Source organism: Medicago sativa, chromosome 5, assembly GCF_051527215.1.
Source record: "Medicago sativa cultivar Bolivia chromosome 5, Bolivia_mono, whole genome shotgun sequence".
In the NCBI taxonomy this organism is placed as follows: domain Eukaryota; kingdom Viridiplantae; phylum Streptophyta; class Magnoliopsida; order Fabales; family Fabaceae; genus Medicago; species Medicago sativa.
Window position 1 is genome coordinate 61,378,706 of NC_140753.1, and position 71,287 is coordinate 61,449,992.

Here is a 71,287-nt window from a genome sequence, read left to right on the forward strand (position 1 = left end):
TGAGATTTAAATTAAATTTTTTTTTAAGGAAAATGAGACTGAACTAGGCTTTTCTTCCTTTTCTGGCATTTTGGTGGTAAAGAAGAAAATGTTTTTGAAGAAGAAGAAGAAGAAGAAACTGTGAGTGTGTTAAATAGGGAAACACAACGGTGTTAAATTATCAAAATGCCCCTATAAATTGGCGAACTAAACGGATTTATCGAGGGAAGCTATTGTTGATCGTATAGTTACCCTAAATAATTTACAACATATTCGATATTTAAATTATATAAGTAATTATAGTTATATTATTTTCAACATCCAATTTATTTTAAAGTATTATATTAAGTGGCACATAAATAAAATGATAGTAGTGATTTAAAAACTTACAAACATAAGCAGTGGAGTCGAGTAAGGATCCTCTTTATTTATAAAAATAAATGGAGATTGTCATTTAGAAAAACACACATAAAATAAATTGTGGGTACGCCATCATTAATTCTTTTCAAGTTTTTTCTTCAAAAAAAAAAATTCTTTTCAAGTTTTGTTGTGTTTTTATCTATTCAAATGAAAGAATGAAGAAGATCTAGAATGGAGAGATCTTAACTCAATGGATTCAGGGTTCAAACTTCAATCGTAATTGTAGGTTATACCATCATTAATTATTTTTAAGTTTTATTGTGTGTTTACCTCTCTCCAAACAAAAATTAACATCAATTAAATTTAATTTTGGGTGGATTGGCCTAGTTTGGCCTAGTATTGGGTGGATTGGTTTGTTTTTTAAAATAAACATTCAATATTCTAACATAAATTTAATTTCATAAAATTAAATTTAAGTAAGACACGCGTAATTTAAATTCTCGCATGTAATTTAAACTGACGTGCGTTATTTAAACTGACGAGCGTTATTTAAATTCTCATGTGTAGTTTAAATTCTCGAACGTAATTTAAACTGATGCGCGTCATTTAAATTCTCGTGCGTAATTTAAACCGACACATGTAATTTAAACTGATGTGCGTCATTTAAATTGACGTATGATTTAAGTCAACTTAAATTGTTTTAACATAAAAATTAACATATAATTAAAATAAAATTTAACATTATACTTACTTGAACATCGACCCATCCCTACATGCCACATGTTTACCCAAATTCGATAGAAGGACAACTCATTTCATATTTTTCATATTTTAGTTAATTAAAAATATTTTTTAACAAATAATTAATCCTCTTATGATTTCAAAATTAGTTATATTTTATAGCAATTTTATTCCAAATTATATTTCAATTTAAAGAAAGATAGAAGTCATAAGTGTATTTAGAGGCTAGGCAAATATTTGATAAGTGCATTTCTTAAAAACTAGACCAATGACCCGTGCTACCGCACGGGTCCAACCACGTAAAAGTTGATCGGAACAATAAAAATAATGTAACCATACATTGACGATAGAAGTTTTATATCATACATAACAAAATGAAATGGTAGCGTAGATAACAAAAAGGTTTGAAACTCAATCGTATAAATCACTGGAATTGAAAAAAAGCAAAACAACAAAAAAATTAAAATATATATTATATAGCGCCAATAGGTTAGTTTATAATGGCTAGATGTATAAATATGACCTCAATATATAAATAGAAACTCACTTACGAGTACATCGCCGAATATCGCACCCTTTGAATCGAAAATCTGCACAAAGTTATAGGGAGAAGACAACTCTTTATAGAAAGTTTTTAATGTAAATGACAATTGTAAATCAATTGGTATTAATTCCTATTAATTGCAGCAATTAATAGCCTTAACCGCGTATTGCTTTGTAAATACTCACAACGTTAATTCATGGACATTCTCGCTTGCACCGCGCATTGATTTATAGAAAGTTTTTAATATAAATGGCCCTTGTAAATCAAACGGTAGTAATTCCTATTAATTGCAGCAATTAAAAGCATTAACCGCGTATTGCTTTGTAAAGTCATAAGAAATAATTCATGGAAATTCTCACTTGTACCGCGTATGGCTTTATAGAAAGTTTTTAATGTAAATGATCACTGTAAATCAATTGGTAGTAATTCCTATTAATTAAAAGTTTTAACCGCGTATTGCTTTGTAAAGTCATAAGAAAACGGTTAGGAGGATTCTATAAATTTCTTGTGACGTTATATGAAAAAAAATATACATTTAAAACGTAGTAGACAATTATATGTTCGTGGGAAGGAAATACTACAGAAATCATCTTCGAAACCTGCAGCATGTTGACAAAGGTATCTGTAGTAATGCTACACCCCACCTGAGAGAGGATATATGCAAAACGATTAATTTTCACATAGTTGTGATTGCGCAAAAATGACTGAAATGTTTAAAAGTTTACTTTATGAAAAAACGATTGATTTTCATATAGATGTGATTGTTTCAGGGATCTGTAAAAGTTTTGACATGCTAATAATACGACATTGTATGTATTTCAAAAATATTAGACTTCAGAAACTACTACTAAAAAGTGAGCATCTACAAATCCTTAGTCGTCGAGTCGAAATATGCTTTGAAAAATATATATTTTCATAGTTATAGCCTAACTATAAATTTCAAATTGGATCCATGGCATTTTTGACCTATTAACAGATCATATATATTACTTGATAAATTCGGTAAATATAACTTGAAACAGAATTGTTGCTAGATAAATTTGGTTGCTAGAAATGCCGAATTGTAAATATACTCCATAGATGCTGTTCGGATTACAAAACCATAAACGAAAAAGATAAATACTCAATCTAAGTAGAAAAACACAGAAAAGAAAGCAGATTAAAATTGTTCAACTTTCATAGAAACTCAATATTTGTCTGAAGGTTCAACTCATTATTTCGCAGAGAAACGCAGAAAAGACCGCTGAAGAGAAACTCATTATTTTTCTTTTGGCTCAACTTTCACACGAACCATTTTAGTTGGTTTGGTTATAGATTCCTCCCCAATTTCTATGACACCACCTCCAGCTGAAGTATTACCATCAGAAGATCTCTTTCTTTCAGATGTGGTTGACGGAGTTCCCAGTTTGTTGGAGTTGCTGCAAGAATCATCTAACTCAGCCAAATCCTAAAAGGAGAATAAAGGCATATCAGGATGATATAATTCGGCCATCAGAATGCTAAAAAAGCATAAGATCAATTAGTCTGCTTATAAATTTATCACCAAATTATTGGCATCACTACCCAGCGCAGTCAACTCTAATTCCTTATCAACACCATCATCATCAGTTGAATCCTGTTAAAAAGATAGTTTCTTCCGTGTCAAAATTCTAATATATAACGACATGCGCAAGAATCCATACCGATATGATAGTACAAAAAAAAATATAAACAAAAAAAAAAACCTTGAGATTGTATTTCTTGATGAATTCATTGATGACTTCAACATCATCAGTAGCCCTTTTGACACCATATTTCCTCCACTTCCTATTGATATTACCATCACTAACCTCCACCTTAAAGAGCATTTTTTTGTCCACAAAAAAGTTGAAATCAATAGGATAACCAATTGACTTGTTCTCAGGCTGCACCAAGCAAATGGGAGTTTGTAGTGATTAGTGTTGACTTGAATCTGCGTATAAAATATAAAACTAAGAATAAGAAAGTAACCTTGTTAATTTCTGTAATCAAGTCTTGGACATTCCTTCCTATGAACTGGGTGACAATACGATCAAAGAGAACAAATGTTGTCGAGCCAGAATCATCCATGACAATGACATGCAGCTTGAACCTACAATGGATTGATTAATGATATCAGTTATAATCCAATTTAATTATTTTCATTGATATGTTTCATATAAAAAGCGGCATATTTACCTCGAAACAACGCTTTTGCATTCCTTGCATCTTTTGTAAGATAGTTTTCCATCAACCACGGTAACCAACAATGAATACATCAAAGGCAGCGATCATATAATTGATTAGGAGGGAAAAAAGGGGGGTGATTAGGGCACTAATTGGCATTAACTACGATTTTATTCGCTAAATGAATACATACGATATGATTCCCTAAATAGAAAAGTTTACTAATCGTTGAGAGTTATGGTGATTTGATTGGAATTAACTACGATTTTAATGGACATTATGACGCATCTCTATGAGATAGGAAATTAGTAGTTACGATTTTATTTGCATTATTTGCATTGATTAATGAATACATCAATGGCAGCGATCATATAATTGATTAGGAGGGAAAAAAAGGGGGTGATTAGGGCACTAATTGGCATTAACTACGATTTTATTTGCTAAATGAATACGTACGATATGATTCCCTAAATAGAAAAGTTTACTAATCGTTGGGAGTTATGGTGATTTGATTGGCATTAACTACGATTTTAATGGACATTATGACACATTTGTATGAGATAGTAAATGAGTAGTTACGATTTTATTCGCTAAATGAATACATACGATATGATTCCCTAAATATAAAAGTTTACTAATCGTTGGGAGTTAGGGTGATTTGATTGGCATTAACTACGATTTTAATCGACATTATGACGCATCTGTATGAGATAGGAAATGAGTAGTTTGAAACATATCATTTGAATCAACGGCTGAGATTAGATTAGCAAGGAATTCACATCAACAGCTAAGATCATATAATTGCTTAGGAGGGAAAAAGAGGGGGTGATTAGGGCAAACATGATAGCTTGGCAACTCTAGCTTTTATAATAAAGGATAGGGTGAATTAGGGCAAACATGGTAGCCAAGCAAGTCTAGCTTTTATTTTTCGTGACCAATTGATATAAGTTCGTTTTAATGGATGTTTATGATTTTTTTGATTAGCAATTAGTGTAGGGGATTGTTGAATGAATTGATTAGCATTTAATACGTCTTTAATTGCGTTAACGAAGTTATATGAGGAAACATTTTTAGAGTTTGAATCAACGGGTGTGATCAAATGTGAAAATAGAGTTTGAACGGGTGAGATTAGAGTAGCAATTAATACTTGTTTAGGAGGGAAAAATGTTAGGCATTAGGGCAAAATATGGTGAATTAGGGCAAACATTGTAGCCAAACAACTCTAGCTTTTATAATAAAGGATTAAATAGATTTTCATTCCTTAATAGAAAATTGCTACAATATCGTTTTAATGATTGTATTTTATATCTTAAAAGAACATCAAGGTAGTATTTGTATTTGATCTTATGGTTAAGTTGTTTCTATAACAAAAGATAAGATAAAGTCAAATTGTTTTCATATAAGCTATGTGTTTGAGAATAAGTTGAAACATTTGAGAGTGTTTTGGGAATAAGTTGAAACCAACTTATGGACTTTTCATAAGCTAATTTGTATAAGCTCTCTCAAACACTCATTTGTATTTTTCTAAGTTAAACAAAAAAGGGAGTAACTTTACAAGCAAAACATAACACTTCTAATCGTGCCAAAAGAGGGTATCAACATATACACAATATATTTTTCACATAACTTGGACCCTTCCCAGGCTTATCAGTTGCAACATACTTATACACAATTTGAAATTTACAACATTGTATAGTAGAAAGGATTCCAAACTAAAAGTATTTTTCAATTCAAGCAACTGAAAAATAAAATGCATAAAATAAATGCAAGTTTTCAACTAGTTTAATCATACGAGATATCCAAACGAGTTCATCAACGCTCCAACTCCAACTGATCCTCCAATTGCAAACAATTTTATAACACAAGTCATGCATCTTGCAAGCAACATCAAGAGAACACCACCTACCACAATCGTGCCAATTACAACTACGGTAATCATGAGCAACGAGATGCGACGACGTATTTCAGGTTTTTCCACAATAAACTTCCAACTATCAATCTAATATGTTTCACTACATGTTTTATATGCAGCAGAAAGTCCAATAAACATGAAATTTTTATCATGATCAAGCATATAAGGTTTGAGATCAACAGAACAAGTGAGCACTAACGAAGATGGCAACTTGAAATTATCAAAATCCTTGACAAACACTAATAGATTATGTTCCTTTGTTTTGTACACAACTTCAACTTTAATTTTGAGTTATATGAAGATTGAAATCCATTGTGGTGGTTATGTTTGGGAATAGAAAATATGTGACAGAGAATGCAACAGAGAATGAATCATGAGGGAAGGCAAATGAGGTTTTTTTTAATTCATAGTTAGGTGAAAAAAAGAAAGCAAACCCCTTACCCAATTCAATAGGGTTATCACCAGAAGATGGAACAATTATTTCAAGGACGAATTCGGATGAGAAAGCCAAAGATCTATTTTCTTTAATGAAAAACAAGTTGTAAACGGATTTGTAGATTATACCTCCATAACTATAACTTATTTTGACGTCGGCATCATTGCGACTATTACAAAACAAGTCAACAGGGTTTCTATGCATGAACTTTGACTCCCCTTTGAAATCAAACTTGTTTCACTCCTCTTTCTGTCAAACTTCAATTCAATAAAATCAATGTTGAAATTGGCTTCAGTAACCGAAAACATCAAGCACCACGAAATCAAAAGCACCATAAAACTCACATTTCCCATCGTTTTCTCAAAAGACTCCAACACTCAGAAGAGAAGAGAAGCAGAACAAAGCACGCATTTGATGTGAGAAAGATATAAAATTTTTTAATTGATCTTTAATTGGTACGTAATACTATATAAGATGAATTTTGGACTAGTGAGAAAACGATGAATCTTTAAACGATCTCTCAATAGATACATTTTCGACTAGTGAGAAAAAGATGATTTTTTTTAATTAATCTTTAATGGGTACGTAATACTATATATAGTGTGTGTGTGTGTGTGTGTGTGTGTGTGTGTGTATATATATATATATATAATATACATACATTTTGGACTAGTGAGAAAAGGATGAATTTTTTTTTAATTAATCTTATTTGAATGCACTTGTTGTATCATTAATTATATCCTTCAATATTTGTTATTTGTTAGTATTATTGAAAAAAAAAATATAGTTTATAACAACATGAAAAATAGTTAATAGCATTTACTCTTTAGGTTAGCCTTTTCCACTTTTAGTTTTACCTTCATTTAAAGTATTTTACTTACTATTTTATCCTTTTTATAATATTATTTAAATTATTAATTAAAAATAGTAAAAAAACATTAAAATATGAATCACCTCAATATAATCTTGACTATAATAATTTATAAGTGGAATGATACATTTTGTACTAGATTTTTCATTATTCAAATTGGTATGGACATTATCTTAACTAGTTTAAACGAAAATAATAGTGGTCATATCTCAGTTGGTATGGACATTACACTATTTTTTACCGGTATTTTTGGTAAACAATCACTAGTTTTAAAATGTTACTTGCAGGATCAAACTAGTAAATCCTAGAACATATTTGTGCAATATTTCTCAATTTTTTTTTAAATATTCATAGATTTGATATAAAAATATAAGTTTAGACAACTATTTCAACTGAGTCGAAATACAACGTTCGTTTAGAAGTAAAGGTAAACTTAAAGTAAATGCAAGTAAAGGTAAACTTAAAGTAAAGGTAAACTTAAAGGAAAAATATTTTATTAAATGAATAAAGAACATGGAACACAAAATCATAACCAAACTATCGATGTTTTTGAAAACTATACCAAATGGTTTTGGGAAATTAAAACGTTTATATTTTTTATATCATTTATTGTCACATTTGAAAAAAGAATAATAAATGTATCCAAAAATTTGTAGAGGGTTTTATATTTAAAAACACAATTTTTTGTTCTTTTTGTTTGTAAAAGATCCTATACGTAACTTATATCTTTATTTAGAATAATAAAGGACATACGTTTTTCATCTAAAAGTAATTTATATCATCTAAAGTAATTTATATCACCTAAAAGTCGAAGATTGATGTCTAACTAGCTAATCGATATTGGTAAGAAAAGTATTATTTGTCACTGAGACTCAAAATCCAAATACAAGGATAATCAAAGATGAAATTGTTGACTCTTAATATTATATTTGATAAAAAAAAACACTAAATAAAGTGGAGCAAGAATAAAGTCGGTCATAAGTGTATTTAGGGGCTAGGCAAATATTTAACAAGTGCATTTCTTAAATTAAATAGATTTGCATTCCTTAAAAGAAAATTACTACAATACCGTTTTAATGATTGTATTTTATATCTTAAAAGAGCATCAAGGTAGTATTTGTGTTTGATCTCATCGTTAAGTTGATTCTATAACAAAAGATAAAATAAAGACAAATTGTTTTCATATAAGCTACGTGTTTGAGAATAAGTTGAAACATTTGAGAGTGTTTTGAGAATAAGTTGGAACCAACTTATGGACTTTTCATAAGCTAATTTCTATAAGCTCTCTCAAAAACTCACATGTATTTTTCTAATTTAAACAAAAAAGGGAGTAACTTTACAAGCAAAACAACACATTTCTAATCGTGCCAAATGAGGTTATCAACATACACACAATATATTTTTCACATAACTTGGACGCTTCCCAGACTTAACGTTGCAACATACTTATACAGAATTTGAAATTCATAACAATGTATAGTAGAAAGGATTCCAAACTAAAAGTATTTTTCAATTCAAGCAACTGAAATTAAAATGCATAAAACAAATGCAAGTTTTCAACTAGTTTAATCATGCAATATATCCAAACTAATGAATAAGTTCATCAGCGCTCCAACTCCAACTTATTCTCCAATGGCAAACAATCCTATAACAAAAGCCCTGCATCTAACAAGCAACATCAAGAGAACACCACCTACCTCAATTGTGCCAATTACAACTACGGTAATCATGAGCAACGAGATGTGACGACGTATTTCAGGTTTTTCCACAATAAACTTCCAACTATCAATCTAATATGTTTCACTGCATGTTTTATATGCAGCAGAAAGTCCAATAAACATGAAATTTTTATCATGATCAAGCATATAAGGTTTGAGATCAACAGAACAAGTGAGCACTAACGAAGATGGCAACTTGAAATTATCAAAATCCTTGATAAACACTAATAGATTATGTTCCTTTGCTTTGTACACAACTTCAACTTTAATTTTGAGTTATATGAAGATTGAAATCCATTGTGGTGGTTATGTTTGGGAGTAGGGAATTTGTGAATAGTGCAACATCAAGCACCACGAAATCAAAAGCACCAGAAAACTCACACTTCCCATCGTTTTCTCAAAATACTCCAACACTCTGAATAGAAGATAAGCAGAACAAAACACGTGTTTTGATGTGAGAAAAGTATGATTTTTTTTAATTGATATTTAATGGGTACGTAATACTATATATAAGATGAATTTTGGACTAGTAAGAAAAAGATGAATCTTTAATTGATCTCTTAATAGATACATTTTGGAATAGTGAGAAAAAAATGAATTTTTTTTATTAATCTTTAATGTGTACGTAATATTATATATAATAGATAGATACATTTTGGACTAGTGAGAAAAAGATGATTTTTTTTTTTAATTAATCTTATTCGAATGCACTTGTTGTATCATTAATTATATCATTCATTTAGAGTATTTGTTATTTGTTAGTATCATTGAAAAAAATAATATAGTTTATAACAACATAAAAAATAGTTAAATATTATTTAATATAGTTTTGAGAATATATTATATATCTTCCATTATCGATACTGTTGAAGTATTTTTTTCGTAAACTCAAGTTTTCATATGATTTAGTTATTTAGTAACAGATATATTAACTTGATTAGATCTTAGTTGGTAACAAAAAAAGATCTTCGTTACATATTCAAGTGTTATAGGCATTCATAAGTTTTGACCTATTTAATAGTAGGTTTATAGGTGTTGCTAAACCTTAGTGTAGAATAAGATTTTAAATAAGTTTTCAGGCTTCATAAGTTCTTTAAAAGGTCAAACTAGATCTTGAAAATGGGTCTATGATAAGCAATAAGTCAGACTCAGCTTTATAATTTTTTAAGTTGATCAGACTTAAGTCTTACAACGTCAGGTACGGCTAACCCATTTACACCCTACTTATCCGAAAAGCTATAACATTTTTTTTATGGAACCAAAACATTTTATTTGGAACCTAATAAATAAACTCATTTGTTGTACCCAAAAAAAAAACTCATTTATTTTTAGGGAAATGTTAACCAATGTCCCCGGGGCACTGGTTAAGGAATTATAAATGGAAATATTTTCTCGAAAATTGTATATTTTACTTTTTAAAACTTGAAAAAGTGCTGTCTTTAATGTTGACTTTGTTTTTTCTTTCCACTTATAGCTGCTTAATTAGTGCCCTGGGGGCACCGGTTAACATGACCCTTATTTTTATTTTAGCATTTGTCTTCTTTCTCCGTACGCTGAAACTGAAACACAACTATGATGAACTCAATCGAGAAAACCCTAATCATTCAAAGTAATCTTTTTTCCCTCGCTTTCTTCTTCAATCGAGAATTGAATACTATGCATGAAATACCCACATCGTGCTTTCTTCCTTCCATTGGCAGTTCTCAACAAAATTCAATCTTTCCTTTTTCTCATGGCTAGGTAAAATTCAAAAGTTCATTTTTAATCTTAATTTCTTGCATCTTTGTTTCAATTCCTATTACCAGAATGCATAAGTTAGTCATTTAACAGTGCCACATTTAGTATATTAATGTTCAATTGCTAGACACGAGCAATAGTATTGTTGTGTGAATTCATATTCCATTGTTGCTATTTAGGTAATAATTTCATGTAACAGTAGCTGATTAAAATGATTGAATATTTATTGAAATTTCAGGGTCCAGCTAAAAATGAGAAATTTACATGTAAATATTTCCGGGGTTGTGATGGTTAGAGATTGAGAAGTTTAGAGTGTGTGTAGAATTGTTTTTTCGGTATATAAGACATCTTTTTTCATTGGTTTCATTTGTTTAGTTTGAAAGTTGCTGAGAAAACCGAAACCCGATGTGTTTTGTCAATTGGTTGTGATATGGTTGTTACTATTAAGAGTCTCATATTCGAAGTGATGTGTATAAAACTAGTTTATATAAGTGGGAGTAGTCGTCACCTCACAAACCGGTTTTGTGGGGTTGTGTTAGGCCCAACCACAAAGTCTAAGATGGTATTAGGTTTCCGCTATGTTTTGGGCATGCAGAGGGGTGATACAAGCCCCACATAGAAAGTGATATGTATAAAACAAGTATTTATAAGTGGGCGCAGTCCCCGCCTCACAAGCCGATTTGCAGGGTTGTATTAGGTCCAGCTACAAATTCTAAGAGTTAGATTGAAATGTGCAACTTCAATATCCTTCTAATCTCTATCTAAGTAAGTGTTGTTAAATAGATCGTTATAGTAGGGCTATAACATAGCAGAATTTGAACTTATTGCTATTGTTCTGCAATACACTTTTTAGCTTTTTAGTACAAAACATTGTCAAATAATGGCTATAGCATTGTTAGTGTTACATAGTGGAATTTGAACAAACCCCTATTTTTCACAATCTGCGATTGATAACACTAATTTGAATAAATATTGACACCGGTGAAATGGCTCTTTTTGGATTTTATAATATCATTCTAAGGAAGGAAATTAATAATGGCCGAGAAAATGAAACGGAACTCTGCTAATGACAATTGATTTTTTAATATAAGATTGCAAATTGTCAACTAGGAAAAGGAATTGAAAAGAAACGGAACGAAATAATTATAAGGAAGCAAAGTAATCATGACCGTGAAGGTGAAACGGAAAACTGCAAATAAAAAATTATTTTTTTATTATGAGACGACAAATTGTCAACTTTGAAAAGGAATTGAGAAGAAATGCTTCGGTTACGTCAATTTAGTCTTTGTTGAGTTTATTTTATTTTCAGTACTGGGTATATAAACTCATTCATGCTCAGTAAGTGAGGTTCGGTTCAGAACAGCCTCTTTCTAGGGTTAACCTTTCTCTCCTTCGAAATCTTTTCATTGTGAAAGTTAAACCTATTTTCGAATTTAAACCTGCAAGAAAGGAACAATGAGCTCTTCTTCTTCCAGAAAAATGATTAAGGTAGTTAATTAAATTTTTCCGCCTGTGTACTTTTTATGTTATAATGAGCTCTTCTCTAATTTTATCTCCTTGATAAAAAAATTACTGTAATTTTTGTGAGAAGATTAGTGGCTATGTTGATACTGATAAGCTTTTTACTTTTGGTTATACTTTTGTTCTGTTGCATTTGAATTTGATTAAGAAAGATTCTCCCTCTGGCATAAACTGAGAAGTTTGCAATTAACCATCATTATTATATGATATCTATCACATAGATTACATTCAGCCTGAGTTTTTTTTTTTTTTTGGTTTCTTCACACTGTTTTCACTCATTATATATTTTATATGAAATATTCGTTTCATAAATTGCTGCTTGTATAATTATCTTTGAATCGTTCAGGAGAATCCAAGTTCGATTCCTGATGGGAACAGTTCTTGGATAGGCTTTACTTACCTCCCGGCCAAACTACAGATTACTATGGGCCCTTTCCCCTAGGAACCAGAGCGTTAATACCAAAATAAAATAAAATGAAATGAACATATCATTTTGTGTTGGTGTACAATTTACGAGTAATAGATTACCTTTATTTGTGATTGGCTCATATGTTTTGATTTTTCTATCTCAATGGCGACATGAGTTAATGAAGCACCGAAAAGAGACAGAGTGTATAACATCTATTTCAAATGTTGTATGCATATAATTATGCGTGAGGGTTGGAGAAAATGAAAACCGAGAAAAATTATATTTTGAAAGTAAAGTAATTAGCAAAATCAGAGAAGGATGAACAGTGATGTGATGAACATTTTTTTTAATGTAACTCCTAGTAGACTTAATAACATGGTTTAATTTGTAGGATGAGCAAGTGGCCCAACGTGAAGTTCACCAGCCAAAGTGGCTTCAGGATTTTTTGGGGAAATTGTTTTTCAAGTCATGTTCTGCTCATTTAGATCGAAGGAATGAGTTGAATATATACTGTATAAATTGCAAAGAATCTGCTTGCCGGTATATGGTCTATCATCAGGATTTCATCATGATCACCAGATACTCAAAGTTTATAAATATATGCACAAGGATGTTGTCTGCCTTACTACTATGCAGTCATATATCAACTGCTCCAAGATTAAGGTATTCTACTATATCTTAGCTTGACTTTAAATTTGTCAATAAAAAATGTAATCGTTACAGTCAAAAGTTATGCGATTCACTGCAAATTTCTGTGCTTTTTGTGACTTTGGTTGCTAACAATAGGTTCTTAAATTCACTTAGAGAACTTGTAAAAGATCACTGCAAGTCTCTATTGTGTGTTTCATGAAATGTAACAAGAAAGCATAGTAGGAAATTGATTTAAAAGCATTATTTGTTTTCCTTTTAGATGTGTTATAGGGTGATACTCTTTTATAGATATTTCTTTCTGTTAAAGTGGTGGTAGGAAAAAATTTGATATAGTTTATGGACATTCAGTGCAGCATTGGATTACCAATACATGTTTTGCTAATTGTTAACTGGTACTTCCACATATATTTTCTTGTAACATGAAACCCAATATTTACTTTAACTCTCTAAGTGGTGCTTATGTCTCCCTACCCATACACCTAAAAAATTCTTACTACAATTATGTTTGCTTGGAAGAGTAAATAAATGGGTTTAAGTAATTCAATTTTTTAATGAAGTTGTTTTAGTGTCTGTATTTGATTCCTCTTTGATCGCAGCAATACAAATGCAACAACCGGCGGGTTCTGCATCGTCTCCCACGATGTGGATCAGCATTGGATGACACATCATCATGCGGCTTTGGCAGCAGAAACTCAAATGGAGCTGATTCATATCAGTACTGCTCCATTGCTTGCTTGCAAGGTGATGACTGCAATTTGACAATCATAACCATTTATTTTTCCCGTTCATTACATTTCTGAGTTCTGACATATAGTTATTACTATCTTATCATTTTTTTATTTGAACTTTCAGGTCAAGGATATGTCAAGAAAGTCTGAAGATTCAATTCCTACTCGGGAATCACAAGGGGAAACTTCTGAGCCTCAGAAAAGGAAACGAAAAGGAACACCACACAGAGCTCCTTTCTTCTGATCAAAGAAAGTGTAGCGATATATATCTTTGCTGTTGCGGAAGTTGTAGGGTGATACTTTGTGTAAACATGCTTTCTCATAATTCTGTTTTAGCATATTGTTCAAATCATTTAATAGCTTTTTTACTTGAAGGAGTTTGCGTTAGTTGGGGGTTGGAATAATTGGTTGAATAATGCATTTTGCTTAAACATATTAAAAGGAGAAATAAATTGTCATTTGAGATTGAATCAGGTTCTTTGGTTATAGGATGGTGCAGATCCTTGAAGTTTTGCTGCATTCTATTTTGTATTTATGGTTATTTCCTGCTCTCTTTAGTAAAATATCAATTCTTCACAACTTTTATCAAAGCTGCCATAATCTTGGAGTTGTGGGACATTTTTTTTGAAAATGATTCAAACGTTTAATGATTGGAATCTCATTGGTAGGTTGGCAATATAGATCAATATAATGAGTTGTGATAGCTTCGGAAAGAAAGCAATTCAAATGCTGCATGGTAGGCTGTTGAGAAGGTCGTGCAAAAGTTGTTTTTGTTAGGAACTCTTCGACACAGTGAGGGAGATGAAATCATAATTCCATTTATGTCATTTATTTCTACTGCTATTTTAATTGGACTCTAGGACTAGTATAAATAGATTCAACCTCTCCAAATATTTTCATTTAAGTCTAAAGTAAAATAGTTTTCTCTTTTGAAATTGAGAGTTGATTCTCTCTAGATTTATGAGTCATTTTGACATTAGAGCAAAGTTCCTAAATTGGGATTTGAATTTGTACGAGAAAATCAGCGAAAAGTTTGAATGTTTTCTGGTGGTGATGCAAGTGTAAGCGAGTTGTCACCCTCAACACTCAATTATGTGGTCATTTGCTCGTTAAATTAACATTGTTGTGTATTTCGAAGGTCCAAAAAGTTTACCGGAGGTTTTGATCGTTAATAGAGCATTCACTCGCTACCAAATGCTTTGCTAGATTTTTAGGTCACTGTTTGAGTCGTTGGACTTCCACATGTTATCACAAATTGGAGGTCGAAGACTTCAAGACAACCACATTAGCTACTGTGTGTCACCATTCAACCACTTCATTTGTCCCACGTGTCAAACGTAGCCATGTCACCCTCCATCAACACAATTTTTGAAAATTGGAGTATTTAAAAACCATATTAGAAATTGCAAAACCCTAAACTTTTAGTAAATTAATTTTGAACTTAATATTCTTCCAAATTTTCAGTTTGGCTCTGTACTTCTCTCATATTTGCAACTCTTCCCCTATATTTCAAAAAATTGCTAATATACCCTTACTCGGAAAAAATGTAAATTTTTCCCAAAACATTTTTCAAGTGCCAAATTTCTCAGAATTTTTTTCATATGTTACATGATTTCAACTTAGTTTGATCTTCCAAATCAAGAAGAAAAAAAAACAGCTATTGTTACTGGAAAGTAACTTTGGTATGTGAATGTGTAAGCAAAATTTTAAGCAAGGAATATTTGGTATTTAACCGTGTCCATTAGAGAACTACCTATCTGTCTTGAGAATTTACTTGAAACTACTATTCTCATTTCGACTTTGAAAAAAAATGCCTCTATGAAAACAACATTTAAAGAAATAGAACTGAGGAGACAAATCCAACTGCTACAAGAAACTTTAAACACACAACTAGCCCTATTGGAAGACAACAAATCCAGTTAGAAATTATGAATATTCGCAATAAGATTTAATTGACTCACAAATATTTTGCCTCAATTTCCATATTGCATTTTCATATGAATCTTAAAGAATACAGTTATTCCTTCAACTGCAAAAGTTCTTAAGGAATTCCCTTATTCCTTCAACTGCAAAAGTAATACATTTTGCCAAAAACCAAGAATTGAAAAAATGATCATTACAGCATTTAATCAGCTACCAAAAAACTGTGTACTATATTATGTTTACAAAAAATTGAGTTTACAAGTTTTTAAACCAACAACAAGGTATTGTACTATATTATGTATTCAATGAATCATTCAATATCCATAACCGTACTCGAGCAAATGAGTAGGCTCAGGTGAAACAAGATAAGAATCAGCATAATCTACCATACCAAAGCTGCTAGATTCAATCCTTGGTGGCATAAGTGAATCACAGCATACAGAACAAACAAACAAAGGTGGAACTGTCTCAGAATCATCTATTCCACAACATCTTGTATGCTGCCACACTTCACAAATATCACAAGCCACCATTCTCTCACCATCATCATCTTGTGCTCCACACTCACACCTCACTTTCCAATTATCACTTCCTCCTTGATATTTCAATGGAGTACACAAATCAATGCCAATTCCCCTTACAGAAAGCTTCACACCAGATTCAATCTGTCCAAAAATCACTTCTTCATCTTCTACATCCATCAATTCTTTGATATCTGTCACTATCAGTCTTTCAGCTATGCAATATGTGTCCCTTAATGCAGCCTCAGCAGTTTGCTTTAGGTCTCTAACTGTTGCATGTAATGGAACAGTTACAATCTCACCACAAGATGGCCCTTTTAAATCCGACTTCTTCTCGACGAAATTTGGTTTCAAATGGCAAATAAATGTCAAAACATGTTCCATTTCATCTCTCAATTTCCACTCTTTCACAAAGTGTCTGCAGTCAAGAATTGTTTGAACTGCTAATTCCACTGCCTCTGAATCCGGATAACCCAACAACACATTCTTGTAAAGATAAAGTACATCACTGTAAACATCATTACCAGACACCGAAGATGATGATGATGATAACGTTGATGACTCGACTTGAGGTTTATCTGCAATTGTCACTACACCATATTCCATTTCAGGTGCTTGGTGCCCTTTTCTGAGCTCATCAATTGTATATTCAAGGATCCTTGAGGAAGAGTTAACCGTGCGGCGAACTACATAGTTTCCAACAATCACATTGTTAAGTGATTTCAGCACATAATCAAGTAAACCAGTATCACCAATGTGAAGCCTAGCTGCATCCCTCACATCTTGTCTTGTCATTCCACTAGAGCCTGGTTTCATAGCTTTGTCCTCTTTTAATGCTTCCACAATCACTTGAGCTGCAAACTCTAGTCTCCTTGTTGGCCACCTACTATCCATATTAGCTACTGCAGTGCTGAATTTCTTATACCTAGCTGATTTTTCCTTCATTGTGAAATTTGATCTACTACTTGAAAGTGCAGGTTTGGTTGCCTTTTTTGAGATAAACGCTGAAGTATCACAAGAAGGTGAATCAGTATCAGAAACAGCATTAGGAGAAGAACAAGTGACTGTCATTTTCGACACTGGTCGACGGGACTTGACAGTGAGCATGAATCTTAGAAGCTCTCTTATTGTGATGATATGAGTTTCACTCATATCTCTATAGAAACGAATCATTTGCTTGACATCTTTGTGGTACTTTGTCTTACTCAGATCTCTTACAATATCATCAAGAACTAATGAACCAAGAGTTTCAATAGCTTCATTATAGTTTTGTTCTGTCACACCAAAGCTTCCACGGCAAAAACCATAACCCCACCTACCAAACCAAGAGTGACCATAAGCAACACCATGAAGTAAGCGAAGATCCATTGACCTTTTCCTTGAAGCATCTTCAACTGCAATGTACCTACATTAAACAATGTAGCCAGATAAACATACCAGAAATGCAACTATATACTACATACTATATTCTATAACTAGTATGAATGATTTTTATTACCTTGCTCTAAGATTGGTGCAAATTCTGTCCCATAGATCCATGATTTCTCTCCCACTGAGAAATTTGGAACCACCTTCAATGCCATTAAGACATACCAAATGGCCATAACCATTGCAATGAATCACACCATGTAATAGATGACTCTGATCATCAAGAGCTTCTTCATTTAAGGGTTTATGCCACCCATCATCCATTGGGATTATAAAATGGTACCTTCTCTTTGATACAAAATGTCCACTCCAACCTATCAATCATAAACATAACCAAATCATATACCAGTATCAATATCAGCAAAAACCCATTTCAGTTTCTAAATTAATTACAGACCCAAAAATCCAAATGACAAAATTCAAGTTAAAGTAGTACAAATCATACACTTTTAACTAACCCTTTTCATAACAAATCAACATTCTTGGACCATTTTCACACACAAATCACAAGCTAAATCTACATCATAATAGAAAAGGGAAAAAAATCCAAAATTTGCATTTGGTAATTATTTCATATGTACATTAAATTCAAGCATACCCAATTCAGAAAACAAACTGAATAATCCAAAATTGGCATTTGGGAAACAATCACATTATTATCAAAAGACCTTAATCAAGACAACAAAATACCAATTTTTTCAAGAATCTGAAAAAGACCCAAAATTCAACCATTCAAACATACCCTAATTCAGAAAACAAACTGAAAAATCAAATTTTTTTTTTTTTTGCAAAATTGAACCGATCCAATTAAGAGAAACTGATAAAGAAGCAAAATTCAATCATGCCCAATTCAGAAAACGAACAAAAAAGTCAAAATTCATGCAAAACTAAACAAACCCATAACAAGAAACACTAAAAATCAGAACTTGAAAACGAACCTACACAACGGCAATGATCACAGAAAGGATGAGAAGAGTTATAAACTTCTTCTTCAAGAGCATAGAAAGGAACCATTAGATTCTTCTTTTCATGAATCAGAAAAGTGCACCAAAGAGGATTCCCCATAACCGAATAGTCTTCAAGCTCGCCAGCTTCTTGAAGAAAAAGTCGAACGTTTTCGCGGAACGGACCTGAAGGTGAAATTGGGCAACCAGGGTCAGCGAAAGATTGTAGCGGGAAAATTTTCGTCCATCGTTTTCGCTTCTTTGAAGCGTCGATGATGGAGAATGACATGGTGGGTTGTTGTTGATGATGGAAAAGATTGAAGAATTGATCGATTCTCTCTCTTTCATGTGAAGCTTCCATTGTTGGAAACAGAGCTCAATGCAGAGAGAGAGAGAGAGAGAGAGAGAGAGAGAGAGAGAGAGAGAGAGAGAGAGAGAGAGAGAGAGAGAGAGATTTAACAGAAAACTGAAAATGAAACTGATTCGGTTAAGCTTGTTGAAGATGAATTGAAATCTGTGTTTTACGCGCGAAGAAACGTTGAAAACCGTTAGGGGTATAAGTGTCCTTTCAGTATGTTTTGAAAAACTGATTAATAGAGGGAAAATGGGGGAATGGGAAATGGTTATTTCATTTTTTTTTTAAATTGATAAGTTGAGATGAAAAAAAAAGGATGATTAACTTATTTTGGTCCCTACTACATGCTACCTCACTAGATTATTTTGGTATTCCCCTTTTCTAATTATAGGAATAATATTGAAGTGAAAATCATTTTTTTTTCAATTTAATAAAAATTTTTTTTTTGATCTTTATCTTAATTACCTAGAAAAATGCTAAATATCACAAAAATGTAATATCTCGAAGCCATCACGATAAGTGTTTTGAGTTAAATAACACCACTTCTGAACTGTTTCCACCAAATTCGAAATTAAAGTCAATCAAACAGTGTTGATATTAAGTTTTGTTTAACCTAAACATGTGCGCTTCACGAGATTTCACAAAATATCATTCATTCTATATAGCATGACTCTTGCTACCCGTTCAAAGTTCTAACCAGACACCTTCCAAAGTCATATTACAAATTATGGTTTTCAAATATTTTGTTTGAAGTTATTCTTATTTTAAAATAATTTTATGAACACAACATGGAATAGACTCATAAACTTAAAGATTAATTGTAGTAGTTTGCACAAAATCACTCTTAAACCCAACACATGAACAGTAATCAAGTTTTATCCGACGAAGGAAAGTCTAATATCTTAACCCCAACAACCATAAATAATACACACTAAAGAATGTCAGGTGAGAGATTATGGAAACAATATTCACTAAAATCTTTAAATCAAGCTCAAAAATAACATTCTCAATACAATAATCGCTTATCCATTGTATATCATTGCACATGCAATGAGCTTATCATTAAGGCAGACTCAACCTATTACCAGTGGCGGAGCCACGTTGGCCTCTATGCATTGCAGGCTTGTGCCCCCACTAAATTTTGAATCCCAATTCTGATATAGTGACCAAAGTGTAATTTATGTTACTTGTGGTGTAGATTTTAGAACACTTTCGTTCAAACTGGTATTGGCTATATAATTTATTCACATCTATAAATTGATAAAACTATGAATTGCTTCAAACTTTTATGCAACTTTTTTTGTGTGTGTTATGTTTAAGAATAAAACTATGTTTTATATTAGTCCTTTTGATTTTTAAATCAGTGATCTTTAGTTAGTTAATTTAATCCTTATATATATTTTTCACTAACCAATTTGGTCTATATACAATTAATATAAAAAGAAACATTTGAAAATGTACTCATAGTTTTGATTTTGCATCAAATATTTTAGTGATAACACATCACATATTTAGAGACCCAATTAAATGACTACTCTAAATCGGTATCGATCCTCCTACAAAATTAAAACAGGGTTTCCAAATTATTTAAGATGATGGCTCTGCTACAAATTTACATATATAGTGCACCCACTATTCAAAGTTTCTGGCTACGCCACTGCCAATTACCAAACTTGGATATCTTTACTTGAATGAGTTATGATACATAGACACCCTTAGGTGACAGTACACATATTGACACCCCCACAAAAATTTGACACATAGCCACGTGGACCCCGCACAAGCACTTTCTCTTTCCTCTCCTCTTCTATCTTCACAGTGCATGGGGTGTACAAGAGTGTATGGCAATAAAGGGTGTCTATGTAACATTTTCCACTTGAATAAAGTTACCATGCTCATCACGTAAACGCATGTCAAAGCCAAATCCATAATCACTAAAAGCAGCATCAACATTGTATTTTCAACATGCCATGTCTGATTTACTAAAGTTGGAAATTGTAGCTACTATCAACGTACTATATATTGGATGAAGATGATAAACTCATATTAATTGGTTATTGATAATATGTGATTAATGTTACAGATTTCACAGCCTAAGACGAGAAACCTTTTCTTGTGATTGTAGGACTACCAAAACTTTGTGACATATATTTGTAGGGCATACAACTACAAGGGAAGGTTGAATAAAGATGCTTGTAGATCACTTTCAAGTTTCAACAAAAACTTGTTATGATGCAAAAATCAACTGCTTTAATCCTGTTTGGCATGACATGTAGATGAAGCAAAAGCTGACCTTACTTACCACTATAGTCACCAAATTAAGAAGTGAATTAATCCCTATGAAAATGAAGTTGGGGTGCATTTTTTGGTCTGTTTCGTGTGGAAGTGTAAATGATCATAATAGAACTTGTTGATTTGTTCCTACGTTTAAAAGACTCCTTTGTGTGTGCACACATATAATATAGGTTTAACTAATATGAATGGACTTCTACTATTTCAATTTTTTGAAACCGAGTTGAATGTAAAAATTTTATTTTAGCCGATTTTTACAGTGAGAGTCGGACCTCCACTTGATTTCGACAAACTTGAGTGACTTGAGCAAAAAATTACTTCTAGAAATAAAAGCTACAAATTTAACTTCAAGTTAGAGGACAATAAAAAATAATTCTATAACATGCCCTATAAAAAGAGCAGAAGAAGAAAAGGAGAGGAAAATATTGTGCAATCACAAAGTATTAAGGATACGAGAAAGGATTCAAAAGGTGTATTATCAGTCATTAAGATGATAGAGACCGTACAACTTTGGAGAGTAGGTGCAAAATTGGGAAATTTTTTTTTTATGCCCTAGTTGAAACCAAAAAATCCAAAAATGCCCTAGTTGAAACAAAAATACCAAAACTGCCCTACTTTTTCAGAGTTGACTGGTATGTCACAAGTTGGACTTGCGACCTACCTATGTCACAGTTCCGACTTGCGACATACCCCCTATGTCACAAGAGGCAATGGCGACATGCAAGCCTCTCAAATTTTGAAATTTTTTTGTCCTTATTATATGTCACAAGTGGGACTTGTGACATATTTATTTATTTGCTTTTTCGTTTTTTTCTATTTATTTAATAGAATTACTTTTAAAAATTTTAAAAAAAATAATTCAAATAAATATTTATGATTTAAGATGACACATTTAAAGGTACAATACATTTAAACGAAGAACAAATATTTAATATTTAATTTAATAAAATACAAACCAAATACAATTAAAAAAAATATGCATAGATTGCTACTGATGTTCAGTATTAATGCAATTTTTTCGGGAATGACCGGTCATCCTACAAATGCCGCATTTTCTCCCCTCATTTTCCACAACGTCCATCTCGGTCCTAATGCGAGTAATTGGGGGACGACCTTTCTTAGCTCTACGCATCGCTGAATCGGGAACCACCTTTGAGCCTACATAAGTTGGCCAATACTGTTGGTGGTGAACCACATCGAAATGGATATTGTATACAGAGTATACACATTCATTCGTAAATTTATGATCAACAAATGTTTTATAGTCGTAGCTAAAACTAGAACATGCGGCAATGACATGTGAGCATGGTAGGTGTAACGCCCTGAATTTTCCACAGTCGCACCATTTACTTCGCAGGTCGACCTTGTATTCTCCCATCGGCAATCCTTCTCTATGGTCGATAGTTTCACGGACGGAGAAAGTATACCTATCTCGGTCGAACTGAGTGACACTGTGACTGTTGGATTTGATGACCTCTGCCTTCAGAAACTTCATGATGTTTTCTGAGAATGGTTCCCCGAAATTTACCCTTGCCGATGCCTCGTGTCCTCTTTTAGCAAACAAGGCCCCCAACCTGTAGTAGGAGGCTTTCACAATAGCTGTGATTGGGAGTCCGCGAATACCTTTATACACGTTATTTTGCGACTCTACTAGGTTGCTCGTCATGTGGCCCCATCGTCGACCATCATCATGTGATTGAGTCCACTTTTCGACGGGAATGTTGTCGACCCAAGCTAATGCTTGTCGATCTGCTCTTGCAATTTCATTGCGGTAGTAATTGAACGTGGGGATATTCATGGCATATCCTGCATTGTTTGAAATAAAAGTTAGATATGTCCACGCTAAAGAAAACATATGATTTAGAAGGAAAGATATTTGATTTTTACCCATGCAGGTAACTTTCTTCCTAAGTTCTCCATCCTTTATTGCTCGCATAAAGTTCTCCATCCTTTATTGCTCGCATAAAGTTTTGTGCAATGTGTCGGAAAGATATTTGATATTTTAACTATATCTTTTCTTTTATGGTAGTTTGAATGGAGGCCGTATAGAGAATTTCGACACCGCCAACCACGAGACTTTTGGGATTGTACAGCAAGCACTTATCTGATATGTTTTGACAAAGTCGAGTGGCATCCGGCGAATAGGGTAAAGCTCCAGTTTGGCTTACCACAAGATATACCAGAACCACCTGTGGACATGCGGATATAGCACAAATTGGACAAACGGTTCAAGAAATTTTATGAAGACATTGAATCGCAATTTCCAGAAGCGTGTGCCCATTGGAACAGTCGAAGAGCATATACTTTACCTCGCGTGCAAAGGAGAACGCTACTCCCTAGTGATGATTATATCAATTGGTATACAACTGTGTGCAATCCAAACTTAAGGATTGATTATCATGATGATCATCCACAAGAGGTGGCAGAACAGGAATTTGACGTGGAATCAGAGCCGGAGTTTGTTTCAGACCCAGAACCAGAGAACAACAACAACATACCACCGTCACCGAGCTTCTTCTCAGGACTTGATCAACGATTTACCGATCCATCCAACTACCAAACAACCACCGACCCAACAACACTAGCACCACAAACTTCCGACTTCGCTTTTCTTGATCTCAACACCCCACTGCACCAAATTATCGCACCACCACCATACACAACACCTAGAGATCATTATCCACCAAGCATTGGGTCATCTTACACGAATGATTACATGTCAACATATGCTTACAATGATCTAAACCAACCTGGAACATCCTACACAAATAACCCCCAAGCCAACAACCAAAACTTCAACAACCAAATGTACAGCAACCCACACTACAACTACCCACCAACACCAACTGACCTATATCCCCAATTCACACCGGGTCCCGAATTTAATTTTTCAATTTCTCCTGCAAATGACGCCGAGTTTGGTCAATCGTCATTGGGCCGTTTATCATTGAATTCCATTGAAGAGAATCAATTTCTCAATACAACATGGCCTAGCAGGGAAGACGATGTTTCGTTGACGCTTGGTCAAAGTAGTCAAGTGCACAACGACGAAACTGACGATCAACCAATTCATCGTCAAAGATCTCGGCGTCAAATTATTCCTCCCGCTCCAACTCGACATAATGCAGCAAGAAATGCTGCCGCACCATGGTGTGGAACGGGACCACGACCACCTAATGCCCGAAGAAGAAATAATTAAATGTATTGTATTTTTTTTGGTCAAAAATGTATTGTACTTTTAAATGTGTAATATTAATAAATAATAAATATTTTCCTTAAAAAAAATAATCTTAAATATTTATTTCAATTATTTTTTAAAAAAATTTTAAAACTAATTCTATTAAATTAATAGAAAAAATGAAAAAGTAAATAAATAAATATGTCACAAGTCCCACTTGTGACATATAATAAGGACAAAAAAATTGCAAAATTTGAGAGAGGGGTATGTCGCAATTCGGTCTTGTGACATAGGGGGTATGTCGCAAGTTGGAACTGTGACATAGGTAGGTCGCAAGTCCAACTTGTGACATACCAGTCAACTCTGAAAAAGTAGGGCAGTTTTGGTATTTTTGTTTCAAGTAGGGCACTTTTTGATTTTTTTGTTTCAACTAGGGCATATAAAAAAAAATGTCCAATTTTGCGAATGGGTTAACGCCAAAAACAAAATATTCAATTTTGTCACATATATATTCTTAATATTTTGCTGGCTTTGTTGAATTTTCCACTCATATATAGTGTGTTCCAACAACTTTAAAACATATTCAGTCCCATCACTCACACCGTTGAAATTCTAAAAAAAAAAAAAAAAAAATCTTTTTATAGAAATTATTTTGATACACGAGTTTGACGGAAGAGTGTGAAGAGTTTTCAACAACTTGGTCATCACTGAAGAAATTTCATGCAAGTTGCTACATAGGACCTCTTTTATTAAGAAGAAATTTCAATTCAACATAACTATTTTATATCTTGGGTTAATTATGTTTTTGGTCCCTATAAAATGGCGACCTTCTAAGTTTAGTTCTTACTTAATTTTAATAGCTTTTTTAATCCCTACAAAACAAAATTTACTTATAATTTTAGTCCCTGCTAAAATAAATTTTGTTTAATTATCCTTAAACTCTTAAATTTTTTAACGATTCTTTTTATACAAGTTTAGAACACTATGAAAGGTTCATTTACTAAAATCTATAATTTTTTAACATGAAATAAATTAAATATGAATTTTTTAAAACGATAAAAGTTTAAGATATAAGTAACAAAAATATGGACGTAGAAATCAAATTTTTGCGATATTTTTTTCGGAGGACCTTTTAATAACGTTCTTAACATGCCTGTAAAAAATTGTTGAAAAACTTAAGAGTTTAAGCATAAATTAAACAAATTTGGATTGAGTAAGGACTAATATTGAGTGCAGAAATTTTTTGTAGGGATTAAAAATGCTATTAAAATTAAGTAAGGACTAAACTTACAAGCTCGCAATTTTGTAGGGACCAAAAACATAGTCAACCCTTATATCTTTAACCTACATTTTGATGATAAAACTAGAATATTCTTTTCCTTTCACTTTTTTTTTATTAGAAATTAGAAAAACTTTTACTTATAGATGTAGAAAAATGAACTGCAATTATAGAACTATAAAATTGAGAGGTTTAATAATTATACACTAACATTATTATAAATCCAGATTTATTATAATATATGCACAGAGATATCTTAAAATAAATATAACTGAATGTCTGTATAAAATTAATATATTTAACCATTTTATGTTGATGTATAGTGATTAAATTCAAAATGTGTATAACACAAAAAAATAGTTGAGTGCATGAATGTGGAAATATATAAAAAGTTGTCTCCTCTTATTGCTTCAATTATTTCTGTTTGACAACAACATGCAATGGTCAATTTCTTAACAACATGCAAGCACAAGGAATCTTCCATATTACTACCTTGCTTAGCACGTTAGAGACTTTTCATGGCAATAATTGTCCAAGATATAAACTCCCACTATAAATTTAGTACTCTACCATACCATGGTTAATTATATGACCAATAAACTTAAATTCTACATCCACTTTGATATTTGAAATTAATTTTTCCATGAATATCATCAAACTAGGAGCACTTATTTGCTCAAGTTTGCCCTTGTACTTGAGTTGCTTTGTGGAGTCCATAGCTCAACTTTGTGACACTTCTCAATCACACTTCACTTCGGCAACCAAGGAAAATATGTTGAACATGAAGAAAGAAGATGCATCAACCATTGCTAATGTTGCAGCCCAAAAGCACTTTCGACAAATTCAACACATATGCTAAGAGGGTCTTATTTGATTAATGTTTTTGGGGTAATATGTAATATTTAGGAATCATATCTAATTTTGTTAAATGATCTTGTTGGTTTTTTGAAAATTTTGAAGGAATGTTCTCCGGTATGAGCTAAAACTCTTTAGTATGGCCACTGAATTTCAATATATCAAAGTATGTTGACTATTGGTGTTTATGTAAGAAAAATCAGTACTAAAGTGATGCTGAAGTTCAGAATCCAGTGAAAATGGAATTATGGAAATATGGAATGCAAACAAACTTTGTTGTTTTTAACTGCAATCTTAGCACTCTTACCAGTACCACTCATAATTTAATGTAAATTAAACAAATCATTGTTAACTTTTAATGGCCAATGTTTATGTAAGCTGGCTATGCAGTCTGCTTAGGGAGTTTGAAGTCCTAATTTTAAACCTGGACAAATAAGTAAATATTATTATAACATATGTCATTGAAAAAAGAAAAAGCTGGCTATGCAGTTTATATTATCACTTTCACTTGGAGCCTGTTCGGTTTGGCGTTGGTATACTCTTTCGCGCGTTCCTATATGGTTTCAACGTGTTCAGAAGCTACAAATTGTAGCATTAAAGTGGACGCACGTTTGCTAAGATTGCAACGTGAATACAAGTATCCCACTTATCGTAAGTTTTTGAACGAGACAGAATCTAAATCTATAAAAAAAAAAATTAAAAAAAAAAATTGGATTTTGCTTTAATTTTGTAAAAGTTTCTGAATGAGTTGTTTTAAGAATGTTTTCTAATGGATTTTATACTTTTAGCGAGAGAGCTCACTCTATTAGCATCGAAAAATTTATTCTTGCCATGAAAAATCACAAGCTCATCATAGGAATTTAACTATGTGGGACATTTACCATAACATTAACAAGATCAAATAATGTGCTTATTTCTAGATTACAGCACATTACAAGGAGGCAAATTATTATATGGCTATAAAAGAGCCATAATATGATTGCCTAATGCATTTCATTGACTAAATACAGCTTCTGATCATCCTTAATCATGCTAACGTCAATAATTTTACCAGCATCTTCTGATAAAATACAAGAGTCACCGGAAAATCCTATCTGTTCTGCTGCTGTTTTGATTAGCTCTTGAATGGTGTGTGGAATCCATAATACTATTCCATTTCTTCTTTGTTCTTTTGGATCCCACGGATGGAACGGGAACACTGTGCACTTCTTTGGATGTACTTTATCTGAAAAAAATGATAGATGGATTTAAATTTGAGTTTACAGCAATATATGATCTAGATTCAAGAAAAGTAGAGAAAAATGAAAAGATAAAAAGAAGGCTTTTGCGACATATCAGTACCTGTAATTTCTTGGGGAAAAGGGAATTCTGTCAATTGAGCTGATTTTGCATCTTCCAGTAGCTTTATCAGATTTTTATTTCCACTCATCCGAGCTTCATCAAGCGGAGTATTTCCCCATCTGTTTTGCGTGAAATGAAAAAAAAAAACGATAAGTTTTGGAATGAAAAGGAAAGAAACATTAAACCTATAGCATATTCTATATATATAGTTCAGCCAAGTATTTTGTAACCAGGGGAAAAATGGAGAAGGAAAAAGAGAACCATTTCATATTTCACCTATAACGGACAATCTTGGTCGGAGCACTAGTAATGTCTATAAAAACACAATTAAGAACTCACAACACAATACTTTTAATACCATGTTGATGTTCTGTTTTGGAATTGTATGTCCAGTATATGATAGCAAATCAAGATTTGAAATAATAATTATATGATTTATGGGCATATAGCCAACTCCACTTAGTGGGATAAGACTTGGTTGTTGTTGTCATCGTAAGATTTATAGGCATGAATTCTAGAAAACAGTAGCGTCGGGCGTCAGGATTATAGTTGTAGACACACGCAAGTGAGCATGCATGCACACAAACCTAGCACACTAGTGAATTGGGCCAATTTTAAATTTTCACCTGAAAACAAGTATGAAAAGGTTCCCCTTCTTGGAAACATTAGTAATGTTAGTCTAAACATGTAAAATAAGAATCAATTACAGTACCTGTCTTTGGTAAAAACACTAGCTCCGGCTTCTAATAACAACTTTGCCATGAAGATTAATCCTTCAGATGCAGCAACATGTAGGGGGGTTCGATAGTCATAATCTTTCAAGTTAGCATCCATTCCATAAGATAAAAGCCTTTTAAGATAATCCGAATCTCCTCTTGCAACCGCTGAGCATAAAAAACTACCACCATCATCTATCCTAAAAGAGGCCCCTTCTCTAACAAGTAAAGAAGCAATCTGATCGTGTCCATTCTTAACTGCTTCAAGTAGCGGTGTGTTCCCAAAGTTATCTGTGAAATTACGACATCAGTGATGTTTGCATTACCTAAAATTTAAGTTTGATCCTCGAGGAATATCTATATAGGTTACACAATTACCTTTGACGTTGATGTCTACACCTTCATGAATAAGAAGAAGTGTGATATCCTCATATCCTCTGCATGCAGCAAGATGCTATACGAAAAACAACAAAGGTTCTTATTAGGAAATCATTTTATAACAGCATTTGTTAGTGGCATAATCAATTAATCACCACATCGTAGATGAAGAGGATGGAATTTATTGATAACATGATATCATAGTAATACGTTTCAAGCTCCTTACCAAAGGTGATCTTCCATCATAATCTGTCTTTTTGGGATCAGCTCCAGCTCGAATCAAACTTGTTAGCTGATACATATCGCCATCAAAAGCTGTTCTATTGACCTTCAAAGCAAGATCAGATTCTAGCTTTCCAATATGGAATGTGATGTCTGACTCCAATTGCTTACCTCTAATAGACTCTTTTCCCTGTAAAATATGAGATATTAGGTGTCTCATGATCAGAAGACAATAAAATTGCATAATACCAAAATGAGTAACTTAGTACATCCATGCCGTGTTCAACCGGAGAGTAGCATAATGCATTTTGAACTCATGGTAGATACTCTATTAAAGGGAAGATGATGTCAAAAAAAATATAATGATTACCTCTAGAAGGTTGTCTAATACTTTCTTCCCATCATAAAAGTATATATCTAGGATATTTGAAAAGGATTGTTTATCAATCCGCAGGACCCTACACAGTTCACAAACACGAACAGTATGTGGCTGAGGAATGTTGCAAAGAATAGATATTTCTCCAAATGAGCTGTTGCGCTCTAGAAGTGCAACAGTTTCCTCGGACCCATCATCAGCTATGCCTACTTCCTCCTGCATTGAAACAGTTTTGGGCATTCAATAAACATAACTGAAACTCGTCTTCTGTGAAAAAACTATCGATGAAGTAGTTCTAAAATTCATACTAAAGTTGTTTCCTCTTTGTTGACCTATGGAAGATATTATGAAGAACAATCATAAGAATCTCAGAGATGCTATTCTCATAAACACTTTTACAAGGTAATACATTGCAAAGAAAATTCAGCATTATCCGGCATGAATCGGGTAATAAAAGGGTATGAATACTAGTAGGTCTAATTCCAGTTACTCAGAAGCTATGACTAATATCAGAAACCTGAAATATGGGAAAACATAGAAATTGAAAAATAGCGAAGTGGTTGTAGAAATATAAAATCTTACCAGCACACCATCACAGACAAAATATAGTTGATCTACAACGTAACCTTGTTGCATTATAACTTCCCCAGGAAGAAAGAATTCCTCATGGAGCCTAGTAACCTGAAAGATGAAAGAACATAAATTATTATCACCTGACATTACACGCGCAAGAAATGATAACGGACGAGCTAGAAACTCTCGTTAAACAAAGGTATCACTAATCTTATTCAGCATGCAGAAAAGAGGCCCATACTACCAAGTTCTTTTTTATCAATCCAAAGTTCAACCTTGAAAGTAAAAGTGGCAGTATCAATACAAAGTTTCTACATATATATGAAATATTACATATGTATGCACACACACACATACATTATATAATCAAAATGTAAAAAAATAAAATAAAAGTTATATATATGGCTGCACACATGCATAATTATATACTGAGTGGTAAAGACTGTTATTTAGGTAGTTTGTCTTTGAACAATAATCAGTCCTATACACCTATTCCTACAGTTTGTTGAGTAACAAGTGTTTGGATTTTTGTCATGTTATGTTACTCATCGTTTGATTTGTTGTGACCTACAAACAAACATTTAAATCAAACATTGAACCATTACCCTGACTTTTTGCAAATCAAACGGACCCTTGAATTCTTTCAAGGATAAAATTAGTGTAGAACATTTCAATTGTGTAGAAAACAATAAATCCAATGGACAAGGGCGCATAAAAGTTGAAAGCCATTTCCGATTGACGAAAAGATCAATGTCAATAAAATATACTTGTTTCCTTGAGTCTAAATAACAAAATATTTCATGTCAAAGAAAAACCAGTTAGAAAGTGTTGATCCCCTTAGTTTTAAGGTTTTAGATCAAGTCCAAAAAGCAAAAGAGAGCTTCCAGCTTTAGCCACCAAAAGTATAGATAATACTAATGTCATTTCATACTGATATATGGCAGGAAATGGGGAAAATATTACTTACAATCTGATTGATGAATTCTGAAGAGCATCCACTAAAAAGAGGAACGTTTTTGATGTATGGCGAATACAATGATTCGAATATCTGCAAAAGTTAATTAGTCTGTTACACAATAATCTACAAACCAGATGCTTTCATGGAAAATGTGAACAGAAGATGGCCTAAAACTCCAGCAGAAATTTGTCGCCAAAGAACAAAGATGAATTTTCTGAAACATAAGACAAATTTGACAGATATAACATATAGAGATGAAACGTAGGGAAATTTTACAAGTAAAGCTAACAAAACATGATTCCAGTGAACAAATTGAGAACAAATATCAACAAGCATTGGAAGCAGGTGGCAAAGCAAGCTATTGTAGAAAGTGAAACAAATAGGAACAATAACAATGTTGATTTCCATAGACAACCATAAATGATGCTAAAGGACCTCTTCTTTCTCTTATTACCTTAGATCGAATAGAAATGGGAATATCCTGAAGGACTGCAGCGTCAGTGTAGCTGCTTTCAAACTGCAAACGCACGTGGCCCTTTATTTGTTCACGGATATCCTTATGAAGTTTATTTCTATTCATATATTTCATCAGATCTGTCATCCTGTCCCTAAACTTTTCAGTCTTTGATCCCTTGACTATCAAGGCTGTCATGTTACCGATCAAGTAAGCACCAAGAACCATGTCAAATGAAACATAAATCATTATGAATATCATCTCCCTCAAATTTACTGCATGTATATCTCCATATCCTGTGAAAGAAAAGAAAGTTGCAAGCATGATACATTCAGAATAACTTTCCAAGAGTGATAAGATAGTATACAATTTGGACAAAAAAATTAATCATTCAGAATCGATGCAAATAATACATGGATCTACATAGAAGCGGTTCTGATAACGGTCAGTTCATACATTTAACCTAGAAAAACTGCAGCAGCAAACAAAGTAACAGCTGTGTCATGAACTAAGGTTCACATTTCAATTTGTGTTGATATGTCTCACCACACCAGGACAGTAATTTCATAACAGATGGTGTTGTGATTTGGTCTGTGTGAAAACAGTGGCTGAGTTTCTTCTGCTTTATTTTTCAAAGCACTGAAACTTGAGTTACTATGACATTCTTATCAGTAAAATTATGTGAATACTAATGACAAATAACAACATTCAAGACTTATGCTTACCAAGTGGAGTTGGTTACAAGGATTAAATCATCATAATACAACTTGGTTCTAAGTCTACATAGACCAAATGTTCACTAAATCTGTTTAAATGGTTACTCCAACAATTTTCTTCAGACTATATCTAATCCTTTATTCAGAGTTTCTTTCAATTGTTTCCCAAACAAAGAGTAGAGGAAGAATCATTGATCCATCACATTAAAGATATGTCTAAGTTCTACAATTGGCTAGCAATTATCGCATACCCCTCTAATTTTATCTATGCTAGTGACCATCTATTTAAATACTGAAAGCAGACCACTCCCACTACATAGGTTGGGTGAAGATAACTAATGCCAGACAAAATGAAAATCATTATGCATTATGAATTAAATCTAATTAAATTTTAAAAAAAGATACCTACCGACAGTAGCCATAGTAACAATAGCAAAATACAACGATGTCGTGTAGCGCTTCCAAATATCAATTTCTCTGAACTTTGAATAAGCATAGTCACCGAGTTTCAAACTTCCTATCCATGTGTAGCCCTCTTGGGATTCAGGTAGTGTAGTAGCTAAATAGTAGAATATGCAGGCTGCTGTGTGAGTGCAGTAGAGTTCAACAACTAAAAGTTTCACAATCCGAGCAATAATGTAATTGACACGTATATCTTTCTCCAAATTCCTGAAAAATTGCACAACTCTCTCTGCCCTATATAATCTGATCCATAATAGGTACCTCACTTCCTCTCTCCGTCCACAAGCCTGTTCATAAAAGGTTAACCTCAATGAACTGGAAACTTTCAATAATAAAGAACTTGCTATAAAACCAGAAGTCATGACAAAGGGCTTTAACAAGTTATTATAACAAGTTTCGTTCTACATCTGTACTCTCCATGTTTCAAAACCACAGCCAACATTAATCTTAACTTGTGCTTAGCTAAATAAATTGCGCAGGAAGACACACAAGTACAAAATTCTGCCTTTTAATAACAGGCTTCGCAACTTGTGCAACAAAGTGTTGTATGCAACATGACTAATGATTAATATATACATTCTTAAGTTTGTAAACTTGTGAACCAGCGAAACAGAAACACAACAAAAGAACCATGACACATGTGCCATTGCTATGAGGGGTTAAACTATATTTGTGACTATAGGACACAAAAGAAATGCCCAAAAATTTCTATCACCCCAACATAAAGTATTGTGACAGACTATCAACAAATAGTTGGTCAATTGAACTGGACATTTGACTCGCCTAACTTTATATAGATGTTAAAATGATTTAAAATCAAATCTAATCCCAGTGAAATTTCCATGGAAAGTTAAAGAAAAAGTAAAATGGGGATAAAGTTTCCTCTAATTCTAATAGTTGACATTTCATTGCAAACTGGAAAATATGCTAAAAGCCTTGAACTGCTGTGAAAGAAGAACAGGCATTATATAAATCATTTTTGAAACAATGTTTAGGATCATAGTAAATTATAGAGGCCAATACAATTCCTCAAGTGAGAAATGTATTCTGGAAATTTAGGTTTATCTGCAAGAAGTAGAACCTTGTAGATGAGGTCCCAGGGCATACATCCAAGAAGATCAATGACAAAGGTAGATTTTAGATACCTACAGAAAAGAAACAAGGAAGCCATAAATCAAATGAAAAACAATTCAATATGCTGACCAGCATCCCATTTCAGCATATATCAAATATCAGCTATACAACAATAACGGATGCGGTGCCATAGATCTTGGATAGACTATGATACCATCATAAAAATTATATTGTGTCACACTTAACCTATTAAACCGACATTATAAGGTGAGAGATATCTCACAATTATAAACATTGTTTCAGACTATATCTATCAAATGTGTAACTATTATCAAGAAATACAACATAAGGAGAAAATTTACCGCAGAGCAATAGGAGTACGATTGCAAACCATGCGATAGGTCTGACTGTCTCTATAAGCAACAAAGAACTGCAAAACAATGTCCACAAGAAAAGCTATTTGTCCTACAATATCCAGTATAAAGAGATTCTCTGGCAGGCCACGAAAAAATCCAAACTCCATTGGGGTGAAGAAAGATGAGTATACTGCCCATAACAATATAAATTTGAGCCATGCACGATACCACCTGCATTGTTCATTAATATCATCAAACAATTTAAGTCTTCATTTATGAGGGACTTGAGCAAGAGAGTAAACTCAAACTGTAATATCAAACATAAAATACACAAGACATTTATCAATACTTGAGGGACTTAAGCAAGAGAGTGAACAAACTCAAACCGTAATATCAAACATAAAATACACAAGACATTTATCAATACTTGAGGGACTCGAGCAAGAGAGTAAACAAACTCAAACCGTAATATCAAACATAAAATACACAATGGTGTTTGAAACAAAGATAATTAAAACATGACCGAACATCAAACTGGTGTACTCATTGGTTCAAGGTTTAGTATGTGTTTGGTACCCAGTTTGCACTCAAGAATCAGGTTTAAACACATCTTCCAATGCAAATTTTAACCCAAAAGCTAAACTCTACATACTGCAGCTTCTATGCAAACGGCGTTTTCTTCAATCTCACCACTACAACAAACACAACTTTAATGGTTTAACCGAGGTCAAACAGCAGTTGAACCGGTAATAATTAAATAATAATATTTTTATTAATTTTTAATATCTTATACCAAACAAAATACAAATATTAAACTAAAAATTGAATATTTATAATTTTAGAATATCAAAACTCAAAATTATAACTTCATTAATTCTGTTTCTACTTAAAGAAAAAAATAAAAATAAAAAGAGGTACCACTTAAAAAGGATTGGTACAAGCTTGTACCACAACAAGCTCACAGCAGAGTATACCATCGCTCCCACACCCCAAACAATGGCACCCAGCATCTTACCATTGCTAGTAAAATATGAAAGGCACCAAACTATACCACATATGTGTGAGCTGAATTGTATATGCTTTTATGCAACCCACTAGTAACATACCCGTGCATCCGCACGGGTGCTGGTTGGTCGGGGACGAATTTGTGCAGTATAAACTTGACATTAAATATTTGTAAACAGTTTTTTTTAAAGAGAAAGAATTTGTAAACAGTTGAAATGTATACATATTAAACAAATTATTATTAATATTTTTGTAATGTAGTATATAAAACGTTGGATAACAAAAATGATTATTAAAAATATGTTTTTCTATCATGTGCAAATTTGCAAATTTTTTGTATAATAATTTATATTATAATATCAAAATTTTTTATATGCAAATTGAAACAATAATATTATAAACTTATATGATTTTTCTCCTAAAACAATATTGACTAATATAATTTTAAAATATGTTTATCAAATTGTCATGTGTATAATAATCATTTTAAAAATTTACCAGTGACAACATGTCTCGTGTATAATTATTATTTTAATTTTTTAATCAAAGACAATACGACACATGTATTATAATTACTTTAAGTTTTTAATTAATGAGAACATGTCTCGTATATAGTGACGACTCGTCCCATGTTTAATAATTATTTTAAAATATATATCAATGACAACATGGTCCGTGTATTATAATTACTTTAAGTTTTTTATCAATGAAAACATATGTCGTGTATAGTGACGACTTGTCCCGTGTATAGTAATTATTATTAGTGACGACTTATCTTGTGTATAATGATAATTTTTATATTTTTATCAGCAACAATTTTTCAAGTATAAAATAATCATTTTAAAAATTTATTTGTGACAACCTGTCATGAGTATAATAATCATTTTAAAACATGATCTGACGACATATTCCATGTATAATTATTATTTTTAACTTTTTAGCAGTAGCAACCTATCCCTTTCTTATATTGTGGAGACTTTTTTACATTGTATAGAATTTTAGCAACGACAATTATTTAAGTGTATAATAATTTTCGACTTATACAATTTTATAATATGTTTTCCAACTTGTCGTGTGTATTAGTGATGACTTGTCCCAGGTATAATAATTATTTAAAAATTTATATCAATGACAATATGACTCGTGTATTATAATTACTTTAAGTTTTTATGAATGAAAACATGTCTCTTGTATTAGTGACGACTTATCTTGTGTATAATGATAATTTTTATATTTTTAGCAGCAACAATTTTTCAAGTATAAAAAAATTATTTTAAAAATTTATTTGTGACAACCTGTGCAAAATAACTTTTCCCGTGTATAATAATAATTTTAATTTTAATTTTTTGACGGAATTTTTAAATTTTTAGTAGCAATAACTTTTCAAGTGTATAATAATCATTTTAAAAATTTATCAATGACAACTTTTCATGTGTATAATAATTGTTTTAAAACTTCATCTGCGACAACGTGTCCCGTGCATGATTAATATTTTTAACTTTATAGCAGCAACAACTTGTTCTTTCTTATGTTGTGTAGACTTTTTTATATTGCATGGATTTTTAGAAACGACAATTTCTCAAGTGTATATTAATAATTGACCTATACAATTTTAGAATATGTTAGCCACTTGTTATGTGTATAATAAAGAATAAATATCAATCTTCAAAACAAAATTATAGTTGAAAAAAATAGGAGTCTAAAAAGCAATTTAAAAAATAGGATAATTGTCATGGTTAGGCCCAAACCGTGTAAAAAGACAGAAGAAAGCCCAATAGATAACTTTCCATAACAAACCCTAATTTTCATTTCCCATTAACCAAAGACAGAAGAAATTTTTCTCTCTCTCCCTCTCTGCGCCGTATCTTCTTCTTCTCTGCCCTCACAAATCAAGAAAACCTCCTTCTCTCTTCATCTGCAACTAACTCCGACCACCGTACTTATAAATAAAGCCACCGTTTTTATCGTCTCATTCTCCTATACAAAACCCACTTATTTATTTTGAGATCAAGGAAAGTATGAATATTGAGTCCAATTTCTCTCCGATTTTGCAGCCACCGTACGTTAGCGTCCTCTGCAAAAATCAAAGTGATATTTTGCTTACTCTAAACATCTACAACAGAAAATTACGGCCGGAGCAACTTTTTTTGGGGACAACCGCAACATCAATAGCTTCAGTTTCGTCGTCCAACATGCAACAACAAAAACATTCAAAAGATGAAAATTGATGTGATTCTCTTATATTTTCAAGACATGTAAGATTTGTTTTTGTAGATTAATGAATATGTTTTAGGTTTTTTTAGATCTAATACTAATGTTATTTTGGTAATCCTTTTACTGGATGGATCTTTGATAAAGAAGCTAATATTGCAATTTCCTTGAAGACTTCGTTTGAGTTGTTTTGTGGTTCATGCAAAAATAGATGGCTTTCTTTACCACAAAAAATTATCATTTTTATTCCAATTTTGAATTTAAAAAAAAATAAAAAAAAAATGAAACTTTTGTTCAGCAAATAAGGTTTTTTTTTAACTGGTGAATGATATTTTTCTTTTGCATATCAAAAAAATGTTTTTTTTCCTTATATATTCGATCCCTGTTTTTTATTTTTTTATTTAACAAAAGTTACAACTCTGTTTTTTCTTTTTTGAAAAAATTATTTCTTTAATAGATTCTTTTTAGAGAGTCTCTAGAAAATCAGAACACCAGCAACTCATCCCTGTTTCTCATTTTTTTTTTTGTAGCTTTGATATGGAATCTTCAATGGACAGCTTACAAAAGTCTATAATTCCCATTTTCGACAAACTTGGATCTCAATCATGGAATTGTGCAGCTGATCTGGAACCATCATCATGTAAGCTCTCTTTTGGACCTATGTGATCTACTTCTTTCACACATGCAACAAATAACAACAACAACAAACAAAATCAGCTTTTATATTCATATCCTTAATTGTATGAAATTGATTTCTTCATCATATTTATTTATTTGATACATGCAACAACAAAATCACATTTATTAAAGCAAAAGAAAAGTTTCTTGTGAGGAAACAAAATTGGTTATAAGTCAACAAAAAAAAATTATGTTTTGCTGGTAAATATTGTTTAGTAAATTATTTTGTTGTTGTTTTCAAAGAACTTTTTTTTTGTTTAATTTTAATGAAATTGATTATTTACATGATAGACAAAAAAAAATTATGTGTAAACCTTATTTAATATTTTTTTCTATCATTTAAATGATTTATTTATGTACATAGAAAAAACAGATTTTAAATAATTTTTTTGTCAAAACATAAATTTTGTTTCAATTGATAGTTTTATGTTTCGACAAAAAAATATAAATTTTGTAGGAAAAAAAGTATGTTGTTTTGGCTGTTGATACAAAAACTCATTAAATAAAATTAAGTTAACTTAAGTTGGGTCCTCCTATTTTTCCTTATTTCCTCATACTTAAATTGACATATTTCTTTTATGCATTAAAAAAAAACACTACAGTTTCTGAGATTTACAATAGCATGGGTTCTTCAAGTGTGATATTCTATCCCAGTTTATACATAATAATGACATTACAATTCCAAAATTTATATTTCTTCCTACTTTTATTGTTCTTACTCTTTTATTGTTCTTACTCTTTCATAATGATATTCATCACGTCTATTTCTTCTTTGTTATTTTTGTAGAGGAAAAAAAAGGGTAAGTTTGCAAAAATATAAAGGCAGAACTTTATTATAGTTTGGATATGAATATTGTTCGATATACTTTGAAATAGAGTTTGTTATATGTTTATGCAGTTGAAAAAAAGAAGAAAGTGAACTTAGTTTAGTTTAACATGATGATATGAAGGACATAAAGAAGGGAGAAGACATGTTTGCAAAGAGAATGAAGAAGAAAGAAGAGTTGTTTTTGTTACCTTACATTTCCTTTACATTTGCTGCAAAATAAGAAAGTGAAGATTAAGAAAAAGTGAGAGAGAAGAAAAATGAAATAACAGATTTGTAAAAGTATTGAATCTTATAGAAAAGAGTTATGAAATTTGAAATTCAAATGTGAGAGTTTGCCCCCAAAATTTTATACAGCAAGTGGACATGTGAACTCTATGTATTGGTAGAAGTGCATATTGAATTGACACTTTGGGTCAGACTTGGGAATCCGAAAAAGTGAATACTATTTAGTTTTAGTAGTCAGCATGAAACCGGGAAAAGAAATTTGAAGTGCAATGAAACAATAAAAAACATAACTTGGTAGTTACATGACATCATTTTTGTAAAGATAGGTCATTTGGTTACCAAAAGCAATATTTAGACTTGTTTTACCCCTCAATTTAGGACGTGTCATTAGTAGAGGATGTCCAGTTTGGGTTTTTCCACAACATAGTATCTTCTTATATTAAGGAGGATGGTAGTTGAAGCTCACTAATGTCATATGGATCCATGTTGGCATCAGTGTCTCAATCAAGTAATAAAGTGTAAGCCTTTCAATATACATGTGTATGCTATTTCTGGATAAGTTTCCAGAATGTCCCTCATTTACTGCATGTGGGGACGTGGGGTGTTACTTTTCAATTTCTTCATATTAATGTGACAAGGGTCGTTATTGTTTGTTACCATGCACATTTTTATTTAACTAACAATCTTCAAGACCATAACATAATAATATTATTATCATTTCTACGTGTTGAAGTCCCAGTTTGCTTAAAAGAGATAATTAGTAGATGAGTTTTTCGCTATAAATGAAGACGTTCTAGATATTTATCAACAAAGAAAATAAAAAGACTTTAGATTCCTAGTATTAGCTACGTGAAATATTTGTTCCACGACTCCTGCCACCATATTTCTTCTATACGAGTAAATAGGCAAATTTATACTTATATTGTAGTTCATTGTATATATTTTCTATAGACATCAATTAATATTATTTATAATATCAGAAAAATGGACACTAACGTGACTTGTCTATTTTTTTTCCCTATTGTATTTCATTGTATATATATTTTAATTTAATTTCTTTGATTCAATTTTATAAAATTTATGTTATCTAAACTTATGTAAATTTTAGATTTAATTTTTTTTTTAAAATCATTTAATAATTCATATTGTATAATCGTGTTATATATAATATTATGTCATGAGTGCTATTAGTATCTCCCTTACTATTTTTTCAGAAAATCACACATCTCTTAATTTATCAATCCAAATATGAAAAATACAATTTTTTTCTCCCTGAATGGATAAATAAATAAATAAATACATGTTTTTCTTAGAATAATTAGGTGTGAAAAGAAGCACCTAAATGTCATTGGTGGATTTTCCAAAGGTGTGACGCTACTATGTATTTTGGGCCAAAAAGGAAAACGGCGCTTCTCATTAACGAGGAGAATTGTTTTTCTGACCCCTTAATGTCTCTTAGACCTTTAAAAATGTTCAGTAGATAATTCTTAAAGGATATTTTTTTTTTCAAAAAAACAGAAAAACAAATTCTTAAAGAATATTTTCTTTTTTAGTTTTAACATTTTGGATAGAAAACTCTCAAAGCATTTTTCAGCCTAAAGATATATTGAGGGGCCAAAAAAGCAGTTATCATCCACGAGTTCACCAAGGTGTGTAATATTTTGTTTTAAGAAGAGCATATAACTTCTTTAACTTTTAAAAGAATGTTACTATTTTTTTGCTGTTCAATGCATCTCCCAATCGGATCCAAGAGACTAATCTTATGAAATTACAAAGATCTATTAGACTGATTGATGCTTCTCAATAGATACCCTTCTATATACATCGAACAGAAATCTAAATATATGTTTAAATGAGCATATATCATTATCAACTTTGCATCTTGAATACGAAACATTTTGATTTAAGAAAGAATCATGTAGATCAAGACAAGACTGAGACATCTTCCTATGGCATATATTAATTAAAATTCTATACATGTCAAGCCATGATTAACAACAAGTGTATAAATGTCAAAATGGCATGTGAGTATTGTCTTCAATAATTAGTGTTAATTTTTTATAAAAATTAAATTAAATTAAATTATATAACTAATGAGCTTTTTTTTTTTTAAACTTTAGACTTTTTTTAAATACTAGATGAGATGACAAAGTCATTATAAACTTACAAACAAAGTGGAGGTGTCGAGATTCGAACCTACCTCGTAAGAACGCAGGGTTTGAAAAAAGTGGAGTAGTTTCTAAAAAACCAAGTTCAATCTTTGGTCCATTTTGACAATTCAAATAAAAATAAACATTTGTATTTATTTGTTTTTACTTTAAGGGGGTCTATATTAATTGGCTGTACAGAGGAATTTAATAATCATGCAAATATATTTTGTCAAAAAAATAATAATGATAATCCACAAGTCCTAGCTCAACTGGCAAAATGCCGAAATTGTTAGGCCGGATACTATGACCGGGGTTCGAACCCCGGTTGTAAGTTTATAATGGCTTTGTCATTTCGTCTATCTACCAAAAAAATATAAATATAATGATCATACAAATATATTGATGAGTCATTGACACATCTAGTTTTATTTTATCATTTCTCATTTATCTTAGGAACCGAAAAGGTTTAAACAGAAAAAATTCAGTGCATTTCTATTCTACATTACTATAATTATGGGGTATTTTGGGAGAATGTGTACTACAATCAATATCATAAATTATTATATTTACATTCTTAAAAAAAAATATTATTATGTCAGTTTTGAGGCTTAGAGAAATGAAGAAAAATCAATCAGTCTAATAAAAAAAATGAAGAAAAATCATTGTGTCAGTTTGTAGTTTAGAAAAATACATTCCCTCAAATATATTCTCTATGAATTTCAGTTCATATATCCTATGCGTAAGATTTTCTACACCGTCAATAAATCACATGTAAATTAAAAATAATATTTTATTCATATACATTGTCGCTAAATCATAACCGTCGACTCGATAAAAGTATCCTAATTGATTTTGGGAAAAAAGTATTCTTGCATATACTAACATTTTTTAAAAAGTGCATTAAAATTAAACTCATTAACAATTACTCATAAGCTCTGATACCAAAGAAGAAGAAAAATTACTCATAGGGTGTGTTTGGTAAAAATAAGCTATAAGCTAACTGATAACTGATAAGCTAGCTGATAGTTGAAAAGCTAGCTTATAGCTGGTGACTTATAGCTGAAAAGTTAGCTTATTAAATTTAAAAGTGTTTGATAAAATTAACTGTTGAAGTGACTGATAAATATAAAATGACGTAAAAGGATGTGCTTGTTTAATTTTTAATATAAATCATATATATAATTTTTATTACTTAACGTATTTCTTTTTAAAAATTTAAATATATTTCAAATTATTTTCATCTCTAAAATGATAAATGTATATATAAATTTAATTGATATTTTTTATTAACAAAACTTTTTTTTATGAATTTTATTTAACTAAACTTGCTTCACTATTTATTGTAAATTTTACGTAAAATTATTTATTATATGAATTATGAACAAGGTCAAAAAAACAAAAAAAGTGAACAAAAAAATTTAAAAAGAAACCATAATATATGACAACATGGTTAACGTGGACAGTTACCACAAGAATGTGGGTATTTTTTTATTATAAAAAAATAAAATAAAATAAATAAAAGGTTAAAATAGGAAGAAAATATAACAAGCTACAAGCTAAAAGCTCAAAAGCTACTTGAAATAGCTTTTCAAAAAACACTATAAGTTAGTGGGAAAAGCCTTTTACCAAACATGTCTTATTCTATCAAAACAAGCTTATAAACTAGTTCAACAAGCTATAAGCTAGCTTATCTGTGTTATCAAACACAAGCTTCCACTTTAATCGTAAGATTTTTTTTTTTTTTTTGTGGTTTTGTGGCTTGTAATCGTTCGTTCATTACTTGGACTCTAATTAAAAACCAAAGATCATTACCGAGACAAGAGACGCCTGATAAGCCTAGTCATAGGAGCAATGGAAAATAACGCAAAACAAGCGATCACATCACATGAATTGCGGATACAGCCAAAGAATAACAGCCAACATGCCACGTATCCATGTACTAACCCCTTTCATTCAAACTTGCCGCCATTTCAAACCATAATAAACTACTACCACCCAACCAAAATACACCAATACTAACCAAACACCACCACCTTCACTTATGAAACACCGACAGACATTCGATACAACACTAACACGTAAATATCAATAAAATTTTGAAATAATGATATAATTCAATATAATTGTAAGTGTGGATATTATGTTAGAATTGTACATGATATGCGTTAGACGCTGAGATTTGTTAAACGCCGAGCAACACCTTCAATAAAGAGTGTTGATGTAATAGAAATCTTCAACCTATAATTTTTTATTTCAACGAAGTGACAAGTACTACTAGAACTCACGTAAATAACTATGTGTTTCAGACTATAACTTAGGTGAAATTATATAGCGTAAGCTTAGCAATATTAACATTGTAAGTTGAGTTATATTTTACGGAGATTCTTACCCGGCCATCACCCTCAGCTAATTAAGTAACTATACACTAAATTTTTTTAATACATATCACCTTTATAAGTGGTTTATCATAGACGAGTATTTAGAAATGTTTAAAACTCAATTAAGATATGCTAATGATTCTCCTCATTTATTAAATTGAACTAATAATTTAGTTGATACCTGTCGATATCAATCAACTCAGCATTTTAGTGGTATCCATCCAATCTCATTAAAAAATTTGATTCACTTTAGACCGCTCATAAATTTGCCTGTGTGGAAGAACTCACCCTATATACACTATTTAAATTTCATCACATCACAGTCAATAATTAGCAATTACCACCACTACTAATTATAGTTAATAAACTAAAACAAAACGGAAAATAAAAAAAAGAGAGAGAAGAGAAGTTAAATAAAGTAAAGTAATAAAACTAACCTGTTATGAGGATTTATAACGAATTCATGAAGAAGAGTTTGACGACTGAACTTTCTCCAACCTAACTCTTTCTCAATCAGATTAAATCTGCTTCCTCGAGATGATTTCAATTTATCTCGAAGATCCTGCACTTCATAATCTCTTTCATCCGAAGAAGAAGAAGATGATGATCTCGAACACGTCGCCGTCTGATTATTAATCCTTTCATCCTCTTCCTTCATCTCCTTCTTGTCAATCATTGATTTCAACCTAAGAAAAAATTTCAATATATTTTTGAAGGATTGTTTAATTAATCTAGATCAATCTACGATAACAGCTAATTAAGGTCGTGTTATGGTTATAATGTGTATAGGAGGAAATAACGGTTTTGGAGAGAAATGAAAAAGGATGAGATTAATGATGAGAATCACGAGAAGGATTTGAAAAAATGAAAGGTCACGTGAATTGATGATATAAGGGTTTATGATTGTGAAATGAAAAAGAGATTAAGATTGAGTTGTTCGTGAGCGAGCGAGGAGAGAAAATGAATCAGAAAAACAAAACTGTAGTTGGATTTATTTTATTTCTCTCTGCTGCCAGATAGATAACGGCAGGGGATCCATTTTTATACCTATTCGTTATTTTATTTTTTTGATTTGAAGGGCACCCAACTTGCAAATTTAATTTATTTATGTCACATTTTACTTTAATCAAGATATATTAAAAGCTTCAATCAAAAAATAATATAAATTAAAGAAATAAATAAATTAAAAGCCCTTAAAAAAATAAGAGATTAAATTAAATAAAAGATGGAGCTTGATTATTGTACATGGATGGTGTATTTATACATGCATGCAATGATATATTGTCACATCAATTAATGAATATGACAATATACATTAAGGGTGTGATGGCGCGTTTCAGTGAGGTGGTGTGCACCGGAAATAGCTTGCTCACCCAAAACGTTGCATCCCGATTTGGAGATTTTTGTCCACGTGTCTTCATGGGATTAGCGTTCTAACTGGTCCAAAACACTAATCAAATCCTAATATATGACATGCTATATATTATTTTAACTATTATTTTATAAATTGATTGGTACATACCATACCATGAACCTATTTTTTTATTACAGTTATAGTTTTTATAAATTGTAGAAACCAAGGTCTAAATGTAATTTGAGATACCCTCTTTCCTTTATTCAAATTGAAAGACTTGTTGACGTTTTCACTTGTGTTGTAGATTGATTTAAATTTTGAAGAAAAAATTAAGCATCGAATGATTTTTTATTATTATTAAGTACATGAATTTTAAGACTTTTTGAATATTCAAGAACACAAATGTGTTAATTGAAATATAATATTCCCACTTTTGTTATCAGTTACCATGACCGGTGACGCCACCCTTTAGCTTGTATGGATGTTTTGTTGTAATCTTCTTGTTATTATTTCGCTTTTTTCTTTCATCGCGGTGATCATTTCCTTAGCACCAATGACTTGACATTGTATTTGTTTTGGGTGTTCCTCTTTTGCACGCCTTGTGCGAGATGAAACACCTTTGGTAATATATTTATTTCATTTTGGCTTTTTCAAAAAAAAATGCGTTAATTGAATAACCTTTTTATTTAGATGTCAATTTTTTTTTATACATGACTCGTCAACAACCGAATTGGTTTGGTTTAATTTTAATATTAAAAGCATGGGTTAGACATTCAATCTAAACCAAAGATAGTTGATTGATTTAGGTATTGAGTTTGGTCAAATTCTACCCAATTCACGAACACCCTTATAATCAACTCACAAATTTACTACATTATATTTAGCGGTTTTGTAAACAAATGTGCAATCATTGATTGCTTTGGCAAGTTCTCTCCAAATGACAATGGGAAACAATTTCACACATTCAATCCCCTTGAATATAGCTTCTGTTTTTAAGAAGTAACATAACTTAGTTGATAAACACGTTACACAATATACATAAATCGAGATTCGAAGTTCAAATTCTCCACCTATTCATCTTGAAGGATAAGTTTATAGCAAATAGATTGCTTGACAAAAATACAATTTCACACATCTTAGTTAATGATTACTCAACTACTACAACTAATTCCATAATTCACATTTGGATTTCTCTCACTTCCCTTTGTGGCCACGTCATCCACCTTCTTGTGTGCAGGTTTCTTAACCATAAGGAGTTACTCATTTTTATGTAAAATGGGACTAGAAAAAAGACACTAAGGTACGACTGTATAAAAGTAGGCTCCCCTTAAATCTTTATCATTAAAAATATTATTTATCATAACAAGCGAGAAATCAACACCTTGGCCTCTAAAAGCTAGGACATCGGCACAAGAATTTAATTCATGGTGAATATGATTAACCTGAATATATAGTATAATATGAGAAATGATATGATGAAGGACTTGGTGAAGGAGATGTTGAAGATGAAGGATAGAAGTTAATAGATTTTAGATCATATTAACAACATGAGTTGAATCATTTTCTACAATGACATAGTTAATTGCATTTATCTTGCCATTTGACAACCAAAGAAAACACTTATAACTCCGCAAGTTAGGCATTTCTTATTCCAATATTACGCCAAAAACCTTTCATTAAGTGACGATGATGATATCTTACAAGGTTGTCACTAGCTGAGCAGTCATGGATGTAGGAAACATGTGTTAATTTTTTCAACCTAGGATGCAAGAAGCCAAGAATACAATTTATGAGAAATTTTACTATGGACACAAGTATAAATAAATAGTGTTTAGATACACACATCAAAATTGTTTTTTTTAATAATAAAAATAAAATTGATAATATAATGATTTAGTATTTAAAAGAAAAGCATTTTTATGTGTTTGTGATCAAACACTACTCATTTATATTTGTGACTATAGAAGAATATCGCTACAATTTATATCCTTCTCAATTTGATAAGTTGTATTAACCGCATTAAAGTAATGTGATTACTAAACTCGTTCTTTCTAGAGGAGGCAAGATTATGGTGGTCCTTCCAAAGAGCACAAACTAAAACATTAAAGAGCTTGGGTCAATTGGTGTTGCTAGCTCCGATGTTCTTGGTTGTGATGTTCTACTCAAGTAGTCAATGTTCTTACTGTTCTTACAAGTGTGTGGGCGGGAGGGTGGAGGGAGGAAATTTAAGATCGTTAAAGAGTGTGTGTCATGAGGACAATCGTGAGCAATACCCAACTATTTATCTTTAGTGATGAATTGATCCTCATTATTTCGGATTTGTTGGTGAGCTCTCATTGCACAAAGCAAAGAGTCATAAACCAACTTCCAAAGAATTGCATGAACTCGAGGTGGGTTCCATGTCAAACCTATCAAACAGTTAAAGAATGATAAAATGACTCTAATAATCCATTAATTAAAAAAAAAATATAAAAACTCTTCATATGAGCTTATGGGGTTTTAGTAGTTCGTTCATTGTTTTGATATTTCTACTCATTAGATAACGATTTGACTAGTTTTTCTATGGACTAATTAAGGCTAAAAATGTCTTTCTAAAATATAAAAACTATGGCCTAAAATGTGGCGAGCCGAGCAATGTAATATTGTTAGCTGATAAACATGTGTGTATGTTGATATCATTATATGGACTACAACTCTACAACTCTACCAATTGACTAATATCCTAATATGGACATTTTCAACCAAAACATAAAATTTGTTGTCCCTTTTAATCATGAGTTGTCATAGTGATAGAATCAATTGTGCTGTTTTTTTTATTTTTCAATGTCAACTTAATTTGTTTACTTTACTATATTTTTCAAAACAACTAATCATCCATGTGATACGTTTAACTCACGCAATTTGATATCCATGATTAAAATGCTAATCACAACTTACAGACAAAAAAATTAAATTATATTCAAATCATTATAGTTTAAAATAGCTGGAGATTTCATTTGAAAACAATAATTACATGACTTATGAATAAAAATTTACTACTTTTAGTATTTTAACCAATGTCGTAAGAGTTTGGCTTATATAATTTTAGTATAGAGTATATTGAAAAATATGTAAGAATGTTTTGTTAATATTTCGAATTGTATCTTTGTTGTGCTGTCAAGCTTGAGCTAGCTAATATAACGTGTTTGTTTGTTTATTTATACATTGTCAAATGTATACCTTAAGCTTGAGAATGAGGTGAGTTTAATACATTGTCAAATTTCAAAGATAATATAATTCATTTATTTATATGACAAGTAAGTTAACTCTATTGGTGAGTTGAATGCAAAAATTACTCAATACAGAGAATTAAAAGTACATAGAAGATTTCAATATAAGATGCCAATACAAGCATAAGAGAAAAACAAATAGCCACTATCTCTATCGGCACAAACAACACCTCTACAAAACTTCAAACCAAAGAGACAAAACTATGATCTCATATTGATATAGTCTCCAACTTTGATTTTAAGCGTTACTCATAATTCAATACATATAAAAAATCCCTGATAAACATCTAAATCAATTTTAAAAAATGAGCAATGTTGGATAGGTGTACAGATGTGGCCGTAGGTGTGATTTCTTCAAAACAAAAACAAAAAAATGTAGCCGTAGGTGATGTAGTAGTATGCTTGTTTTTACTATTGCTTTTGGGTGATATATTCTATAATTTAAGATTGCTTGATGTTGATGGACTTGGATGACTTAGTTTGTAGACTTGTATAGTGTCTGCTAGCTTTTTATCGTAAACTTTCATCACTTGGCATGCCCAGTGTTAGTGAGTGAGCATTAAGTATATAAATTACCCTTTTGCTTTTGAAAAAAATATAACATTCATATTATTCATGTATGTACAGATGGATCAAAGTGGTCTTATTGTTTAATTTTTTAAGAGTTTAATGGTGATGGGTTGACATCCAAAACAACTTTTCACATATAATCAATCAAAATATTTAAAATCACCGCATCAATTAATGTTTTAAATTTATGTGGCAATTTGGACCATCAACCCACCACCATTAATCTTATTTTTTAAATAAACTTTATCCTTAATTATATTATACGGTTGTTCGTATGTGTAAAGCGCATGAAGTCAACCCATCACTATTAATCTTATTTTTTAAATAAACTTTATCCTTAATTATATTATACGGTAGTTCGCATGTGTAAAGCGCATGAAGTTAATTAATTACAGAAACTAAAATAAATGTGTCTGCATAACTTGCTGGATTACTTAATATATATTATCTCCATGAGTTTAACTCAATTGGTAAAAACAATACATAATATATGTAAGGTCCAGGGTTCGAACTCGGACAACAAAAAACAACTAACTATATGTGACATGTGTATATGTGTTTCGACAAATGAAGACCACATATCTATAATTCAAGAACCACATCTATAATTCAAGAACCACATCTGTATGCAAAGATAAACTAAATTAATCCACTTCTGCTTACATTAGCTAATATTTTGAGGATAAAGTTAAATTAGTTCATTGATAGTAAAAAAGAAAGTGCTTTCTTTGTTTCATAATACTTGTCACATTTATAAAAATATTTGTCTCAATGAGAGTCTCACTTTTGATTTCAAATATAATTTTCATTGTTTTTTTGCTTTTAATTATACAGTCTAACTAATACTATTTACACCACTCTTAATAGAATAAAAATACATAGTTAATATGAATAATTTATTCAAATTAAGATTCTCTTTATTAATTTAAGTGAAACGAGCAAATATGACATTTGTTGTGGGACTGTGAGAGTATTGTATTTAAATGGAAAAGTTTAACATGTTGGAAGGTTTTAGAACCACTTAACAATAAAACAAATAACATTTCTTCAAACAAAAAATAACATAACCATAATTATAGTTGTTTACAAAGGAAAATTAGGTATAATCATCCACCACTGGCACATTTCAGTTTAATTAATAGCCCTGGGATTGAGCTAATAGCATCCACTATCCAACGTATTGACATTGTTTATAGGGGCACACTACATTAGTGTCTTTGCCACTGAGGTATGTGCACGTATTTTTGACTTAGTTTAATTATTGGACTTTGCCATTGTTATTACACCCTCCGGTCACTATTATAAGCAAAAATCAACATTCTAGGTTCATTCATTAAATGATGTATGTAGTCTTTATTATAGACTACGTACATCATTTAATGAATGAATCTAAAATGTTAATTTTTGCTTATAATAGTGACCGGAGGGTGTACTCCCTCCGGTCCTATTTATTAGAAAATTTTCAAAAAAAACTTTGGTCCTATATATAAGAAAAAGTCACAACTTTAAAGTACATTTATTGCTTAAAAGACTTTTCTAACCTTCATTTAATGTTTGTCTTTTTAATATTAGTGGATATAATTAATACTTCACAAATTTTTATGAGGGCATATTTGTAAAAACATTTAAAAAATTAAAACCACTAATGATTGTCTTGGTTTTGATGATTTTTGGTTTCTTTTCTTATAAAAAGGATCGGAGGGAGTACTTACTATAATGATTAATATTTATGTGCTATTCATAGCTTTCTAACTTTTTTTTTTGGTTACCATAGCTTTCTAACTTTACTCCCACATTCCTTATAAACTCTTGATGTTTTAAGATTAGTGTACAGTGTGCACACATTTAATTTTGGGTAATCCTAAATTGTGACTTAGGACACAAGTTAATGAATCAAATATAAAAATAATTTATTAAAATGTATGCATTAAATTTAAAATTTAACTTTTTAATAAATAGAATGCACAAAATTTAAGAGAGTATTTCTTCTTTTAGATTTCTTAACATGTATCTTAATGACACAAGTTAGCATTACCCTTCAATTTTTTATAAAAAAAAGTGTACTCACATTAAAAAAAAAAGTTCTCTCCATCCAACTATGAATTAAATTGTCACGTTATTACCTTCACCATAGACTAATTGTCATATTTGCAAAAAAAAAAAATGTCGTTTTTAATTTCAAATGTAATAATATTGAAAAATTATAAAATAAATGATTTTTACATGACATGATTTATTTAAGGATCTAAAATGATACACTTTATTGTGGGTGTAATAAAAAAAATAATCTTTAGGAATGAACTAAAGTATTCTTATTCAATCTCTTGATAGCTGCCATTAATTGTACTGCAGAATTAAAATTTCATTCTCCGATTCCGAGTATAATTAAAAGAAGAAACAAATCATTAATTAGATTTTGAATAGTTTTGAAACATAAACTAATTAAAGCCTAAAGTATCATTGATTCGAGAATGGAGGTTTTAAGGGAAAAGGAAATTAACATGGTCAAGTTTGCTAGTATTTTTTTATTGGAACATGGCCACTTTTTTTAATAAGAAACATGCCAAGTTTACAACATCTTGGATTAATCATAATAGTGGGGATGTCATTGGTCCTATATATATTTATAAAAAAGGTAGCATTATTTTGCTTTTGGGATGGACAAACTTGCTAAATCCACTTTTGTCATTAAACTACTACTTTCATTTCTAAATTTTGGTCTTCCACTTTTGAAACTAGTGATTTGAATCTTTAATGTTTATTCTCTACTACAATTTAGTGGTGCACTTATTTTTTTTTATAGTATATTCAATGTTTATATGTATAAATTTTATTTTGGAATGATGTCTATGTATATAATTTAAGAATCAATCTACCATTGGTTCTTAGGTTGTAAATTATTTGTCAGTAATTGGCATTCCATTCATAGATGGTTGGGTATTTCAACGACTAGATGTCTTGAAGCATGCACAACAATATGTATGTTCTAATATTTTTAGGAAAAAAATTCATTTTGGTCTTCAAGTTATTTGGTTGGCTACTATTTGAGTTGAATGGAAGGAACCCAATGTAAGGACCAGTTAATTGAGCGTATAAAACTTCATTCTAGGTGGTGATCGAAACCACATAACTCGTTATTTTGCAACTACCACGTGTGGTGGTCCAACACGTTAATCAAACTTTGTTATTCTATTTGGAATGTTCCGTTTTTCTCCTTTAAACTTTCTATCCAACCGTAATTGTTTGTAAACTCTTTTTGTCCCTTTGAGACAGACATTCCTTGTACGTCAAATAGAGGTTTAACCTATTATATATTTTGGCTTCTTCAAATATATTTTATCGAACGTGAAAATCATATTCCGTCATATCAAAATAACCGATTTTAAAAAAATCACATGAGAGAAAATTTAAAATTGCATTAATTTGTTTTAATTGCACAACACTCTTTCTTGTTTCTCAACTCTCCATTCATTTTTCTAATTTAAAACTCAACTTCATCATTCCTTCATTTAAAAATCAACAAATAAGATGTATCAAGTCTAACATCCAATTTTTAATGGTCATCAAAACCCCGTCTAAAAAAATGAATGCTTTGTGTGTTATCATGAGCACATTTATCCTATGTTAATATTTAACACATATATAACATATCATAATCAAACGCATGGCAATGTTATTATACATGCATGTTAATCACAATCTACTTCAACAATGTGGATCGAACTAAAGAATCCTTTCCAAGGTGGCTTAGTACTCAACGATACTTGCATTTATCTAAGACCTTCCCACCAATATAAACACTAATATAAATATATTTCCCATAAGATATGACTTGTCAGCTCATTACTCAATTTAACATGTAAGGTTAAAATAAGACCTAAATTTGATGGAGAAATAGAGAGAGTGTCAGTATTTTAGACTTTGCTTATTGTAGAAATCGAGGTTGCTTTGCTCATTGTAAAGAACCAGAAAGTGTCAGTATTTTAATGCTCGGTTGGGCATGATAATTCCCAATTGCACTAAATTGAATAGTTAAAAAAATACGAATGTTTGAGTGAGTTTTTGTGACCGTAATCAAAAGCAATTGGTGTTGGTGGATAAACACAGCACATATATTATTTAATGAAGCAACATAAACCTTAATTTATTGGTCATAGTCAGCAATATTTAGCCACTCAAAAACCTTAATCAATTAAATAGACCATAGAAACAGTGGGTGACATGGAATTGACACATCATTGCACAAAGATAAACATTAGTACCGTATAACTTATAACTTAATCAATACAATGCACAAAAACCTTTGGCGTCCCACGTCATAGAATGAGAAAAGGAATTTATCAACAAAATATTTGTTGGAAAAAAGTTATGATAATATAGGAGTATTCTACACTCATATAGGTAAAGTGAATAAAATCAAATATATGCATTTGGCATGAAGAGTCCGTCTTCTTTTTGTGACTAAAATAAAAGATTCCATCTTGATATATCTTTGGTGGCTGTGAATGATATCCCTGTGAACAAAGTTTACAGAGAAAGAATATGGATAAGAGAAGATTAGCATCTATTTGATTGATTTTACATTCTGTATTAATTGTCAAATTGTCTAATGTTTATATAACTTTGCGCATGAGATAGAGACATGTCATCAGGCATCAATTGAACGGTTTAACTTATCATCGTACATCATAAACATAGTCAAATACAAATGCATCGATTATTAGGTGCTATAATAACAAACGATCATATAAATATGCAATGACAATAATATCTAATCCAACGTTCCAAAACAAAACTAACATTAGTCAATTATTAAAAGCATAGAAAATTTGTACCAGAAAAAAGAAAGAAAAAAAAACATAGAAAATTAGAGACTACAATATCGACTACAGTCAAAGCAGTGAATCACACATATTAGGTTTAAGAAATATTTAAAGGGAAATGCTAACTTGTGCCTTTAAGACATAAGTTAATGAATCAAATATAGAAATAGTTTATTGGAAAATGTGCATTACATTTAATCTTTAACTTTTTAATGAATTGAATGCACAGAATTTAAGAGAATATTTCTTCTTTTGGGTTTCATAACATATGCCCTAAGAGCATCCACAATGGTAGTTTCCTAACAAGGACTCCTTAAATGGACCCCACGTGACACATCACTTATTTATAATTTTTTAATAAAAGTACCTATTAAGGACTCAATGACTCCAATGACAATACACTAATAAGGACTCCAATGAAAAATATTTAAATATGTTCCACTATCTTTACATATTAAACAAAATAATTTATCTATTACTCATTTTTACAAGTGGGACCAAGTAGTACACATTTTATTACTTGTTTTTGCAAGTGGGACCAAGTAGTACACATTTTATTACTTTTTTAAACGTGGGACCCGTTAGTTACTCAGGAGAGAGAGGGTCCTTATATAGTTGCCCGTTCCTTAACGGGGACTCAATTTTTCTTCCTCCAATGGAGGGTCCTTAACGGGGAGTGGTCCTTGTTAAGTAAGGACCCCCCATTGGAGATGCTCTAAGGACACAAGTTAACATTACTCATATTTAAACCATCAACCCCGCACAAGTATTATTGACATGGAAATAGATCATAATAGGAAGTTTATATTCCATCCCTTCGAAATAATCACAACAAGTGTCTGAACATCTAACAGTGCTATTAGACACATGATGCCATCTTATACATATCTCATAATATACTCCCATAAATTTTTGGTTAGTGAATCTGCTAATGCAGTCCACATAGGTCTAAATGCTAATAATATAACAAACGTAATTAGATATACCATAAATCTCAACAATAAAATTAATTACAGGTAAGCTAAATAAAAAATGCTCTACAATATTTGCAATCAATTAATCTGAAATTTTATAGATGGGTGTTCTTCAGTCTTGATGTCTTATGTCAAAGCCCTTACATATTACTAGTCACAACTGCATCAACCAGCAAAAGTCACTCCCAACCTACACGAATCTACTCTCCCACAATGGACAGATATTGTACAGGGAGAGGAAGGAATAAAGAGAAGAACCTTATTATGAACCATACATCTTACTAAACTTCCACATAGCATCATTAATCTCAAAGCCATGTGAACTTCTGCAAAACCAGACGCTTTAGATGCTAAAGGGATCACAAACAAAATATTATATAAACTGAAAATGAAATTTATTATACATGAAGAGACAAAAAAAAATTCCTTTTTTATTTTATTTTAGTAGTAGATTTGATGCCAAAAAAATTATTGATAGTAAAAAGTTAGCGGCCAATATCTTGTTTCATATTAATGTTACCAGGAGATGTCCATGGCCAAGAATATGACCTGCTAGATTTGGGGCATGGCAGGTTGCCTTACTTGTTTGTTACTGGAGATTATGTTGATCATTAAAAGCAAAGTCAAATGACAATGTCTTCTGGCCGATAAAATAAAGAATTTAATTTATACACCAACAATGTAAATATGTAGTACAAAATTCATCAAGGTTACCAGTTCATACTAAACTCAATTTCTCACCAGCTACTAAAATGCACAAAAATTTCAATATAATTGCACTCAGCCTGATCTGAATAAATGAACACAGCAGCAGGAGGTCTACTGCAGTGTTGCAAATATCACAAGTGTACTTCATTTCTTAGCATTGAGAGCATATTTCAAACTTAGATATTCATAAAAATATGTAGTTCTTGACTAATTCAAAGTTCAAACCCTAATTTTTTTTGGAACGACCGTAATTCAAACCAAAAGTACAAACTACAATTACGAAGTATCAAACCCGCCCTAATTGTTATCTAGCTGCTATCTCTGCATCTGTTTACTTTGTGGAATGGCCCAGAGGTGTCACTGTGTTGATCAATACTTCCATTACATGATTGATTTAAAGGGAAACCAATGTGGTCACAGGCACAGCACCTAGAGGTGCAAGTACTACTACAACCCACAGCCACCATAGTATAGAGTTTTGAAACTTCTCACAGCCAACAAAGGAACCATTACATAGAAAAGCTTCGATATCATAAATGATGTAACCAAAATTCATTTTAACGTATACAACAAGTTTTTACATATTTTTACCAATAGAATTAAAATCAGACAACTCAACCTACAAGTACCTCCATTTCCACAAGCATCTATCACATAACATAATCACATGGAAATCAAATCAGCATATTTAAATCAAAATCAAGTAATTTTAAATAAACCTCACGAACTTCTTCCTTCTACAATTTGATAGATGTCCCCAATTTCCAACTTTTTGATTTTATAAATATGATTCCCGACAAGATAGACCTAAGAATCATGCTTTCGTCGATCCCAAAATTCAAATAAAACGATAATTCCAATACTAAGTTATGAATATTCACTAAAAGCCAAAGACCAAGTCAGTACCGGCGTAAAATCAGTAGAGGCAACTCAACTAAACCTTTGATATATAAATTGATGTAACACAGACACAATTTTTGTCCCATTTTACAAAGACAAGACTAATTTCCACAAAATAGAACTCAACAAGAAGCAATATAACAAGAACATAATGATTGCATAGATAACTACAACACCTGTACTGCAATTCCATTTACAATTACAAATTTCAAAAATGGCAAATTTCGAACAGCGCACAAACTAACAAGGAATTAATTATCTAACTCTAGGTAAATGCAAGAGGCACAGACCCTCCAATGGAATTGATAATACACTTTCATCTCTGTGCAAAAGGCAAGAAACTTACATCAACTCAAATCCAAGCACACAAATTACAAGAAGAAAATAAGGCTTTTCTAGTATAGGGACAAAAGAGTGTGAAAAGAGAGTGAGAGGGAATTGCTTTACCTTACGACATTTATTGGATGAAATCTGAATAGGAGATTGATCTTGATTAGGAAGACGAAATTGAAGAGAGCTTCAGAGAGAGAGAGATGCAATCCGACAGTGTAGAGTTCTGATATTAGTAGTGTCATTTTTCAAATTTGCAAAGGGTAAATGAGTAATAAATAAATAGTTTACTTAAATTTTCTTTCGAATCCCACAATTTGGGGGAGCTCAAAATACATATATCGAGTTTTTTGTATAAATTTCCCCAATGTCTTTCCAGTTAATATAAAACTAACTCCCAAATGAGGAAGAGGCTAACCATAAGCTTCCCCCATTTCCTCCCTTTCCTTCCTAAAACCTCTCAAACACACTAAGAGAACATCGCAATTACATAAAACTTTCTAATTTTACAATTAAATCCTCCTCCTATTATCAACTCGTGCTTTTTTTGATGTTGATCCAGCTTGTAGATGCTCGCCACTGGATTGAATCTGGATTAACAAGAAGAAACTATTTCAAAGCTCAGCACTATAAAATGCGCCATATGATATTCTGAAGTAGGGTTCATTACCTTATCAAGCTTATCCCTGACAACCCTCACTGTTTGATTCATTGAATGGGAGGAAAAATAATCCTGTTTTATGGAACATGTTAGCATGGGGCAATAGATGGAATGCAATAAACAATCTTTCTTTGCACGCTACATCCTATATTCCTAGTTAAAGCAAAGTTTTATAAATCTAATATCATGGGCATTATACTATCAGATCCAGCAACCCAGCCCCAAACAAAAAGAAACATAGTTTACAATTGTGAAAAATAAATTTCCATCATCAGAGATATGAAGATAGCGTCAGGTGCAGGCCCAATTAACAGAGCCCACTTTAATGTAAATGAAAGTCATTCAGTAGTTTTTATGTTGGTTATTTTGGGAGAGACTAGGGTCTCTAATTCCTAAAGGTTGGGTTATTTATTTCAGTTATTTCCATTAATTACAGCAGTTGTAACTTGTAACTATTCCTATTTCTTATAACCAACTACGTAGAATTTATTTCTCAAAGTGATTGTTGATGATATTACCCATTCTGTTCGTTACTTCTGCATATCTAATTTCCTGCACAGACCAGATTTAATAGTAACACTAATACCCATTCTGGTCATTGTCCAATCACTATACAGACCAAATTTAACACTTATACCCATTTTGTTCATTATTTTCTGTATAACCTATTAACACACAGACCAGAATCCAGATCTATCAGATAACAGAACAATTTAAAAAACAAAATAAAAACAAAACTATTCAATACTAATATAGGCTTCTTACAACTGATCTTGTGGTACAAGGTTGATAAAAAAAAAGGAAAAAAAAAAAAAAACTTTATTTAACTATCATGGGAATGCTTTAACAAATATTCTAGCAACAATAATTTCAAGAGAGAATTTTGTTAACCCCCCAAAACAATTCTTCCAATTCAAAGGAGAAAATAAGCAGGAAAGAGTAAAAAATTTCTAATTAAAATGAGAAAATAAATAGAAAAGAGTAAAATTCTTCACACGTGTATATATTATTATAAAAAAGATGCAACAAACCTCGTTTGAGGAAACCGTCCTTTTTGGAAGATTACCGTTGTTTGACCTTACTTCAAATTCTTGACTACTACATTCATGAAAAATTATCAATTATACACCTTATAGTTTTACACATTGCCTAAACATCAAAGGGAAACAAGAACAGCAGAATTCATTCAGAAAAATAAATTACCTTCGATTAGGATCTAAATGTTCTGATTGGAAACTAGTGTTTGAGGTGATTAAGGGCCTGGAGCTTGAGGCTATAGTCTCTTTGGGTCTTCTAGCTGAAGTTGATAAAAATGTCATTAGAGTAATTCATGTAACAAGCATTTGTAAGTCTCATATATACTAGTGTTGTCAAATAGCAGTTATAGTGGCGTTATAGTGCTATAGTGTAACAGAAACGGAAAAAATTGATATTGCTCCGCCATATGCTATTTAATACAAAGTGTCGTCAACAGTGTTGTTAAATGGCTGCTATAGTAAATCAGAATTTGGACGAACTACTATTGTTCCGCAATACGTTATTTAGTACAACATGTTGTCAAATAGCTGCTATAGTAAATCAGAATTTAACAATCTGATATTTTCCACTATCCACGATTGACAATATTGGTTGTCCAATAGCAGCTATAGCCACTGTAGCATATCCGAATTTGAACAAATCAATATTTTCCGTATTCTGTGATTGACAATATTTTCTACATAGCATGCAAGCATTTAATATAATAACCACGATAAACTTCTAACTGAAGCTGAGGCTATAGTCTCTTTGGATCTTCTAGCTGAAGCTGATGAAAATGCCATTGGAGTAATTTATGTAACAAGCATTTGTAAATCCTTCATAGTAATATTGTCAAATAGTAGTTATAGTGGCGTAATAGTGTAACAGAATTGGAACAAATTGTTATTGTTCCGCTATATGCTATTTAATACAAAGTGTTGTCAACAGTGTAATTAAATAACAGCTATAGCGGCGCTATACCGCTATAGTGTAGCGGAACTTGGGACTAACTACTATTATTCCACGATACGTTATTTAGTATATGTTGTCAAATAGCTACTATAGCACTATTGTGTAGCGGAATTTTAACAATCCAATATTTCCCGCCATTCGCAATTGACAATATGGGTTGTCAAATAGCAGTTATGGCCACTGTAGCATATCCAAATTTAAACAAATCAATATGTTCCGCAATTCACAATTGACAATACTTCTATATAGCATGCCATCATTTAAAATAATAAGCACGGAAAGCTTTAAACTTACGGTTCAATCGAGCTAAAACCTCCTTTCGTCTTCCCTCCAATTTATCCTTAGTATCAGACAAACTCTCAAAATGGGGAGCATACGAAACCTGTAGTCGGTTCCCGAGGAAAACAAACTCATCCAATTTTCTTTTCGCAAACCTGCAAGTTATAAACATTCTCAGAACACATGAATCCTACACTAAAATTCATAATAAAACTACTTTATCTAGCAAAAGAAAACCTGGCATTGCTGAAAAGACGGAATTTGATCCAATAAACATCCGTGAACTGCTCACAGTCTTCTGCATCCATCGGCTTACACCTACAGAGAGAACAAAAAACTATTCGAACAAAAACAAACAAGCACAACAAAAAGAAGAAATCGAGCAAACAATAATTTTAGTCCCTGAACGTATCGAAATTGCAAACACATCCATAAGTGTCTCTTGTATCAATCATTTTGGTAATCAATATAGTTGTCGAATGAGTTTTTCCCTAATCAATTTAGTCTATAAATGTATTAACAAAAGAGTCACTAGGGATATTTTTACAATTTCGACACATTCAGAGATTACAAATTGAAATGGCAGTTGGTTAATTCGAAATCATGAAAGTTTTTATTATGGGACTTACTCCTCTACTTCTCCATAGGTTGAAAAAAGTTGCATCAAATCATTGCCACAACCTAATGCAGGAACGTTCCTCACAATCAAATATCTGCATGATCAAAAATATAAAATTCAAGTTAAAAGCAATGGAAGAAAATAATTTGATTGATAAAGAAAAGAAGAGGAAAAATACCTTGATTCATCGCAGACAGTGTAGACACGAACCGCGGGGGGTTCGTCTTTGTAACGAGGCATCTATCTATGAATGATTTATCACTGAATCTGCGGCACGACGATTTCCGGCAGTGGAACCGGTGAGTGAGCAGAGAAGGAATCGCTGAATCTTCGTTTAATAGTGCGAACTTTGAATCCCAAGCTTAAAAGCATTTTGGCTTAAATATACTTTTGTGATTTCTCAAATAATAATTAGATAAAATTAAACTACCAATTTAATCCTGTAAAATTTTAAAATAATTTGTGTCTTTGTCAAAATTTTCTTAATTTGATCTTAACTCTGTTTTTGTTACGTAACTTAATTGAGAAATTTTTAACAAAAACATTGACTATTTTAAAATTTTAAAAGAGTCGGAGATTAATTTAAGAGTGACTTATAAGATAGGGGCCAATTTGATTGCTTACTCAATTAGATAAAGTTCGAAACTAAACTCATGTTTCTTGTGGCTTGCCAAAGTCAAACATGTTGCAATAATTAATCTCACTCAAATGCATATCAATAAGATCTATTTCAAACGTCTATGTTCTTGTTTTTTTCAACATGTCTAGAAAACGATGTTGTTTTTCCCTTTTCTATTTATGTTAATACGATGATTGTCACTTATTGAACTTTTGTTAACTTATTTTATGATTTCTAACTAGAGGACTAAAAATGTGAATCTTTTTAAAAAAAAAATAATGGATCAAAACAATTAAGATTAAGGATCGCCCTAAAAAAAACATTAAGGACCATAATGCATTTTTGGTAAAAGATAAATGACCAAAAATATATTTATATCAGACATTTTACACGAAAATATTTTCAATTTAATTCGTTACATAATATAAGCAAAAAGAAAGTGAGTTAAAAAAAGGTGATGTATTTGAACCAAATTTTGAACGCGATACACCCATTTTATTTGACTCACTTTAAGAAAGTTGAATTTGTATCCTATCAAAGGGGGTTTTCGTTTATCTCCTCATGTAACCGAAGAAAAACATTGTTCATGTAAATCTAGGGCAATACCCATATATGCGGGTTATGTTGTCATGCGAACATAAATATTAAGATAAAATCCATATGCTACATAATTACCTTTTTTACGTCTAATTATCTCCTTACATAAATTTGACTAAAAAATGCTATTTTATTGATGCCATTCAATAATATAAAAACTTATATATTTGATTTTTTTGAAGGAAACTTATATATTTGATATATTGTTGGTATCATTGAAAAATATAAGTATAGTTTGTAACAGTTTGAAAATGCAAATTATATATTATATATACATATAATTTTAATCAAAGTTTAATAAAAAACTATTGTTCGTAATTTATATGCATTAATGCAATAAAAAGAGTAAACAAACAGATATGGAGAACTAAAGCTAACATACTAAACATGCACCCAATTTACGGAAAACAAAGTAAATTGGATTTATAAATTTATATATTGTATTCCAATATATATATTTGCTCAAATCTTTTGCATCACAAGTTCAAATCCGGATTGTGTAATAGACACATTAGCAATCACGTCGGCAACTCCATTAATTGTTAAATGAAAAGTTAATAAATAAATAAAAAGGACAATCTAATACACTAAAACTCCCACATACGTAAGGTCTAGAAAGGGGTCTTATCATTTTGTTGTTTCCAAAATTTGACCGAAAATTCAATATTTAGAACAATTTAAAAAAATGATGAACAAAGTTGTAACATTTAGAGGAATTAAAAAATATGAGAAACAAAACCACCACCGTTGTTATCTACAACGTTTTGATAAACGTGTCGTGTGAGAACATGGATTTGAAATGAAAAACTCAAAAATCATATCATAGCAAGTTAGTTTAAAAGTAGGACAAGCCTATCCCAAGCTAACAGTTGTTCAGGACCTTCATTTCCCTGCCTTTATGCACGAAGTTTAGGTTCAGTAACAAGTGAAAAATAATCTAAAGCAAGCATACAATAAATCTCATGTCTTGTAGACCACCAAATCAAAGAATGAAAAGGAAAACTTTGAAATAGGGGGGAACTAAAATAAAAAATGCACTTTGGACAAGAGGATGTTAATCAAAATCATAATACATACATATTGTGATATGAATGTACAAATTATATTCCATGTTGAAAATTCAACAAACAGCAAAACTTAGCAAGCATTCACAAGTGTTGTGCTCTCCAGTCCACAGCAAAGTTCTCACCACTTTCATCATCACTGGATGAATCTTCATGTCTAGCTTCCTTGGTTACAACCTTCGAAGATTTACTAAGCTTTGCTTTAGAAGCCTTTAGCTCCAATCTCTTCCTCTTCAACATTTCCACTTTCTCCTTTAAGTTCCTGTAGAAAACAACGATATCGAGATGGATGGAAGTTGCTTAGGAGAATTGAACAAATTAAATTGGAAAAGAATGAAGCATAAGAAAGGTATGCATACCTTTGCTCAACAGATTCAGCTTCTTCTATCATTTCTGCAGCATCAATCTGCTCATAGTGACAAACATTTGGTCAAATTTCATGAGGGTTGAAAGTTTAAGATTGAAAAAATAGCAGTACATAAATAATGATCATTACCTCTTCTTCTTCCATCCGGTCATCCACCTCCTGCAAGTCCTCTTGAATCAACTTCTCAAATTCCTTGTACTCGTCCCTAAGAGAGCATTCAAAAGAAATCAATAGCATTCTATGTTTCAATAAAAAGACTAAACAAAAGGTTGATATACTATCAACTAGTGCAATTAATTATTCTTGTTATAATTCTCTTTGGCGTACTTCAAAACTCAGACTCAGTTTGTTGAGAATATTTATCGAGAATTTCACTATTCTCTTTCACATTATTCATGTAAAATATTTTCTGCCACAACAGTCTGTAAATTTGTGTTCTTTTTACTTCCATTCCATGCAACCTAGATTCTTGACAATTAAATGTGTTAGTAATGCATAAAGATGCACAAACAACATAAATTAAGGACCTACTTGACATCTGGCTTAACGAGCTTAATGCCACGTGCCCGCAAATCAGCCTCTTTATTATCAAAAAAGCCTTCAGGCAGAGCTCCTTTTCCTTGCTTGATCTCTGCATCTATAGTCTTGACTGATGTCTGATTCGTCTCCACTGTTGCTTGATTAACCTTTGACTGTGTAGGATTATTATTTCCATGGAAATGATCTTTCTCTTTTGAGTTTGACACTGAACTTTGAGCAGAAGCCCCCGTGTTTCTACCTAAATATGAGTCCACTAAATGGACAGAGTCCTTTTCTGGAAGCAAAAATATCAATGAAATAAAAGGGGAGTTAATATTGATGCAATCAATGTTATCATCAAACATGTACTTGCAAGAAGTTCAAAGTATGATAAAGCACCATTTGATATATCAAGTAAAGGTAATAAAAAATACACTGTTTGTTGTGATTCCATTATTACAAAAAAACATACTCCCACTGCACTGGAACACCTATCACAAAAGCTATAAAATAATATTTATGCACATATACATATAAGTAGGAGGTGTGTCAGGTAAGAATGGGTACACTATTCCAAAACAGTAATGAAGTTTAGGACAGGGCAAAGAGTCCCAATCGAAAGTGAAACTACTCAGGGTGTCCGCTGACCCAAAAGTAAAGGAGGGTAATTGGCATTCTGTGGAGTGGATCTAACTCTAAACATGAAGGACTAGACCCAGATTAATCTTAGTCACTGTACTCTTGAAGACGGGTTTATAGAAAAGTCTACCAGCCAAGCCTAATTTTGGGGTTTTATGGGCCCGGCTCACCAATGGAATACAGACAGTGCCCCAGCATTGCTCTTACGGTTTTTGCCTCAGCATACAGTGGATATGGGACAACAATGTAGATAATCATTTAACAACACCCATTGGAGTTGGACCTTGTATGTGTTATTGAGCATGTGGATATCGTGGAATGAATTGCACAATAATTTGAGGGATGTGAAAGTAGTCGGGAAACCTAGCGGAGTTGGCATGTACGAGGGAACAACTAAGAGATATTGGACTAATTGGATACACAAAGATAAGCATTACTAGAAAAGATAACTCATCAATATGGCTAAAATGATCATCAACGTAAAGAACTAGTTGGAAAGTTGCATGACTAAAGATGAGATTCAATATGATCATTAGCGGAAAAATCGTATAAGCAAAGAAACTACAACTTCTCCAAATGCAACAAGCACATTTGGAAGCATTAAACCGCAAGAACTTTAGGGTATTAAAAAAAAAATTGAAAATGGTGTTGGTTTATAATTCCATCACAATCATGAATAACTCATCATAGCATGAATCATTTGTGGGGTAGGAGAAATCACCATTGGTATAATTTATAACGGGAGGCTGGTATTATAACGGGATAGCCAAGGCCAAACAGAATTTGGGATAGCTGGGGTCAAACTATAACTTTAGATATCCCAGAGTGCGAAGCTCGGCGGTGAGCTTGGGACGCACATGAATTGGAGTATTGGAGGTTAGGGGTTCAACCTCGTCCTTGCTCCCCCCCTTCGACTAACAAGGATTGATAATTGACCTAATACCATTTATTGTTAAAATAAAAACTGAAGCTAAGATAACCTAAGGTTTGTAGTAACTGAGACGAATTTATGTAGGGCTTCAGAGACATGCAGAAGAATGGTAGATAGTGAATCCACAAACAAAGAGGGAGCATGAAGAAAGAAAAGATAGTAGGAATTTATGCACAATTGAAGATAAAATAATCATCATGGAGACACAGACACAGACACAGACACAGACAGAGATTAACAACTAAAGCTTGCTTAACATAGCTCTGACAATAATTGTAACAAGTTCTAACAGTTACTAACTGACTAGGAATGCTCTAGATTCTAACTGCCAGACGCTTAACACGGCCACATCAACTAAAGCAAACAAAGCTGACAGAAACAGCCCAGTACGGCAGAAGATAAAACCATAAAATAATGCAGTTAGTGCAGTTATCATAACCAATCCCTCTATCAGTATCAATTCACTCTATAAGTATCAATATGAAAATCAATCCTAAGATATAACCTGAGGTATATTTGAAATTGCTCTTAAGATATGTTTTATATATTCTAACATTGTCCGCACCTAGGATCGCAATTTGTTATGATTGGTGTGGGATGATAGAAACTGGTACCGAAATACCAATTAATATTAATATTACAATAGAATCCCAAGAAATATGAGAGTCCTAGATCCCTCCCATCCCAAATGTTCGAGAGTTGGGTCTCTCTCAATCCTTTACCAAATAACCGATCCCCCCTTTCCCTTGTCCCGTAAATTCCCTATTTATAATACAAATAATAAATGCCACACATAGCCATAACTGTCATAATTAAAACAATATACAACTGCCCTCCTGATTAAAATAGGATATAACATAACTGCCTTATTTCAATAATCAGAACCATCTAATAGATCGCCATGTTGTAAACTCGCAATGGAGAATAACCAGCTAGAAGCAACCCATGTCTTTTTCTTGTTTTAACCAAAAACTAGTCCTCTTTCACACAATTAACTCTTGAAAATGTGTAAACAAACAAGCTAGATGTTAAACACCTACACGGAAAATATGTGTGTAGGAACAAACATCATTGGCTGTGCTTATTACCTAATGCCTATGGTGTGCAAGTGAAACTTCACAATATTAAATATACAAGAATGTAAACATATACAGCTTCGATTTTATAAACCAAATGCTTACCAGATCTTGTCTTCTTTGCATCATTGTTGTCAAAAAAATCTGGTGGAAGAACTGATGACGACTGAGGTTTAGGCACTTCTTGTGGACTCTTGGGAATTTTGAACTGTGAGCCCGAAGGCTGCTCGGGTTTAGCCTTGGGAATATCAGGTTTTGCATTGCTTTGCTTAGTTAACCCAGCAGCATTAGCTTTAAGATTAGTTATTGCCTGACAAAGATAATTAATTCAGTTAAGCTAAGCTCATTTTGTGCTGAAACAAATGTAAAGGGCAACAAAATCATACCCTCCAAAAAGACTTATAATCAGACAATATAAACACAAGCAATGAGTTTCGTAACAAAAACAAACGATATAGAGAACATGAATGGGAATGTAAATGTCATCACCTCACGATGCTTGCGAGAAACTTGATGTGCATCCCATAGAGACTCCGACTTCAAAACAACATCACAAACTCGGCAAACAGGCTGATCAAATTCATTATACCTGTATGCATATGCACAAAGAAACAACAACAAATCAAAATAACAATATAGCAATAAGAATAAGAAAACGCATGCAAATCATCTTATAAAAGTATAATTTTTTGCCAAACAAGAATGAAGCATGAAGCACTAACACAAACACAGATGGACACCGACACAACACTAACACGTAGACACCATGATAATTAGGCAAAATTGAGACGGTTAAATATAACCACATGTGTCGGCGTCGTGTTAGTGTAAGACACCAACACACACCGGACCTGCTTTCAATCAGAAGTGTCGGTGCTACGTAATGACAAACACAAACAAGTAGCTAGCTATGTCGCACCGATCGAAAGCGTTTCTGACATGTTACAGTGTCAAACACCGACACATATTGTTGCATTCAATTTTGTCAATTTTTCATATAAGTGTCAGTGTCATATCCGGTGTCTGTGTGTGTCAATGTCAGTGCTTCATATAGCTAGTAGATACAATACAATCAAATGCAATAATCATCAACATTAGACAAAAAAAAAATCAACTAAATAAATAAAAGGGCACAACTAAATTCAAAAGCATAAAGCATTTAAACATTAAAGTTTCAATCTTATATGAAGAATAACAAATAAAAGCATAGCATGTGGGGATTGAGTTGTATAAGTGAATCAAGGAAAAATGAACGAACCTAACAAGGGGAGAATCTATGCGTTTGTCCTTCTTCTGAGCGTTCAATTTGGCACGAAACAATGCTTTTTTCTTTGCCTGCGCATCCATGGTTCTGATCTTTGGAACAAATTCGAAACGATTGAATCAAAAATCGAAAGAGGGGTTCGCGAATAGCAACCAAGTAAGGTAATTTAACAGGAGCTATTAAAACCGGCCGGTTCAAATGAAAAAACCGGGTAGTTTAGTTTCCTTGTTTTTGAATAGGAACATCAATGGGTATCAATGGGCACACGGTATGATACGTCCTAGTCTCCTAGACCCGTATGATAAGTAAATTTTAAATTTATTTATTTTTTTGGTACAAAGAATAATATTTTTTTAATTACCAAGAAACTTCTACTTTTAAACATTCATTTAAATTTCATAAATCATATCATAATACATGCAAAATTAATGATTCTTACATAATTCATATAAATTCACCATATCATAATCGATACAAAATTCATGATTCTTACATTATTCATATAAATTTTTTTTTGAAGGAATTATTCATATAAATTCTTGAAAAATAAAAGCATAAAAACGTCCAAACAAATCTCTAAATTTCATATGCATTCCAAGCTTCAAAAACTTCACTTTGAAGAGAAGAGTTGTCTTACGGTAAAGAGTAAACTAGTTTTTTTAAACTTCAAACTCTTATATATAAAAGGGTGATTAAGGATGATTAAGGAACGTGGAAGATTCAGCAGAAAGGGATGTTGAAGATAAAATCAATAAATTTTGAATGTCATAAAAGCTCAAATAAAATGCAATTAAATATGGATGATGCTATAAATAAGAGCAATATGCTATGTATGAGCTGTTTGTGTCGTGATTATAGCAATTAGATGAAGCAAAATTTAAAAGTTTCTACGGTAGTAGTTAGAAGCTTAAATATGAATAAAAAAGGGAGCGTAATGGGTTAGAGGCTTTTTGAGAAAAATCAAGGACCTACTGAAATTAAATATGATTTACGTGGACTTATTTTAATGGATAATACATGAATCATTTATTTTATTATGGAAAATGTTGTTTATCCCGAGAAACAACTTCGTGAAGCATAGCGAGAGACAGCCATTGGTTATGATAAGCACGTGCACCCCTGATTTCCGCTAAGAAACTTCTTTCAATTTTGACCAGCCTATATGATTTTGACACGTGTATCTCGGGACAATTCGGGATGAAAAACGTTCGCGGCATATAGTATTGCTCTTTTATTATAAAGGCATTTTAGTTATTTTGGGATGTAACTAGATATTTTTTTAGGATGTGGCTAGAAAAATTTGGACTCTTGCTAGTCTCACTCTATATAATTCTAGTTACACCCAAATTTATTTAAAATTTTACAATAATACCATAATTGTCATCTTCATGTAAACTTTTAAAAACTCATCTTTTATGATCATTCTGAACCCTCACTCCCTTTCATCCATAATTCACCATAGATGTGCAACCAAGATCTGAATCAACATTTTTGTCATTGATCTGTATTATATTCATAAAGGTTAGTGAATTTCATTTTCTAAGAGTTTCTATTTGTTTATTGTTTGTTTTGGTATGAGATATGCCTGTGTTAATCGCAATTTGATTTTACTTAGTGAGAGGTTAGTGTAAATTTAGTTTACGTATGTACAATTTGAGATGTTATGTAAATCCAGTTTAAGTATGTACTCCCTCCGGTCTCAAATATAAGAAAATATTCCTTTTTTAGATTCATTGAGTAGTTAATGTATGTGGTCTACATTGTAAAGCAGATACATTAATTATTCAATGAACCTAAAAAAGGAATCTTTTCTTATATTTGAGACCGGAGGGAGTATATGAGAAGTTAGTGTAAATTAAGTCTACGCATGTTCAATTTAGGGTTAATGTAAATTAAGTTTACGTATGTATATAAGAAGTTAATGTAAATTCAGTTTACATATGTTCAATTTAGGTTAATGTAAGGTATATAAGAGGTTAGTGTGAATTCAGTTTACCTACTTTCAATATAAGTTAATGTAAATTCAGTTTACGTATGTTCAATCTAGGTTAATGTAAATTCAGTTTACGTAGGTTCAATTTAGGTTAATGTAAATTGTATAAGAAGTTAGTGTGAATTCAGTTTACGTATGTTCAATTCAGGTGAATGTAAATTCAGTTTACGTCTGTATATAAGAGGTTAATGTGAATTAAGTTTACGTACGTTCAATCAAGGTTAATGTAAATTCAGTTTACTTATGTTCAATCTAACTTAATGTAAATTTATGTTACGTATGTATATAATAGGTTAATGCAAAAATTTTATTTTAATTAAAGGGTTTATTGGTAATTTTGGGGTGAAACTTGGATTATTTGGAGTGTGAGTAGTATCTGTCAAAAATTTGTTTGTGAAGTTGAATTATAACTTTTGAGTTTGTATCGTAAAAAAAAAGAACTTTTGATATTGTTAGGTTATTAAATGAGTCAAATCCATAATTTTTTCAAACATGAATAATTTCCGAAGCCATGGTCAATTATACAATACTACATATTTTTGTAGAATATGCTTAGCTAATAATTTTTGAAAAAAGGTAATTCAACCCGTGCGAAGCACGGGTTTGTAACTAGTTAGTTATAAAAATTGATTTCGTTTGATTTGATTAAATTAAAGATGGATGATTTGTTTAAACTTAACTTCCAAGTTAGCAGCATCAATGATTTCGTTACGGAACAGAGACAGTACGTTTTTGCCGAGACCGAGTCTGAGAGTCTGAGTGAGCTGAAAGCAATCTTTAAACTTTCCCTTTTTCGTCTTCCACTCTTTTTCCTCTGCACTTTATTTCATTCTATAAATTGCTACTAACCCTAGTTTCATTCATATTTCATTCTTAAACAATAAACCTTAAGGTACATTCTCCCGCTCTCATTCTTCTCATTTTTCATTTTTAACACCTTTTACATTCTTCACAACTCCGATTCACCTTTTACATGCTTCGCACGGGTTGGATTACCTTTTTCGAAAATTATTAACTAAGCATATTCTACAAAAATATGTAGTATTGTATTTAACCTCTTTCAAAGCATGATTACATATCTTCGATATAAATTCACAACACTGCTCAAAGCTTATGATTACATAACCTCTAATTTTACAACCGCGTTCATAACAGTTTCGTTACAAAGATATTTAAATGTATAAAGACCACATTTTAAAAAATGGTTTACTTGTTTGTGGAGCATCGTTTGAATTTGAAGGATACTAGGAGTGAGCGGAAGGATCTAGAGCATAATGAGTTTAGTGATGTCTCACTGTATGAGGAAGGGGAGTTTACTCTTAATCCGTCTGAAGATTTGCACTACATTTCAATTTCAAAATGGTATGATTTAAGTGTTATTTATTGAAAATATTGCACTTTATTCCCTATTCTCAATACTCAGTATATCGCAATACTCCTAAACATTTACTTGCACATTTGCAGGCGCATGCGTTATAAAAAAAAGGATCAAGATTGGAACTTCTCATTACGCTTGATTAAACCAAGGCAAAACTAATATGGATTGTGATTGCAGAAGTGCACCCCACTATACCTTTGAAATTGCTTTATCTCAAGAATGATTTTGCTTCTGCAAATATTTATTCAAGACATCCACACGTGTTTCTGGCCAGAAATGGTTTTGTGGATGGTCATGGGTCTGTTAAAATTATGTTTCAGCTTCAATATATCACGTAAGTTTAGTTATATATAATATTAGTCCTCAGCTGATTTATGGGCACATATTTGAGATGTTTGACACTAATATTTTTCTTCTGTATTTGACATGTTTCAGCGATAAGCCTAATGCAATTCATTCTTTTACATAGTACTTTCCTCATGGAGGTATATTGGCTTAGGAAACATATTATTGACAAAACATTTTTTGATGTTTTAGAGACTACAAAGAGGGCTTTTACTGAGCACAAGGAGAAACCTGACTGGACAAGGTATATTTTAATTATAATATATATAAGTATTATGTTAGACGACTCATACCGGTTTTTATCATACTAATATTTATTAATATATGTGTAGCTATTTGAGCTATCTTAAA

General features: G+C 31.7%; 7 protein-coding genes and 2 long non-coding RNA genes across 14 annotated transcripts; 2 read left to right on the forward strand and 7 right to left on the reverse strand.

The window, feature by feature from the left end:
- Positions 1–2,685: 2,685 nt before the first annotated feature.
- Positions 2,686–4,841, reverse strand: LOC146923744 (uncharacterized). Of its 2 annotated transcripts, none has more exons than XM_085708849.1 (5): positions 3,821–4,841; positions 3,614–3,734; positions 3,349–3,528; positions 3,168–3,239; positions 2,686–3,071 (listed from the first exon to the last, which is right to left on the reverse strand). In XM_085708849.1, the coding sequence occupies exons 1-5, from the start codon at positions 3,898–3,900 to the stop codon at positions 2,883–2,885; spliced, it is 642 nt and encodes a 213-aa protein (XP_085564975.1). In that variant the 5' UTR covers positions 3,901–4,841; the 3' UTR covers positions 2,686–2,882. The 2 variants fall into 2 exon arrangements, with proteins under 2 accessions (XP_085564975.1, XP_085564976.1); XM_085708850.1 differs by having other exon boundaries at positions 2,941–3,071; positions 3,188–3,239.
- Positions 4,842–10,258: 5,417 nt separating this feature from the next.
- LOC146923745 (uncharacterized) lies at positions 10,259–14,261 on the forward strand. The gene is made up of 4 exons (XM_085708858.1): positions 10,259–10,485; positions 12,804–13,075; positions 13,660–13,804; positions 13,916–14,261. The coding sequence occupies exons 2-4, from the start codon at positions 12,957–12,959 to the stop codon at positions 14,033–14,035; spliced, it is 384 nt and encodes a 127-aa protein (XP_085564984.1). The 5' UTR covers positions 10,259–10,485; positions 12,804–12,956; the 3' UTR covers positions 14,036–14,261.
- Positions 14,262–15,895: 1,634 nt separating this feature from the next.
- MMD1 (RING/FYVE/PHD zinc finger superfamily protein) lies at positions 15,896–19,029 on the reverse strand. The gene is made up of 3 exons (XM_085708859.1): positions 18,602–19,029; positions 17,734–17,977; positions 15,896–17,640 (listed from the first exon to the last, which is right to left on the reverse strand). The coding sequence occupies exons 1-3, from the start codon at positions 18,966–18,968 to the stop codon at positions 16,029–16,031; spliced, it is 2,223 nt and encodes a 740-aa protein (XP_085564985.1). The 5' UTR covers positions 18,969–19,029; the 3' UTR covers positions 15,896–16,028.
- A 3,083-nt stretch (positions 19,030–22,112) lies between these two features.
- LOC146923747 (uncharacterized) lies at positions 22,113–23,202 on the reverse strand. Its single transcript, XM_085711765.1, has 2 exons — positions 23,142–23,202; positions 22,113–23,060 (listed from the first exon to the last, which is right to left on the reverse strand). Exons 1-2 carry the CDS (start codon positions 23,200–23,202, stop codon positions 22,243–22,245), a joined length of 879 nt encoding a protein of 292 aa, XP_085567891.1. The 3' UTR covers positions 22,113–22,242.
- A 4,183-nt stretch (positions 23,203–27,385) lies between these two features.
- On the reverse strand, positions 27,386–44,686 carry SKOR (STELAR K+ outward rectifier). 2 transcript variants are annotated; one of them, XM_085708860.1, is made up of 13 exons: positions 44,106–44,686; positions 34,199–34,423; positions 33,844–33,907; positions 32,710–33,049; positions 31,585–31,880; positions 31,140–31,220; positions 30,182–30,280; positions 29,594–29,815; positions 29,228–29,413; positions 29,002–29,077; positions 28,620–28,914; positions 27,908–28,026; positions 27,386–27,791 (listed from the first exon to the last, which is right to left on the reverse strand). In XM_085708860.1, the coding sequence occupies exons 1-13, from the start codon at positions 44,342–44,344 to the stop codon at positions 27,550–27,552; spliced, it is 2,484 nt and encodes an 827-aa protein (XP_085564986.1). In that variant the 5' UTR covers positions 44,345–44,686; the 3' UTR covers positions 27,386–27,549. The 2 variants fall into 2 exon arrangements, with proteins under 2 accessions (XP_085564986.1, XP_085564987.1); XM_085708861.1 differs by lacking the exon at positions 44,106–44,686 and adding an exon at positions 35,111–35,260.
- Positions 37,201–39,259, forward strand: LOC146923749 (uncharacterized). The gene is made up of 3 exons (XR_015009858.1): positions 37,201–37,452; positions 37,939–38,048; positions 38,985–39,259. It is a non-coding gene; the product is annotated as an uncharacterized LOC146923749 (long non-coding RNA).
- Positions 37,892–39,157, reverse strand: LOC146923750 (uncharacterized). The gene is made up of 2 exons (XR_015009859.1): positions 39,104–39,157; positions 37,892–38,078 (listed from the first exon to the last, which is right to left on the reverse strand). It is a non-coding gene; the product is annotated as an uncharacterized LOC146923750 (long non-coding RNA).
- Positions 44,687–54,850: 10,164 nt separating the features above from the next.
- On the reverse strand, positions 54,851–60,495 carry LOC146923751 (RNA-binding (RRM/RBD/RNP motifs) family protein). 4 transcript variants are annotated; one of them, XM_085708867.1, is made up of 8 exons: positions 60,323–60,495; positions 60,155–60,238; positions 59,763–59,843; positions 59,541–59,680; positions 58,461–58,554; positions 58,289–58,355; positions 56,714–56,822; positions 54,851–54,984 (listed from the first exon to the last, which is right to left on the reverse strand). In XM_085708867.1, exons 1-7 carry the CDS (start codon positions 60,382–60,384, stop codon positions 56,760–56,762), a joined length of 591 nt encoding a protein of 196 aa, XP_085564993.1. In that variant the 5' UTR covers positions 60,385–60,495; the 3' UTR covers positions 54,851–54,984; positions 56,714–56,759. The 4 variants fall into 4 exon arrangements, with proteins under 4 accessions (XP_085564993.1, XP_085564992.1, XP_085564991.1 ...); XM_085708866.1 differs by lacking the exon at positions 54,851–54,984 and adding an exon at positions 56,297–56,588; XM_085708865.1 differs by lacking the exons at positions 54,851–54,984; positions 56,714–56,822 and adding exons at positions 56,865–57,186; positions 57,267–57,329 and having other exon boundaries at positions 58,289–58,352.
- A 1,886-nt stretch (positions 60,496–62,381) lies between these two features.
- LOC146923752 (zinc ion binding protein) lies at positions 62,382–67,361 on the reverse strand. Its single transcript, XM_085708862.1, has 7 exons — positions 67,215–67,361; positions 66,446–66,545; positions 66,062–66,266; positions 63,323–63,605; positions 62,921–62,996; positions 62,784–62,830; positions 62,382–62,686 (listed from the first exon to the last, which is right to left on the reverse strand). Exons 1-7 carry the CDS (start codon positions 67,301–67,303, stop codon positions 62,509–62,511), a joined length of 978 nt encoding a protein of 325 aa, XP_085564988.1. The 5' UTR covers positions 67,304–67,361; the 3' UTR covers positions 62,382–62,508.
- Positions 67,362–71,287: the final 3,926 nt, after the last annotated feature.

What these genes read in the sequence shown, in the direction of transcription:
- MMD1 (XM_085708859.1), bottom strand. Translation starts at nt 18,968, where the DNA reads ATGGAAGCTTCACATGAAAGAGAGAGAATCGATCAATTCTTCAATCTT. An exon ending in TGATCATTGCCGTTGTGTAG is followed by an intron (nt 17,978 to 18,601) that starts GTTCGTTTTCAA and finishes TATGATTGATAG; the next exon opens with GTTGGAGTGGACATTTTGTA. An exon ending in TGCACCAATCTTAGAGCAAG is followed by an intron (nt 17,641 to 17,733) that starts GTAATAAAAATC and finishes TGTTTAATGTAG; the next exon opens with GTACATTGCAGTTGAAGATG.
- LOC146923745 (XM_085708858.1), top strand. Translation starts at nt 12,957, where the DNA reads ATGGTCTATCATCAGGATTTCATCATGATCACCAGATACTCAAAGTTT. An exon ending in TCAACTGCTCCAAGATTAAG is followed by an intron (nt 13,076 to 13,659) that starts GTATTCTACTAT and finishes CTTTGATCGCAG; the next exon opens with CAATACAAATGCAACAACCG. An exon ending in CTCCATTGCTTGCTTGCAAG is followed by an intron (nt 13,805 to 13,915) that starts GTGATGACTGCA and finishes TTGAACTTTCAG; the next exon opens with GTCAAGGATATGTCAAGAAA.
- LOC146923752 (XM_085708862.1), bottom strand. Translation starts at nt 67,303, where the DNA reads ATGGATGCGCAGGCAAAGAAAAAAGCATTGTTTCGTGCCAAATTGAAC. An exon ending in TGCAAAGAAGACAAGATCTG is followed by an intron (nt 63,606 to 66,061) that starts GTAAGCATTTGG and finishes TTTTGCTTCCAG; the next exon opens with AAAAGGACTCTGTCCATTTA. An exon ending in GCTGAATCTGTTGAGCAAAG is followed by an intron (nt 62,687 to 62,783) that starts GTATGCATACCT and finishes TGTTTTCTACAG; the next exon opens with GAACTTAAAGGAGAAAGTGG.
- SKOR (XM_085708860.1), bottom strand. Translation starts at nt 44,344, where the DNA reads ATGATTGACAAGAAGGAGATGAAGGAAGAGGATGAAAGGATTAATAAT. An exon ending in CCTGGGACCTCATCTACAAG is followed by an intron (nt 33,050 to 33,843) that starts GTTCTACTTCTT and finishes TTTTATGAACAG; the next exon opens with GCTTGTGGACGGAGAGAGGA. An exon ending in TGTAGACATCAACGTCAAAG is followed by an intron (nt 28,915 to 29,001) that starts GTAATTGTGTAA and finishes GTAATTTCACAG; the next exon opens with ATAACTTTGGGAACACACCG.
- LOC146923751 (XM_085708863.1), bottom strand. Translation starts at nt 60,384, where the DNA reads ATGCCTCGTTACAAAGACGAACCCCCCGCGGTTCGTGTCTACACTGTC. An exon ending in ACCTATGGAGAAGTAGAGGA is followed by an intron (nt 59,844 to 60,154) that starts GTAAGTCCCATA and finishes TTCTCTCTGTAG; the next exon opens with GTGTAAGCCGATGGATGCAG. An exon ending in GGACGGTTTCCTCAAACGAG is followed by an intron (nt 57,330 to 58,288) that starts GTTTGTTGCATC and finishes TCCATAAAACAG; the next exon opens with GATTATTTTTCCTCCCATTC.
- LOC146923747 (XM_085711765.1), bottom strand. Translation starts at nt 23,202, where the DNA reads ATGGAGAACTTTATGCGAGCAATAAAGGATGGAGAACTTAGGAAGAAA. An exon ending in GAAGAAAGTTACCTGCATGG is followed by an intron (nt 23,061 to 23,141) that starts GTAAAAATCAAA and finishes CAAACAATGCAG; the next exon opens with GATATGCCATGAATATCCCC.
- LOC146923744 (XM_085708849.1), bottom strand. Translation starts at nt 3,900, where the DNA reads ATGTATTCATTGTTGGTTACCGTGGTTGATGGAAAACTATCTTACAAA. An exon ending in TGCAAAAGCGTTGTTTCGAG is followed by an intron (nt 3,735 to 3,820) that starts GTAAATATGCCG and finishes AATCCATTGTAG; the next exon opens with GTTCAAGCTGCATGTCATTG. An exon ending in TCAAGAAATACAATCTCAAG is followed by an intron (nt 3,240 to 3,348) that starts GTTTTTTTTTTT and finishes TCTTTTTAACAG; the next exon opens with GATTCAACTGATGATGATGG.